At 45.2% G+C, this 57558-nt stretch overlaps 1 protein-coding gene and 1 long non-coding RNA gene across 3 annotated transcripts; one reads left to right on the forward strand and one right to left on the reverse strand.

The window, feature by feature from the left end:
- Nucleotides 1-1256: 1256 nt before the first annotated feature.
- LOC143986501 (uncharacterized) lies at nucleotides 1257-21687 on the reverse strand. Its single transcript, XR_013276534.1, has 4 exons — nucleotides 21538-21687; nucleotides 6965-6993; nucleotides 4779-4839; nucleotides 1257-1578 (listed from the first exon to the last, which is right to left on the reverse strand). It is a non-coding gene; the product is annotated as an uncharacterized LOC143986501 (long non-coding RNA).
- An 11399-nt stretch (nucleotides 21688-33086) lies between these two features.
- Nucleotides 33087-55748, forward strand: LOC143986502 (organic solute transporter subunit alpha-like). 2 transcript variants are annotated; one of them, XM_077484848.1, is made up of 7 exons: nucleotides 33088-33309; nucleotides 36112-36263; nucleotides 39950-40023; nucleotides 43202-43357; nucleotides 47521-47632; nucleotides 47881-48133; nucleotides 52806-55748. In XM_077484848.1, exons 1-7 carry the CDS (start codon nucleotides 33243-33245, stop codon nucleotides 53246-53248), a joined length of 1257 nt encoding a protein of 418 aa, XP_077340974.1. In that variant the 5' UTR covers nucleotides 33088-33242; the 3' UTR covers nucleotides 53249-55748. The 2 variants fall into 2 exon arrangements, with proteins under 2 accessions (XP_077340975.1, XP_077340974.1); XM_077484849.1 differs by lacking the exon at nucleotides 43202-43357 and having other exon boundaries at nucleotides 33087-33309.
- The last annotated feature ends 1810 nt before the right edge of the window (nucleotides 55749-57558 follow it).

A 57558-nucleotide genomic window follows, 5' to 3' on the forward strand; every position in this document is an offset into this window, starting at 1 on the left:
AGTTTTAATTTGCCTGGCTATGCCTTGTGGCAATAGCTTTTGAGTCACAGACCTGGAACAAGCATGGTATAAATAAGTGTCAGAATTCATTATCTCATTTCTTGTTACAGGTCAGTGGGATTTAGGACAAATGGAAGCCTAGGCATCTAGTACTTTCAGAAGGACTGATCAGCAGTGACAGCCCCGCGATTCTCTCGTACACCAGCAGCATTGTGGTGTTTGGAGAAAAGCCAACGTGGTACCAATATTTCAAAAAGGGCATAAATATATCCCTGGAAACGACAGGACAGTCAGCCTAACATCAACAGTCTGCAATCTATTGGAGGGGATAAGGGACCATAGCCAATGTTTTGCTAATGAAAACCGTATCATTAGTAGTAATCTGCATGGATTCATGAAGGGTCGTTCTTGTCAGACCAAGTACTCGGAATGGTCCGGTGGGGTCCCCCAGGGATCAGTCCTTGGGCCAATTCTGTTTAATTTATTCATTAATGATGTAGACCAGGGATATGCAATTAGCGGACCTCCAGCTGTTGCAGAACTACAAGTCCCATGAGGCATAGCAAGACTCTGACAGCCGCAAGCATGACACCCAGAGGCAGAGGCATGATGGGACTTGTAGTTTTGCAACAGCTGGAGGTCTGCTAATTGCATATCCCTGATGTAGAGAATGGGATAAATAGCTCAATCTCAATATTTGCAGATGATACAAATCTAAGCAGAGCAATAACTTCTGCACAAGATGTGGAAACCCTACAAGAAGATCTAATGTTTGGGGGTTCTGAGTAATTTTCTATCAAAAAAATGATGATTTTTACATGAAGGAGAGAAGTGTCAGAATAGGCCTGGTATTGAAGTGGTTAAACCTTACCGACTATGTAACTATGGGGTTAAATTACTGAAGGCAAATCCACTTTGCACTACAAGTACACTTGAAAGTGCAGTTGCTTTACATCTGAGGGGAAGATCTGAAATGAGGGGAAGCTCTGCTGATTTTACCATCCAATCGTGTACAAGCAAAAATGCTGTTTTTTTTTTTTTTTTTTCCCTTGCATGTCCCCCTCGGATCTACAGTAACTGCAGTTCCGAGTCTACCTGCAGTGCACTTGTAGTGCAGAGTGGATTTGCCTTTAGTAATTAAACCCCCTATGTCACATTGCGAAACACCATTCTCTATGCTCTCCAGATTGATCATTAATAATGGAGGCATTCATGAACAGCTCTACAGTGTGTAGGAATAAAAAGATCAACACAAAAACATTGCAAAATAATGTTTATTCCAAGAGCCCAGCAATTTCACAAACAAACAGGAGACTTGTGCGCGTGGCTTGTGATCGGTCATTCACTCACTCTTGTCGATCTTCGCTCACATTCTCAGAGCCCCCTTGAAGATCGTACCAACAAGAAGGGCCTGACTGGAAGCGTTTGTCTGTGCCAAGACATTAAAGTTTTAGCTGGCTGAATGTGGTCTGCGGACGTATGACGGGTCCCGCGCTTCCTGCGGCATGAACCCAGCAGAGTCTCCAGCGCCATCCGGATAAAGGCCTGGAAATTACTGCTTCGCTCGCGTCGGCTGTCCTGGAGGGAGGGAGGGAGGTTCAGGAAAGGGAATTGGGATGTGAAAAGAAAAAAAAAATTCAATAACTCTCTTTTGGGTGGATTGGGCCATTAACTACATAAGATAGATGACATCATCCAACTGAGGATAATTATAAATTGGGGCGGTTCCCATATTTTTGTATAGTTTTAGTCACTGATTTGGTGTGGGGACATACTGGATGCCTTCAGTTGCCATTGTGCTCTTGCTGGGGGTTCAGTGTGTCTCTGTGCCTTTAGGGGGGAGTGTGCTGCCTCCAGTCCATCCACTGCTATATATGCTACATGGAGACTCTCAAAAATGTAAAGTTATGCCGCGTACACACGACCGGACTTTTCAAGGGACTAGGTCCGACGGACTTTCGGCGGAGTTCCGACGGACTTTTGGCGGAGTTCCGACGGACTTTCGGCGGAGTTCCGACAGATTTTCGGCGGAGTTCCGACGGACTTTCCGAATGAACGGACTTGGCCACACACAATCACACCAAAGTCCGACGGATTGGAACATGATGGCGTACGACAGGACTGGAATAAGGAAGTTCATAGCCTGTAGCCAATAGCTGCCCTCGCGTCTGTTTTTGTCCGTCGGACTAGCATACACACGAACTGATTTTTCAGTCCGGTGGAAAAATTTAAAACATGTTCTATTTCTAAAGTCCGCTGGATTTTTGGCAAGCAAAGGTCCGATGGAGCCCACACACGATCAAATTGTCCGATGGACTCGTTTCGTCGGACCTTTGCTGTCAAAAAGTCCGGTCGTGTGTACGCGGCATAAGGACCACATTATACAGAGTAGCCGTGACAAGGGCACTGCAGCTTCACATATATTTGCAAATGTGTCCAATGAAACCCTTTTGTTTTTAACATGAATTGTTAGACATGGACAGTTTGGTTTGTTTGCAGGCTAGCTGGTAAGTGTGCTGGAAAATGTTTGTTTGTGATGTGCGTTGTCCTTCCATGTGTACCTTACTGCAAAGGCTAGTTATAAATTGGGATAGTTGCCACCTTTTTGTATAGCTTGTTCGCTGATTTGGTGTGTTGACACATTGCCTTCAGCTGCCATTGTGCTTTTGCTGGGCAGCCAGTGTGTGCCTGTGCCTTTTTAAAGTGGTTGTAAACCCTCCCCCACAACTTTGTCCCATGTAAATCAGCATAAAAAACCCCTAATGAACACGGCTTGTAGATATCTCCTTACTTGCTTAGTATTGCTGTAATCCTTTTTGTTCTTTAGAATGACGTCACTGAGCATGCCCAGATCTCCCCTGATTTACGGCACATTTGGTGTACTTGTCTATTATCAGGACTTCCTACGGCACACAACACTGAAATCCCAGGAGACTGAGAGCTTCCTCCTAGACCCCCCATGTGACCATGTGACATCACATGCAGTGTAAAGCAGGGCATCGGACAGCATTACTGCAGTCTTATCAGCTAAAGCTGATAAGACTGAAACAGGCAAACACAAGATAATCGGCACAAGTAAATACTATGAAATAAAACAAGTAAGCTATGAACAGGGAAGCAGGGTTGCCATAGAAACGTTGGATTGAGAAGGAGGCTTGGTTAACAATACAGGAAGTGCTCAATGTAAGGGCGGAAATACACTCCACTGTGGACTCAGAAAACAAATCTTAAGATGGCGCTGCCTAACCCCTGGAAACAAATTTTTTAAAGTTTCTTTAAACAGTAATATGCAATTTGGGGTGGATTACAGTGGCTATAGTCTGATAATGACTTATTATAATGGACTAAATGAAAAGAAGCATCAGAGTGGGAGAGTTTACTTCCTCTTTAAGGAGGAGTGGGCTCCTTCCAAACAAACCTGCCCTTAATTTATCCCCTGCTCTATATGCTCCAACATGAAGACTCACAAATAAAGAGTCAAGACCGTAATATACAGAAGAGCCTTGATTTGCATCTTCCATATTCTTTTTTAACATGAATTGTTAGACGTGAACAATTTGGTTTGTTTGCAGGCTAGCTGGTAAGTGTGCTGGGAATTTTATCCAGCTGAGGAGGAATATCACCTACCCAGCTAAGATGCAATTAAATTCTGTCGCAAAGTGACAAGACTGCAGATAAGATGCAAAGTTCCCCGTGCAATATCCAAACATTCAGCATTGTGCATCTATTATTAAAGGAAACCTCTTTTAGGGAAAACAGGCGTTTTGCCATTGCTGTCCATTCCATCTGAAATGGCTAGTGCCTTGCTGTCATTCTCACCATCTCAGTATGAAACTGCAAGTCACTGATCTGAAATAATCCTGCAAATAAGAACTTCCGAGTTTCCTGACCTATATATTTGTTTCAGTCATGCAAAATGTACTGAAAAAGGGTAGCTGCCAAATTACACTTTACCAGTACAGTACGGATTTCAGTGAATTCAAACTTGACGCTCTTGCAGATTTACACCTTCCACTGAAATCTTCAGCATTGGACACTTCTGATGCCGCGTACACGCGATCGAATTGTCCGCCGGACCACAGTATGCCGGAAAATTCGATCGTGTGTGGGCTCCAGCGGACTTTTTCATCGTAAAAGTCCGGCGGACTTAGAAAGTAGTTTTGACTCAAAATTTGTCCGCCGGACTTGGCTTTCAGCGGACAATGCGTTCGTCGGTGTGCTAGTCCGGCGGACTAAGAATGACGCATGCTCAGAAGCAAGTACGAGAAGGAAGCTATTGGCTACTGGCTATTGAACTTCCTTTTTCTAGTCCCATCGTAGGTGCTGCACGTCATCGCGCTAGCAAACGCTGGACTTTCGGAGTGTTCGTGCGTGGCCAAGTCCGTTCGTTATAAAGCCCGGCGGATTGTTTGCCGGACCAAGTCCGCCGGACAATTCGATTATGTGTACGTGGCATTAGTTGCGTTGAATGTTTGCATCCACCCCGTTGGATGCTGTTGTGATGGGGGTGATGTATCATTCTAGCGATGTGGGGGGAGGAGCCACAGCGACGAGATGCAAGCATCCCACACAACCTCGAAGTGTCGGATGGGGAAAATCTTTTTTTCATTTTTTTTCTATTTTTTTTTTTTTTATGTTGAATCCAATAGCCACTCTTGCCCAGAAGCTGTGCTTTGTGTCTCTGGAGGCGCACCACTAATAAAGCATAACTGGGAGGAAAGAACATTTGGGACATTTTCCAGATTGTACGTGTTTCTTTACATATTGTGCTTGATTACCTCTTTGCTCCTTAACATGTGTTTTTTTCTTTTGCACTCGATGCTTGTGTTGTAGGGAATTCTAAGGAGAAAAGAAAGAGAGAGAATAATGGAGGAGATTCTGGTAGAGATGATGGGTGGAGAGTTATAGAGCAGAATCTGGCAGAAGCGACAGGTTAGGCCCCTTTCACACGGACGGCTGTTCTGCCGCAGTTTAGCATGTTTATTTTTTTCTGTGAAATTTAAGACTCCAGGCACAGCGATCAGCTGCATTTGTACAGTGCAATTACCTGCGTTTATGTGCGTTTCTGTGCAGTTGCGTTCTGCTGCAGTTATCTAATATAGTTGTTCCCATAGCAACCCCTTTTTTTATTTTTTTTATTTACTTTTTTGGTCCCTTGAATCCCTTCTCACGCTGCTATCCGCAGTTGACACAAAAGACTGCGGTTATGTGCATATAGCTGCGCTACATCGCACCTGGACGCATTCAATTCTATTTTTTTCTATTCGCACCGAACCACATGTAAAGAAATAGCAGCTAAACGCTGTGTGTGAATGGGGCCATAGGGAAGCATTGTGTGCTTTTAGCTGCGTTAGAAAACTAGAAAATCCGCAGCTAAAAGCACCATTCTATCCGTCCGTGTGAAAGGGGCCCAATGGAGGAGACTTTGGCAGAGATGACTGGTGGAGAGTTATAGATAGGGATGAGCCGAACACCCCTTCCGGTTCAGTTCGCACCAGAACTTGCGAACAGGAAAAAAATTTGTGCGAACGCCGTTAAAGTCTATGAGACACAAACATGAAAAATCAAAAGTGCTAATTTTAAAGGCTTATATGTAAGTTATTGCTATAAAAAGTGTTTGGTTTAGGAGATATTTGCCCGAAAACAGGCACCACTGTCTACGGCGCATGCGCCGTAGACAGCAGCGCGCAGGCGCACTGAGCGCGGCATTCTCAACGACGGAGCTGCCGCACGTGTCGGCTCCCATGCGCATGCGCGGGAGTGACATCATCGCGGCTTCGCCGAATGACAGCGGCAGAGCTGCGAGACCCCGCCAAGAAGATGGATGCGGCGGACTACAGGGGACAGTGGTGACATCGCTGGCTCCTGTGTCAGGTAAGTGACACATAATGGGCTACTATGCGATGCGATGCATAGTAGTCCATTATGCTTTGCCTTTGCAGGGAATGAAAGAGAAAGTAAACTCATCAGGGTTTACTTCCTCTTTAAAGTTCATGTGTGTGTAAAGGCCGGTGTCCTAATACTTTTGACAATTTAGTGTATATTCCATAAGATAAAAATTGAGAATTAGGGAGGAGATCCCAGGAAAATAATTGAAATGCAGAGCTTACTAAATTAGGGGAAGCTCTACTGACTTCCATCATCCAATCACGTGCAAGAAAAAAATGCTGTTTTCTTGTGATTTGGTATTCTTTGAAAAGTGAATTTTTAACTCATTTACTAAGCTCTGGAGCAACTGTTCTTGCAGAGTGCAACTGCATTTTGCAAAGTGCACAGTGTATTTGCCTTTAGTAAATCAACCCCAAAGTGTGAAGTAGGATACAATGAAGAGGGTTCAAAGATGGAGTGATGGGAGATGGAGAGATTATGAGAAGAGAGGGATAGAGGAGTCAGCAAGCAACTGTTAAGAGCGTAAGATTCCAGAGAAATATAAAAACAAACCACAAAAGAAGACTGGAGTGAAAGCAATGCTGGAATAGAGAGGAGAGTGGAGTAGAGGAGAGTAGAGTGGAGTAGAGAGGAGAGTGGAGTAGAGAGGAGAGTGGAGTAGAGAGGGGAGTGGAGTAGAGAGGGGAGTGGAGTAGAGAGGGGAGTGGAGTAGAGAGGGGAGTGGAGTAGAGAGGGGAGTGGAGTAGAGAGGGGAGTGGAGTAGAGAGGGGAGTGGAGTAGAGAGGGGAGTGGAGTAGAGAGGGGAGTGGAGTAGAGAGGGGAGTGGAGTAGAGAGGGGAGTGGAGTAGAGAGGAGAGTGGAGTGGAGTGGAGAGGAGAGTGGATTGGAGTGGGGAGGAAAGTGGAATAGAGTGGAGTGGAGAGGAGAGTGGAATGGTGAGGAGAGTGGAGGAATAAGGAAAGATGAGATTACAGAGGAGGGAGGACGTTGTATTAAAATGATATTAAAGGCAGGTTAAAAAATAAATAAAGGTGAGTTAAGTTGAAGAAAGAAAAACGAAGCGTCTCGGACTCACCCTGTACAGAGGTTTGTCTGACTTGTCACCTGTAAGAGTAAGAAAAAAAATCAAGAGAAATTGTAGGCTAGGCCTGGGAACTCGCAGATTAGATATCTTGACTGATTATTAAAACGCCACTAAGCAAATAACCTTATTCTTTAAAATAAATATCTATATACAGGACATCCACTAATCTCATGTAATCTATTTTCCATTAAGTTGTTTCTTTCTGTGTTTTTCTGCCTTCTTGTAACATCCTCTATGAGCTACTAAACCTCTCATTTTTCCCCTTCACTTTGCGTGGAACAAGCAGTTGCAGTCATCTGCCCGCTACAAATCCCAAATCTCAGCGAGAGAGTGGCGACTTTCCCACATACGGCGGGACTATGGAGAAGGAACATAACCATTCTCTAAAAGAAAGTTTAATCATGGCAGCAACAAAAAAAATAAGAGAACTTTGGAGGAGGCTGAGAGCACCCGGAGTTTATTGTCACCAGGGGCGGACTGACCATTTGGCTACTCGGGCACTGCCTGAGGGCCCCGGCCACTAGGGGGCCCCATCAGGGTTGCCAGCCTCAGTAAAACCAAAGACAGTATGTAAAAATCTGTGTTTTTTTTTTTTTTTTTTTACATCTGTCTCTGAAATGTCTCTTACCGACATCCTTTTGGTCTAAAAATCCGGAGATTATAGCTGCCCCACCTCTCCAGTACCTTCTCAGCCAATAGAAACATGTCTGTGTATACTGTGTGTACATGTATGTGTATACTGTGTGATTGTATACTGTGTGTACATGTATGTGTATACTGTGTGATTGTATACTGTGTGGCCCATAATCTCTTATTGCCTGGGGGGGCCCATAATCTTCTATTGCCCGGGGCCCCATGAGTTGTCAGTCCGCCCCTGATTGTCACCCTTAAGATTGTGTGGGACCAAATCTGCCCAAATTCTTCCAATAACCATAACAATGTATGGAATGAAAAGAACATCTTTGGATATTAAAGAGATAGGAGAGAAATTTGGAACGATAATAAAGCTTTGTCTGTGAATGCATGGGTTGTATGACTTCTGTACAGTATTTTACGCTCAGTATAATGGACTTTCATGAAGAACCATTTATGGCTGTGCTTCTCAACCTTCCTAGTGCCATGGCCCCTTGATAAAATTTCCCAAGTTGTGGGGGCCCCTAACAGTAAAATTATTTTCTTGGCATGGGTTGTCAAGCACCCAAGGCAAGACAAGTAATTTGCGCCCCTAACCCACAACCCGCGGACATTTAGCGTCCTTTCCACTCATACAGTATTAAAATCCCTTCTGGTACATTTTAGGACTCTTTCTCTTTGTTCTCTTTCAATCCTAATTTCTTGTTTTTTTTCCCCCATCCCCCTCTCTAGCCTCTTTCTTGTTCTTTCTCTTATTTTTTCTCTCCCTTTTTCTTTGTTCCTCCCTCTCTTTTCCTCTCCCTTCCATGTATTCTCTATTTTTATTCTTTCTCTTACTCCTTGGTGGGGGGTGGGATGAAATGATGGGCAGTACTGGGGGGGGGGGTTCCAATCAGCCAATTTAGGTGCTCTTGATGAAGGTCATCTGCTGATCTGACAACTGTAGTGAGGAATTTTAATGGCAACCATAATCTTAGGTAGTGTTACTCGCTGTGTTTCTGATTTTGTGGTGTCTCTTGGCAGTGACACCTATACCGAAATCAGGAGATAGGGTCTCCTCCAGCCCCTCCCATTTTGCATTCATCACCAGTCAGCTGACCTCTAATTTCTCCCCCCCCCCCCAGCCAGGCTGTGAACTGAATGGGTGGCTGCAAAGAGGCTGAGTGGGCGGCCGTGGGGCTCCAGGAAGAGTCCAGGATTCGGGGACCCCTGGGAAATCATCATTTGACAAAAACCATTTCTCCTGCGCTCTGGTGTCTAGTTTCTCAATGCGTGATGTGACCAGCTTCATATAGTAATGCCTGAAGTCTTGCAGCCCTCCTCTGAATAATGGGTATTCATGCACTAAAGGAAAAAAAATCATCATTTGACCCCCGAGGGGGGTTCCGACCCCCAGATTGAGAACCACTGATTTATGGTCTAAAAGATCCAGTAATTCAGTTGAGCCAAAACTACTTCACCCACCTCACCTGAATTCATAAAAAAGACAGTAAAACAACTCAAATGGACCATTTTAATTTATATCATCCTATTTAATAATAATTTACCAAAACCTAATGCAGTCTCCCTCCAGTCTGCTGAAGAGTGGGAAAATGACCCGTCAAGAGCGGCAGGTAATGAGGTGTCTGCTTGTTCTTGTTAGGCCCCTTTCACACAAGGCTGTCCGCATTGAGCCCATAAATAGCTCAGCAGGGATCGCTCCGTTGATCACCGCTGAGCCGGCGGATGACAAGCCCCCCTCTACACTCTGTGCAGGGACGGACCTGTCCGAGCCCCGCTCTCCCCTATGGGGGATTGGATGATTACGGACCGCCTGTCCGTTTTCATCCGATCCACCAGACGGATGAAAAAATAGGGTTTTCATCAGTCTGGTTTTAGCGGATCGAATCGGGGCCGATCGGATGTCAGCGGACATGCAGGGGTGGACTGACAACTCATGGGGCCCCCGGGCAATAGGAGATTATGGGGCTCCCAGGCAATCGGAGATTATGGGGCCACACAGTATACACACACACAGTATACAATCACACAGATACAGTTTGTAAGGGTGCTCTGAACTTCAGGACCAGGCAAAAAACAGATGTCTTTATGAACCAGAAAGTCTATAATAGGGTATCTTCCACACTTAGGGCTGCACTTATGGAGAGAAGCAATCTCTGATTAGGAAACAGAAAAACAAAGAAAAGGCGCCTCTAAGGCCGCGTACACACGGGCGGACTGTTCGTCCAACTTTGTCCGCTGAACAGTGTTTGGGCGGACAGTCCGCTCGTGTGTGGGCTTTCAGCGGACAGTTTCAGCGGACAGTTGGACGAACAAGGTTTTTCGGAAATTCCGTAAAACTGTCCGCTGAAACCTTGTTTCAGCGAACAGTCCGCTCGTGTGTAGGCTTGTTCGTCAAACAAAGTTGCGCGCATGCTCAGAAAGGATTTTCACGCCGAAAGCTATAATGCAGTGTATAGGACGTCGTATTTTTCGTCCCGTCGTATGTGCCGTTCACGTCATCGCGCACGGTTTCAGCAAACTGTTCGTCCGTCGTGTGTGGCCATGTCCGTCCATGCTAAGTTTGAGCGGACTGTTTGCCGAAACTGTTGGACGGACAAAGTTGGGCGAACAGTCCGCGCGTGTGTACGCGGCCTAAGTGTAGAATTAAAAGCTGTTTAATTTCCCCAAAAAGGGTTAAAAACACTTACAAGATATGTAGACTGGCAGAGCATATCATTAATATCCATGTAGGTGGTCCGGCATGAATGCAGTGGTCACTGGCATATACCAGTTCTTTAGGCTGTGTGTGTCCAGTAGCAGGGAGGTCCAGGGGATGCCAACAGGAAAAACAGCAGGGAGCTCCAAGAGAACTGACAGGCCAGTCCGCAATCACAGTCTCAAAACACGAGGATCCTGGAAGTGACGTCAGCGGCAGGAGACAATAACCAGCAACCAGCGTGGACCACAAACAGGAAGCAAAACAGGAAGCAGTCATCAAAGAGGGACGCGTTTCGGAACATCTCATTGGTTCCTTTATCAACCAAGGTTGATAAAGGAACCAATGAGATGTTCCGAAACGCGTCCCTCTTTGATGACTGCTTCCTGTTTGTGGTCCACGCTGGTTGCTGGTTATTGTCTCCTGCCGCTGACGTCACTTCCAGGATCCTCGTGTTTTGAGACTGTGATTGCGGACTGGCCTGTCAGTTCTCTTGGAGCTCCCTGCTGTTTTTCCTGTTGGCATCCCCTGGACCTCCCTGCTACTGGACACACACAGCCTAAAGAACTGGTATATGCCAGTGACCACTGCATTCATGCCGGACCACCTACATGGATATTAATGATATGCTCTGCCAGTCTACATATCTTGTAAGTGTTTTTAACCCTTTTTGGGGAAATTAAACAGCTTTTAATTCTACACTTAGAGGCGCCTTTTCTTTGTTTTTCTGTTTCCTATACAATCACACAGTATACACACACATGTACACACAGTATACAATCACACAGTATACACATACATGTGCACACAGTATACACATACATGTACACACAGTATACAATCACACAGTATACACATACATGTACACACAGTATACAATCACACAGTATACACATACATGTACACACAGTATACACATACATGTACACACAGTATACACAGACATGTTTCTATTGGCTGAGAAGGTGCTGGAGAGGTGCGGCAGCTATAATCTCAGGATTTTTAGACCAAAAGAATGTCGGTAAGGGACATTTCAGAGACAGATGTAAAAAATCCGACGCTCCATAGAGGTACATGGAGCTCCCATTCAGATCCGCCTGAAAAACTGACAGGCGGATCTGAACGGTCTGTAGATGTGAAAGGGGCCTTACACCCCTTTCACACCGGGGAGTTTTGCAGGTGCTATAGCGTTAGAAATAGTGCCTGCAATCCGCCCTAAAGAAGCTGCACCATTGTTTGTAGTGTGAAAGCCCAGAGGGCGTTAGCGTTAGAGGGCGTTAGCGTTAGAAATAGTGCCTGCAATCCGCCCTAAAGAAGCTGCACCATTGTTTGTAGTGTGAAAGCCCGGTGCGCTGGCAGGATGTCAGAAAAAAGTCCTGCCAGCAGCTTCTTTGGAGCGGTGTGTTTACCGCTCCTCCACCGCTGCTCCCCATTGAAATCAACGGGGCAGCGCTGTAATGCCGCCGGCAAAATGCCGCTATTGCGGCATATTGCCGGTGGTTTTAACCCTTTCGCGGCCGCTAGCGGGGGGTAAAAGCGCCCCGCTAGCGGCCGAAATGCGCCGTGAATCCGCCGCAAATCCGGCGGTAAAACGCCGCTAAAAATAGCGGCGTTTTACAGCCGAAGCAAAGGGCGGTGTGGTGTGAAAGGGGTCTTATAGTCACCAGACGCGCTACAACATTTTAAACCAACAACACTGCGCTTTGGCTCAGAATTAGGATAAAGTATTTCTTAATTTTTCCTGTATAAAAATTAAATGACTAAAATCCCTCTCAGAGATCATCATAAGTGATGGTAAATCTCTGTCACAGCAATGACATCTAATGGACCTCATTGTTTCTTTCTAGGGCTGTGGAAATTAAAGATTAATTCCTCCATTAATGGTTAATTTTTTTGATCGATCAAAATGCTCACCTCTCCGCCGGCTTCCGGGTCTTCAAGGAGTTCCGTCGGAGATCCAGTGACGTCACGGACAGCGACGTCACCGGACTCCTCCCCCCTTCCCCAAGTGCCTCCGTCTGCTAGCGAAGGGAAGGGGGGGGGGGGGAGTCCGGTGACTTGAAGTTCTGATTGAACGTAACGCGTACGGGGGAGGAGCTACGCATGACGTCACCCGCTGCTACCCTACGTAACTAACAATTGTCGGCTTTACATGCTGTGTTTTTATCATCTTTATGTGAGTAGTTTGTGTTTGAACACAAAAATGAAATCTTATACTTGCACTATAGATCTTTTCTTTCTACCCATGACCCGGCGTCCTTGCTGAGATCTAAGGAGACGTGAGAGAAGTTTATGGTCCGTGTTAACCCCTTTTGATACCCGCTTGCATGACCACCTGTTTGCACAGGGGTCCATGCCATAAGGTGAGAGCGATTAGTTAGATCGGAGGGGGAGGGATTGTCACGCTACTGTGAAAAAAAAAAAAAAAAAACTTACGTCAGTGCTACAGTTTGAATTTAAAACGTATTTGTGTGAACTGTGAAGTTAAGTCATGGATTGTGGAAACTAACTAGTGTCGGGTGATTGTATATAGTGTATACCACATTTACCACCGACTAATGCAGAGCTGCAATGCAAGGAGATCAGCTAAAAAAAAGTAGTTGGATCTGTATGTGCGTTTATAATCAATCGAAATTAGTCGATTAATCGATTAAAAAAAAAAAGCGATTAATCAAACACGAAAATTTGAATCAGTAACAGCCCTATTTCTTTCCACTCATGTTATGTCATTACTGCGCTAATTAGCAAACACTATACTGAAATCGTTTATTTTGCTTGTGAAAATAATCATGAAGGAAATTGTGCTCAGCAAATACAAACCCAGTCAAGTACTTGTTCTTCCGGGGCAGTTGCCTTATAATGTCTAAGGCTGGGTTCACACTATAGCGATGCGGGAACGCCGCGAATCTGCAGCGTTTTCCCGCATTGCATGACTCCCGCCGGCAGTTCACACTGCCCTATGCGGACTGCTGGGAGTGTCAGTGAAATGTTAATGACACCCCCAGATCAGTTCGCATATCGCAGTGCGATCTGCACACTCGCACAGGAATCGGATCGCATGGTGTGAACACCCATGCGATCCGATTCTGCTGCGGACCCAAAAAAAGGGTCCCGTGCGAGTTTGCTGCGGGAGCGATGCGAATTCAGCCATACTATCTGTATACTATCTGTATGGCTGAACTCGCATCGCTACGGAGATCGCATGTGATTTGCACTGCAGTGCGGTGCGAATCACATCCGGATCTCCCCCCGCAGCAGTGTGAACCCAGCCTAAAGGCCCATAATGGTCATTGTCTGTTTCAGACAATAATTGATCTTGATTCCTTATAACTTGTGCTAAGATACAAAACTTCGTCATATTTGATCAATTGCAGCACATTTGTTAAAAAACAAAATAACAGTAAAAACTTCTGACCTGTTCACCTAGGAGGTAGCAATGAGTTCACTCGGCCTTTCTGAAGGATCGTGAGAAATTTCCACTTTTTGTTTAGGTAGAGATTTAAGATGAAGCATGGGAAGCTATAAATAGGGGTTAGATGATTTTTATGGCAAGGTGTGCTTTAAAGTATATGTCCAGCCAAAACATTTTAGAACTACTGTCATGATTTTACAAATTTTTTATTTTTTATTTTTTTTTAAAAAAGCCTGTGGCGTGCAAAACACACCCCAAAAACTTCCACCCGGTGCCATGATTTTACTAATAATGTATCTGCTAGAGCCCCCTATGAGATGATATGTATATGAAGTGATGGTTTCTCTTAACCCCCCCTGGCGGTATTTCCGAGTCTGGCTCGGGGTGGAGATTTTGTACCAAAAGCGGTAACCCAGAACCAGACTCGGGATCGCATCGCTGAATGCAGGGAGAGGTTTACTTACCTTGTCCCCTGGATCCAGCGATGTCCCCCCCGCTGTATGAGCAAGCCGCGCGCCGCTCGATCTATCAGGGAGCCGATCTCCGTTCCCTGCAAGCGTTGCGACGCACAGGGACGGAGATCGGCGCCAAATTCAAAAAGTAAAACACACAGTATACATAGAGTATAATGTAATCTTACAGATTTCATTGCTGTATGTAATTATTTCACATCCCCTTTGTCCCTAGTGGTCTCTCCAGTGTACTGCATGCAGTTTTATATTATAAAAACTGTTCTTTATGCCTGGAAACTGGAGATTGTCCATAGCAACCAAAACTGTCCCTTTACATCAAAAATGGTTTTAGACCAGCTAGAAAATAGCGATAATAAATTAGAATCACTCGCAGAATTGAGGGATAGCGATTTGTGGGGAGATCCGTCATCAACTACTGAAAAGTAATGACAGCGAGAATTCTGCAACTCAGCCAATTTCAGTGTTTTTGATTTGATTACTTTATTGAATAATTTTTATTATTGTTATATTATTATTTGGTATAATTATTTATAGTTATTTATTATATTATAATTTATGATTTCATTTTTCAAACTTTATCATACCCGGGATGTCTGCTAGACTCTGGTTTGGACAGATTTAAGTGAAGTTATTCCTAAGAATTACAGGACTACAATATAAAACACCAAATTTCCATGCAAAATAATTGTACCGCATTTCAGCACCTAAAATCTGAAATAATCATCCCGCCAGGCAGGCATATGCCTACAGTGGGGATTGAAAGTTTGGGCACCCCAGGTAAAAATGTGTATAAATGTGCATAACGAAGCCAAGGAAAGATGGAAAAATCTCCAAATGGCATCAAATTAATTCAATAAAATTTCAGAAAATTTTGGATGGTAACTTGATGCCATCTGTGAAAAAGCTGAAGTTAAAGAGAGGATGGCTTCTACAAATGGATAATGATCCTAAACACACCTCAAAATCCACGGGGGATTACATCAAGAGGCGTAAACTGAAGGTTTTGCCATGGCCTTCACAATCTCCTGACCTCAACCTTATTGAAAATCTATGGATAGACCTTAAAAGAGCAGTGCGTGACAGACAGCCCAGAAATCTCAAAGAACTGGAAGACTTTTGTAAGGAAGAATGGGCAAAGATACCTCAAACAAGAATGGAAAGACTCTTGGCTGGCTACAAAAAGCGTTTACAAGCTGTGATACTTGCCAAAGGGGGCAGTACAAGATATTAACTCTGCAGGGTGCCCAAACTTTTGCAGATGCCATTTTTTTGTTTTCTGTAATTTTGAAAGTGTAAATGATGGAAATAAAATCTAACTTTTTTGGACATATTATAAGAATCTCTAATCTGTAATTTGATGCCATTTGGAGATTTTTCCATATTTCCTTGGCTTCGTTATGCACATTAATACACATTTTTACCTGGGGTGCCCAAACTTTCGATCCCCACTGTACATCTTGATGCTTGCTTTGCCACCATTCAGTGCAGATCAGAGACAGTAAATCCCGGGATCGCTGCAGGGATTAGGTCGGCTCAAAGCTGGAAATACCCAGAGCTGGGCACTTCTGGAATGATTTGGCCTACAGGAGATTCTGCTCCATTTTGATGCCTCTTATTTTGGACCTTGGCTAACAGAAGGGCCCGATGAGCCCAGAAACCAAATGATCATCGGGACAGTCCACGATTGGTGGGCTTTACTGCCATCGAGATTGCTTCTACCATCGCACAGACCCCCCCAATGATCAGACTACAATATTGTAACTTTTTAACAAGTTCTAAGGTAAGAGACAGCATTAGGGAACTAACTTTTTGTTTTTTTTCATTAAACAATATATGAGTTAAATGGATACAAAGTGCTATTCAATCATTCTGCAATGTTACCTGTAGGATGCATATTAATGCATTTCTCGATTGAGCCTGATGATGTTCTCTATTCTTTTCACACAAGAATGTCTCGGGGGGAATTTTTAATGTTTCCAGGTTTGGTCATCCTGTGCCTGACATTGGCCTGCCCAGGGATTTTACAGCAATGCTTCAGCAATGGCAAACCATTGTAGTGTGCAACATGGAGCACAATAATGCCGAGTACACACGATCGGAATTCCCGGTTATGCCGCGTACACACGATCGGAATTCCCGGTTATGCCGCGTACACACGATCGGAATTCCTGGTTATGCCGCGTACACACGTTCGTAATTCCCGGTTATGCCGCGTACACACGATCGGAATTCCGGCCAGAAAATGACCGATGAGAGCTTTTCATCGGAAAATGCGACCGTGTGTACGCTCCATCGGAATTTAGCTGTCCGATTTTTCCGACCAGCCAAAAATTGATAGCATGTTCTCAATTTTCCCGATGGAAAAACTTTCTATCGGTAATTCCGATCGTGTGTATGCAATTCCGACACGCCAAAAATCACGCATTGCTCAGATTCAACTACGAGACGGAAGCTATTGGCTACTGGCTATTGAACTTCCTTTTTCTAGTCCCGTCGTACGTGTTGTACATCACCGTGTTATAAACAATCGGAATTTGGTGTGACCGTGTGTAGGCAAGACAGCTGGAGCCGAATTCCGTGGGGAAAACCATCAGAACTTTTTCTCGAATAGAATTCCGATCGTGTGTACGCGGCATTATAGTCAGGAATAGCTGGCATTTTATAAGTGCAGAGAGTAGCATGGCTGATGTACTCTCTACACCTCTATATACTCATTTGCTGCTGTGTACGGCATTCTTGTTTCCATCACAGTTCTTTAGTCCTTCAATTTGATAACGATCTTTCATCATCAGACGGTGTGCTAACTTTTATCTTCTTAAAAAAATAAAAATCTTTTAATATTTAATTTAGCTCTGTTTCACATTGATGTGATTTGGCATGCGATTTGACATGTCAAATCGCATGCCAAATCGCCGGCAATAGCTGGCAATGGCAGCGTCTGAATCGGTGCACCGCCGCACCAGTTCCCAAAAGTACTTTCTGTACTACTTTTGGCAATTTAGGGCTGCGATTTCCATTGACATCTGAGCAGAAACCCGCAAAAATGTCTCTGAACTCACCCCCCCCCCCCCCCCCCCGACGTCGTACTGACATGAATGAAATTGTGCGAGTTCAGCTGATCTCGTGTGATTTCATTCCCGCGGTCAGGGTGAACCTAGACTTAGGGACCTGAAATCTGAACTCAGTACAAACAGTAAAACACACAGAGGAAATACATATGAGAGTTGCCTGCCAAAAGATTTAAATTTGTGTTTATCCTGTCCTCAGATTTACACAGCTCTGGCTCATAGCACACGCCTGCCGAGGGAGGACAACTGGCTTTTCTTTGCAGCAGTTTCACTTTTACTTACAAGTCCCACCCCCACCTTGTGACTGAACCGTGAAAAATGAAAAAGCAGACCAATTATCTCATCTCTTTACTCTCTCCTGCTATGACCATGCCCTTTATTGTCCAGCACACCCCTGATTGGCTCCTTCTGCTGCTTCCCTTACCCCCTTGTTGAGCTCTGCTATAAAGGCTGTACAGTGGACTGCAAGTGTCTGATACTACGTCCATATCTAGTACTTATACTGCTTGTATAACAAATGTACATATAAGACGTGTATTAATGATTACAGAGCTGCATTAAATGTGGATGGAGGTCAACTGCAGGCAGATATAATAATACAATTCATGCAGATATTTAATGATTACACAGGCAAATGTAAACCACGTCCGCCGTCACTTCCTGCGCTGCATTATTTTTCCTTTTCCTGATCATTTTTTCCAGGAACAAAAGGTGAAAACCCTTTTCATAAATACTATTACAGCAGTGATTTTTGGTTGCAGCCTCTTGTTAATCCCCTCCCCCCCATATTAGTTACAGCTCTGCCAATAAGTGTATGAAATGAAAAGTAGACAAGATGTTAATTGCATATATAACCGTTCCAAGGATTGCAGGAATAAAGCTCGCTGTAAAAAACAACTAATAACTCAGAGCACCTCCGGTATGCAGTGTCCATCTATAACTGAACAAATATGCGGAGTCCCTCCGTTATGAGGCCTCAATATACATACAGAGTCCCTCCGTTATGGGGTCAGTCAGATGTGTAGACAGTCAGAAGTGCGGAGTCCCTCTGTTATGGGGGTCAGTCAGATGTGCGGAGTCCCTCTGTTATGGGGGTCAGTCAGATGTGCGGAGTCCCTCTGTTATGGGGGTCAGTCAGATGTGAGGAGTCCCTCTGTTATGGGGGTCAGTCAGATGTGCGGAGTCCCTCCGTTATGGGGTCAGTCAGATGTGCGGAGTCCCTCTGTTATGGGGGTCAGTCAGATGTGAGGAGTCCCTCTGTTATGGGGGTCAGTCAGATGTGAGGAGTCCCTCTGTTATGGGGGTCAGTCAGATGTGAGGAGTCCCTCTGTTATGGGGGTCAGTCAGATGTGAGGAGTCCCTCTGTTATGGGGGTCAGTCAGATGTGAGGAGTCCCTCTGTTATGGGGGTCAGTCAGATGTGCGGAGTCCCTCTGTTATGGGGGTCAGTCAGATGTGAGGAGTCCCTCTGTTATGGGGGTCAGTCAGATGTGAGGAGTCCCTCTGTTATGGGGGTCAGTCAGATGTGAGGAGTCCCTCTGTTATGGGGGTCAGTCAGATGTGAGGAGTCCCTCTGTTATGGGGGTCAGTCAGATGTACGGAGTCCCTCTGTTATGGGGGTCAGTCAGATGTGCGGAGTCCCTCTGTTATGGGGGTCAGTCAGATGTGCGGAGTCCCTCTGTTATGGGGGTCAGTCAGATGTACGGAGTCCCTCTGTTATGGGGGTCAGTCAGATGTGAGGAGTCCCTCTGTTATGGGGGTCAGTCAGATGTGCGGAGTCCCTCTGGTATGGGGGTCAGTCAGATGTGAGGAGTCCCTCTGTTATGGGGGTCAGTCAGATGTGCGGAGTCCCTCTGTTATGGGGGTCAGTCAGATGTGAGGAGTCCCTCTGTTATGGGGGTCAGTCAGATGTGCGGAGTCCCTCTGTTATGGGGGTCAGTCAGATGTGCGGAGTCCCTCTGTTATGGGGGTCAGTCAGATGTACGGAGTCCCTCTGTTATGGGGGTCAGTCAGATGTGAGGAGTCCCTCTGTTATGGGGGTCAGTCAGATGTGCGGAGTCCCTCTGGTATGGGGGTCAGTCAGATGTGAGGAGTCCCTCTGTTATGGGGGTCAGTCAGATGTGCGGAGTCCCTCTGGTATGGGGGTCAGTCAGATGTGCGGAGTCCCTCTGTTATGGGGGTCAGTCAGATGTGAGGAGTCCCTCCGTTATGGGGGTCAGTCAGATGTACGGAGTCCCTCTGTTATGGGGGTCAGTCAGATGTGCGGAGTCCCTCTGTTATGGGGGTCAGTCAGATGTGCGGAGTCCCTCTGTTATGGGGGTCAGTCAGATGTACGGAGTCCTTCTGTTATGAGGGTCGGTCAGATGTGCGGAGTCCCTCTGTTATGGGGGTCAGTCAGATGTGAGGAGTCCCTCTGTTATGGGGGTCAGTCAGATGTGAGGAGTCCCTCTGTTATGGGGGTCAGTCAGATGTGCAGAGTCCCTCTGTTATGGGGGTCAGTCAGATGTGCGGAGTCCCTCTGTTATGGGGGTCAGTCAGATGTGAGGAGTCCCTCTGTTATGGGGGTCAGTCAGATGTGAGGAGTCCCTCTGTTATGGGGGTCGGTCAGATGTGAGGAGTCCCTCTGTTATGGGGGTCAGTCAGATGTGAGGAGTCCCTCTGTTATGGGGGTCGGTCAGATGTGCGGAGTCCCTCTGTTATGGGGGTCAGTCAGATGTGAGGAGTCCCTCTGTTATGGGGGTCAGTCAGATGTGCGGAGTCCCTCTGTTATGGGGGTCAGTCAGATGTGCGGAGTCCCTCTGGTATGGGGGTCAGTCAGATGTGCGGAGTCCCTCTGTTATGGGGGTCAGTCAGATGTGCGGAGTCCCTCTGTTATGGGGGTCAGTCAGATGTGCGGAGTCCCTCTGTTATGGGGGTCAGTCAGATGTGAGGAGTCTCTCTGTTATGGGGGTCAGTCAGATGTGCGGAGTCCCTCTGTTATGGGGGTCAGTCAGATGTGCGGAGTCCCTCTGTTATGGGGGTCAGTCAGATGTGAGGAGTCCCTCTGTTATGGGGGTCAGTCAGATGTGCGGAGTCCCTCTGTTATGGGGGTCAGTCAGATGTGAGGAGTCCCTCTGTTATGGGGGTCAGTCAGATGTGAGGAGTCTCTCTGTTATGGGGGTCAGTCAGATGTGCGGAGTCCCTCTGTTATGGGGGTCAGTCAGATGTGCGGAGTCCCTCTGTTATGGGGGTCAGTCAGATGTGAGGAGTCCCTCTGTTATGGGGGTCAGTCAGATGTGCGGAGTCCCTCTGTTATGGGGGTCAGTCAGATGTGCGGAGTCCCTCTGTTATGGGGGTCAGTCAGATGTGCGGAGTCCCTCTGTTATGGGGGTCAGTCAGATGTGAGGAGTCCCTCTGTTATGGGGGTCAGTCAGATGTGCGGAGTCCCTCTGTTATGGGGGTCAGTCAGATGTGCGGAGTCCCTCTGTTATGGGGGTCAGTCAGATGTGCGGAGTCCCTCTGTTATGGGGGTCAGTCAGATGTGCGGAGTCCCTCTGTTATGGGGGTCAGTCAGATGTGCGGAGTCCCTCTGTTATGGGGGTCAGTCAGATGTGAGGAGTCCCTCTGTTATGGGGGTCAGTCAGATGTGCGGAGTCCCTCTGTTATGGGGGTCAGTCAGATGTGCGGAGTCCCTCTGTTATGGGGGTCAGTCAGATGTGCGGAGTCCCTCTGTTATGGGGGTCAGTCAGATGTGAGGAGTCCCTCTGTTATGGGGGTCAGTCAGATGTGAGGAGTCCCTCTGTTATGGGGGTCAGTCAGATGTGCGGAGTCCCTCTGTTATGGGGGTCAGTCAGATGTGAGGAGTCCCTCTGTTATGGGGGTCAGTCAGATGTGCGGAGTCCCTCTGTTATGGGGGTCAGTCAGATGTGCGGAGTCCCTCTGTTATGGGGGTCAGTCAGATGTGAGGAGTCCCTCTGTTATGGGGGTCAGTCAGATGTGCGGAGTCCCTCTGTTATGGGGGTCAGTCAGATGTGCGGAGTCCCTCTGTTATGGGGGTCAGTCAGATGTGCGGAGTCCCTCTGTTATGGGGGTCAGTCAGATGTGCGGAGTCCCTCTGTTATGGGGGTCAGTCAGATGTGAGGAGTCCCTCTGTTATGGGGGTCAGTCAGATGTGAGGAGTCCCTCTGTTATGGGGGTCAGTCAGATGTGAGGAGTCCCTCTGTTATGGGGGTCTTTCAGTTGTGAGGTATCTGCATGTTGTGAGAGTCTATCAGCCAGCACACATGCACCCCGGGTACATACCTTTTGCCTCTGGCATCTTGCCCCAGTGGCTGGCTTTCAATGACTGAGGGATAGAATCTGCAGGTGTTCGGTCATCAGCAGGCACCTCCCATATTTAATGCCCCTCCCTGAAAGCCCCCAGTGCAGGAGAGAAGGGGCAGGTTCCAGAAATGTGTAGAGAATCTGCACAATCAGGGTCAGAATTGCTGACCCAGCCGTAGAGAGCGTGTTGCTGACCCCTGACCCAAGCGCTGACCCTCCAGCCTGTCACAGTTAACTCTTGCATCGCCAGCTGACTTTGCTGTCACATGCAGCGATCTGTTATGTCACCTCTTACATTGTTACTTGTTTTTACATGGCTGATGTTTACAAGAGCAGCAACTCAGCAATCGCCGCTGCAAACCGGCAACAAAACATTTGCTAAACAACTGCAATACTAACAGATGGCTTTCAAATGTTATTCATGGAAAGCGATGTGAACATTTCCCTTCACTTACCGTTATTGTTGATTTGTATGGTGACAACATCTTCTGCAACACGGTGTGGGCATGCTGGGCGCAGAGCAATACAATGAACCTGTTCACACATATACATTCAACCGGAGAATCCGACTACCAACAGATTTCCGTGTAAAAATAAATATCTGGATGACCTGGAAACAGATTTTATGTTTATAATAAATGTACACTCACCGGCCTCTTTATTAGGTACACCTATTCAATTACTTGGTAACACAAATTACTAATCAGCCAACATCACACGGCAGAAACTCAATGCATTTCGGCATCTAGATGTGGTGAAGATGACTTCCTGAAGTTCAAACTGAGCATCAGAATGGGCAAGAAAGGGCATTTAGGTGACTTTGGCCTTGGCATGGTTGTTGGTGCCAGTCGGAGTATTTCAAAAACTGCTAATCTACTGTTATTATTTAAATGAGGGTGTGTATCTATCACAGGGTGGTGTCTGTGGATACACTAAAAGGTCAAAACAACCGGTTGCCACGTCCTAATCATAACTTTAAATTTTTTTTTATAGGGAAATGGGGAAAGGGGAAAACAGAGGAACCTTCACACAAAAGACCTCAAAGAAAAGTGTAGGTTCAATTGGACTTTTTAGGCAAAAGAAAAAGTTGTAAGAACAACCAATATATTCAAAAATATTATTTAAAAAAAAAAAAAATTCTAATTACTGTAATTTAAAATCAAAACTAAAAAAGAAAGGAATTATAAATACACATCAAGTCCCGTTTGATATCCTGTCAAGATTGGTACAATCCACACATAATTCATATTCATTTCTATATATATCCAAAGATTAGCAGTTTGTACAATGATACAGAATGTAGAGGATATCAAATATATAACTGAAACCTAAATATGTTCTGGTGCTCTACATGTTTCGCGTTTTTTTGAATAACGCTTCTTCAGGAGCTTTAACAATTTTATTTCTTCGTGGATATGCCCCAAAGAAAGATGGACCACAAGGGAGAGGAAGAGTGAAAAAGGGGAATATTTTCCCAAAAGAGATAGAACAGCAAAGGTTCACTTAATGAAACCACTTCAATCTATGTTGGAGCCTTTAAATGAAGTGATCGCTTCTAGCGATTTCCTAATACAGCTAAGTATAGAGACAAGCTTCCCACAGTCGTCCAAAGTAAGGAAGGGGGGGAGAAAACCCTATTATCCCCTATAGTAGTTTGTCTAATGCAGACATGGGACCGCTGTGTGAATCGCTAATCTACTGTGATTTTCACCCACAGCCATCTCTGGAGTTTACAGAGAATGGTCCAAATATCCGGCGAGCAACAGCTGTGTGGAAAAAAAGAAATGCCTTGTTGATGTCAGAGGTCAAAGGAGAATGGGGAGACTGGTTTAGGACGATAGAAAGGCAACTGTAACTCAACCACTTGTTACAACCAAAGGTATGCAGAATGCCATCTCTAAGCATACAACTCGGCTAAGAACAGGAAACCGAGGCTACAATTCGCACAAGCTCACCAAAATTGGACAACAGAAGATTGGAAAAAACGTTGCCGGGTCTGATGAGTCTGAATTTCAAATTGGTAAAAAGAGTAAACTGCGCTATTCAAAAACCCTCCCTGTAAGCAGCAACTCTAATCGTAATACTCCGATAATATAAACTATAAAACATGGTGAGCTGCGCTAAAAAAACAAAAAAGTCTTCTAAATAAATAAATTCATGCAGTTAGAAACGTAAGTGATCAATAACATAAAATTAAATTAAGTGAATGTGAGTATTGAATAATACATAGTTTGAATCGTATAAATATTATAAATGAATCATATAGTTAATGTATGCATAGAGAAAACACAAATAGTAATCACCTGTGTCAAATCACGTGAAAACCCTACCTGGTAAGACCTATCAAGAATCTTCAAATGCAAAAGGATGAATAACACAGAATATATATATATATATCCCTCGTATAATCAAACATATAACACCATAATAAAAACAAAATTGAATTTCATTTAGGCTCGGTTCACACAGTAGGCGGCACGACTTACAGCGCCGCGACCTGCCGCGACCTCAGCGGCGACTTGCAAAACGACTTCTGTATAGAAGTCAATGCAAGTTGCCCGAAGTCGCCGCAAAAGTAGTACAGGAACCTTTTTTCTAAGTCGGAGCGACTTGAGTCGCTCCTATTAGAACGGTTCCGTAGTACAGAACGGGGCGCGACTTGTCAGGCGGCTAAGTCGCCTGGACAAGTCGCCCCTGTGTGAACCGAGCCTTAGGGTAAAAATAAACAGGAAAAAGAAAAGAAATGAGTCCATTAAAGTCCCAAAAAGTGATGTTAATCAGCAAATAGTGTTAATTCATTCAAAGTGGGAATGGAGAACTGACACCCATGTCACTACGTGTGAACAGCGATCCAAGGGGCCGCTTACCAGAACTTGAGATCTCAGGCCGCGTACACACGCGGGGACTGTTCGCCCAACTTTGTCCGTCAAACAGTTTCGGCAAACAGTCCGCTCAAAATTAGCATGGACGGACATGGCCACACACGACGAACGAACAGTTTGCTGAAACCGTGCGCGATGACGTGAACGCCACGTACGACGGGACGAAAAATACGACGTCCTATACACTGCATTATAACTTTCGGCGTGTAAATCCTTTCTGAGCATGCGCGGAACTTAGTTTGACGAACAAGCCTACACACGAGGGGACTGTTCGCTGAAACAAAGTTTCAGCGGACAGTTTTTCGGAATTTCCGAAAAACCTTGTTCAGCGGACTGTTCGCTGAAACTGTCCGCTGAAAGCCCACACACGAGCGGACTGTTTGCCGAAACACTGTTCAGCGGACAAAGTTGGGCGAACAGTCCCCGCGTGTGTACGCGGCCTCAGTGTTACGTGAGATCAAAGAGGGCATATAAGTAAAGGATCTGGCTGAACCATCACAGGAACCACACCGGACTCGCCCTGGGGTGACTCGTGTACCCTGTGTATTAGTATTCCGGGCTCTACATATTCACTGGACTAGTAGTAGGAAGATAATACAGCCTCCAGACGGACACCACCATCAGTATCTTCTTCTATGGTCGCCCCTGAGGGAAGGAGTCAGTGAGAGGAGCCCATAGCACGGCCACACACAGAGCGCCAACTTTCAGGAGGACACAACTAAGGAGGACTCGCTTCTCACACGGAGGACGGCTCAGGAGCTTCTAGCCGAGCTTGTCCCTCACACTTTCTGGATTTCAGCTGCTACATTCAGACGGTAGGGTCGGAATTTGGCATAAACAACATGAAAGCATGGATCCATCCTGCCTTGTATCAACAGTTCAGGCTGGTGGTGGTGGTGTAATGGTGTGAGGGACGTTTTTTTTTTATTGCCACACTTTGGGGCCTTTAGTACCAATTGAGCACTGTTTAAATGCCATGGCCTACCTGAGTATTGTTGCTGACCATGTCCATCCCTTTATGACTACAATGTACACATCTGATGGCTCCTTCCAGCAGGATAATGCACCATGTCACAAAGCTCAGATAATCTCACCACTGGTTTCTTGAACATGACAATGAGGTCACTGGACTCCGATGGCCTCCACACTCACCACCAGATCTCAGTCCAATAGAGCACCTTTCTGATGTGGTAGAACAGGAGATTCGCATCATAGATGTGCAGCCGACAAATCAGCAGCAACTGCGTGAAGCTATTATGTCAATATGGACTAAAATCTCTAAAGTGTTGTTGAATCTATGCCATGAAGAATTAAGGCAGTTCTGAAGGCAAAAGGGGGTCCAACCCGGTACTGGCTAGGTGTACCTAATAATAAAGTGGCCGGTGAGTGTATATTGCTAACAGTATAGCACAGTGATTCTCAACCAGGGTTGCTCCAGAGGTTGTACGGGTTCCTTCAGCATTGGGCAATCTCTGCCTCTCCGATAAGTTCCCACCATTGATCTTTTTAGCTATCTATAAGGAGGTAATTCTTCTCAATGACCACAAGTGTAAGGACCATTCCTCCCACTGACCATCACACTAATGTATCATGAGATGTAGAGTTCTAATTTTTAGGAGGGGTTCCCCGAGACCGAAGAACTATTTCAAGGGTTCCTCTGTGTTGAAAAGGTTGAGAAAGGCTGGTGTAGCATAATGAGAGGGGGTACACTATTATAGGAAGATCAGTTCTGAGGGTGTGTTTGAAGCAGAGATGGTCAACTTACTTCATTTAGTAGGCCTCAGGTGTGGCCCTGACATCACCAAATTGCCACACAAATATTGCCATGTATGTGATGCTATAGAGAATATAGTCAGAGACTGGATACACTGGAGTATATGGTCATGCTACAGAAAATTATCAAACAAAATACTGTAGGGACATGCTGTAGCAAACAATCAGAGAATGGGGATATGTTACAAGAGACTGTTGGGGATCGCTGTCATTATAGTCCCTTTACAAGACGGGGCTCCCTTCCGCCCCTCTTAAAAAAAAATTACTGGCACCACATTTGATATGGGCCTCATCAATATAACATGGTTCCAGATCACGGCTCCAACAAGCTGCATGCTTGGGGCCCATGTCACATGGAAGCCCAAGTCATCTGGCGCATTTTCCAGAGCTGTACACCGACCTACCTTTTATATGCTTCCACTCAGGTCTCAGGCATCCTCCTGAATAACATCACTCTTGCCATGAGCAAAGTTCATATTCTTTACTTAAAGAAAGAGTAAAATTTCCAAACATTTGGCAATATTAATAAGGCACTTCAGGTTTCAATCCAAATAATCCATATGATTTAGTAAAGTTTTAAATTCCTCTTTTCCCTCCAAGCCACTGCTGGTATTTCAAGGCCCATATGTAAGGGCCCTGTTTGCACTATGCTGCCCCGCTTCCTCTCAAGATGGGATAGTCACATACCCATAGCTCCCAACTGTCCCTAATTTGGAACAAAGTCCCTCTGTCCCTCATTTTGGTCCGCTCTTATATAGTTGTATACAACTACATTTCAGAAAGTGCTTTTACAGTGCTAAACCACTTCATTTCGTTTTTTATAGATCAAAAGCCAATAAAAAGGAATAGTAATGGTAAAAAAAAAAAAAAAAAACACTTTTAACTGTGACAGACACAACTGGGACAGGGGCTTTTGGAGAGGACTAGGGGCAAGTCTCCTACCCACTAATTATGGCCCTTGGAGAGAGCAGATGATTCTTAAATGATGGACTACGTAATGGATGCTGATAGCTAGGCTTAGATGAATTCTCTAAATAAGGACAATAAAACTTCCCTTATGGAGTGGATGGGAAGAGGTCATATTACTCTTGTACAGGTTAATGGTCAGAGGGAATATGGCGGCCCTCTTGCAGACTGGGTTGGAGAGGCTTCTTCACTTGGGACAGAAATATTTATCAAAAATATTCCTTAAGAAATGTTAATTATATTCCTGTATACAGTTTCCTTTGCATACGATAATGTGATTAGGCTCACCTGATCTGGGGTGTTATATATATATATATATATATATATATATATATATATATATATATATATATTCTGTGTGATTTTAAGATAAAGTGAGTTCCAATTTGTACCTGAGCAGGTGCGGCCAAGTATCTTGGGTGCAATTTGCCGTTATAATACCCGATTCCTGGTTCCAGACCGGGGGAAGCTATATCTTGATGGAAGAACCCAAGCTGAGTGCTGGATGGTTTCGTCACAGGCAAACACTAGATAATCAGCACAAGTAAATACTATGAAATAAAACAAGTAAGCTTTGAACAGGGAAGCAGGGTTGCCATAGAAACTTTGGATTGAGAAGGAGGCTTGGTTAACAGGAAGTTCTCAATGTAAGGGCGGAAATACACTCCACTGTGGACTCAGAAAACAATACTTAAAGAGGAAGTAAACCCTGATGGGTGTTACTTCCTCTTTGATTCCCTGCAAAGGTAAAGCATAATGGACTACTATGCATCGCATCGCATCACATCGCATAGTAGTCCATTACGTGTCACTTACCTGACACAGGAGCCAGCGAAGTCACCGCTGTCCCCTGTAGTCCGGCGCATCCATCTTCTTGGTGGGTCTCCTGCTCCGCCACTGTCATTAGGCGAAGCTGCGATGACGTCACTCCCGCGCATGCGCACAGGAGCTGCCACTCGCGGCATATCGCCGTTGACCGCGGCGTGCTCAGTGCGCCTGCATGCTGCTGTCTACCTACGGCGCATGCGCCATAGACAGCGGTGTCTGTCTTTCGGCAAATATCTCCTAAACCGTGTAGGAAATATTTCTTGGACCTACAGGTAAGCCTTAATCTAGGCTTACCTGTAGACCAAAGTTAGTTGTAAGGGTTTACAACCACTTTAAGATGGCGCTGCCTAACCCCCTGGAAACAAGTTTTTTAAAGTTTCTTTAAACAGTAAGTAATATGAGATTTGGGCTGATTACAGTGGCTATAGTCTGATAATGACTTATTATAATGGACTAAATGAAAAGAAGCATCAGAGTGGGAGAATTTACTTCCTCTTTAAGCAGGTCAGAATAGCCAGTTAGGCACTGTCCCGGCTGGGAGGGTAGAGGTTAATGCCTTTTCCAGTTCTTAGTTTTTTTTGGTGGGTTTTTCTCTGAGTCCAGCCCCCACTAATCCTGTGTTATATAAATGGGACAGTTGTCCAGTACAAGAGTTGATTTGAGCCCCTGAGAGAGAGAAGGGACCCAGTTCCCACCCTGGTCCTCTCTACATGCCAGAGGATCCCAAGGACTGGGGCAGGGGCCACTCTGAGTGAGGATCTCCAAAGGCTTTTGGAGAGTGCCAAGAGCCTCCCTGCGAAAAGAATGCTGCTATGTAAAGCCATCTGAACCTGGGTTTCGCCCCGAAGATACCAGCACTGGAGAATACCTCTGAAGGACTTAGAATTGCTTTGACTTCACATTTGCAGTTATGCCTGGGGCAGCACAAGCTTGTAGTTAGAAGGGACATAGGAAAAATCTTGTTCTTGTATTTTGGACTTTGAGATGTTAATTTTTGCATATTGAAATGTTGTCCCTGTCTGGTCTGAAGTTACTGAATGGGGTGTATTGTAAATAACTGGCACACATAGTTCACCAAGTTGGTGAACACATTGATTGGGGTATGAAGATATCGGTGTGGAGTGGTTACCTAGGTTAACGGACCTTTTACGGCAGGCGGTCCATAACCTGTACCCTTTATAGATGGAATGGCCTCTAGCAGCACTCCTTCCACCAGCGATCTGTCTTCCAGAGCAACAGGGACAGATTCGTGCTCCAGAGGTTCCCATCCTGTACAGAGGTATGGAGGTTCAAGAGTTAAGTGCATGCATGGGCCCATTCCACTACTGGGGACAGTAGGGCAAAATGCTGGACAGGTGGATTTGAACAGGACTGGTGTGTCCCTCCTAAATTGTCACAGGGACCTCAGATTTAACTGGAGAACAGTTGCAGTGCAAGTGTACATGGCGTACACTCATGTCTATGAGTAGAGGCCCGCCCTAAGGTCAAGTATTCCCCCATGATGGCCTTGTCCTTGAGCATTGATGAGGACGGCACAAATCAAAGACCCCCCCATGTGTAGGACCATAGGTTAGGCAAGGAAAAAACTGACTGCTGCTTGGTGGGCCTGAGGGCCACATAATAGATACCAAAGGGCTGCAGGTTGGGCACCAGTAGCTTGAAGACTTGGAGTATGTTTGTGATTATATGTCAGTGTTACATTGTATATTCCTGTATGTTGCAGTTGTTCAGGTGCTTATCTAATCGTTTTTTGAAACTATTGATGCTCCCCGCTGAGACCACCGCCTGTGGAAGGGAATTCCACATCCTTGCTGCTCTTACAATAAAGAACTGTCTATGAACCCTCTATGTAGTTTAAGGTTAAACCTCTTTTCTTCTAATTTTAATGAGTGGCCACGTGTTTTGTTAAACTCCCTTCCCCGAAAAAGTTGTATCCCTGTTGTGGGGTCACCAGTCTGGTATTTATATATTGTGGGGTCACCAGTCTGGTATTTATATATTGTGGGGTCACCAGTCCGGTATTTATATATTGTGGGGTCACCAGTCCGGTATTTATATATTGTGGGGTCACCAGTCCGGTATTTGTATATTGTGGGGTCACCAGTCCGGTATTTATATATTGTGGGGTCACCAGTCTGGTATTTATATATTGTGGGGTCACCAGTCCGGTATTTATATATTGTGGGGTCACCAGTCCGGTATTTATATATTGTGTGGTCACCAGTCCAGTATTTGTATATTGAGGGGTCACCAGTCCGGTATTTATATATTGAGGGGTCACCAGTCCGGTATTTGTATATTGTGGGGTCACCAGTCCGGTATTTATATATTGAGGGGTCACCAGTCCGGTATTTGTATATTGTGGGGTCACCAGTCCGGTATTTATATATTGTGGGGTCACCAGTCTGGTATTTATATATTGTGGGGTCTCCAGTCCGGTATTTATATATTGTGGGGTCACCAGTCCGGTATTTATATATTGTGGGGTCACCAGTCCGGTATTTATATAATGAAATCATATCCCCTCTCAGGCGTCTCTTCTCCAGAGAGAATAAGTTCAGAGCTCACAACCTTTCCTCATAACTAATATCCTCCAGACCCTTTATTAGCTTTGTTGCCCTTCTTTGTAGTCGCTCCATTTCCAGTACATCCTTCCTGAGGACTGGTGCCCAGAACTGGACAGTATACTCCAGGTGTGGCCGGACCAGAGTCTTGTAGAGCGGGAGACCCTGGTTGTATAAGCAAAAAAAAGTTCCAGAAAAGTAGAATAATAGAAGAGAAGTCCTAGAGGAGAGGAGAAAAGTCAAAACAGAAATATAGCTGCTGCTATTATCAGCTTGATTTTAGAGGTGCTGTTCATGTTTTGTACGGTTATTTCACATACATGAAGCAATTTTTCTAGCTTTTTACCTATATGAATGAAGCCTCGTGGCTCAAGTTTTGGAATGCTCTGTGTAGGTTTATTGTGCTCACTGTTGATTTTATTGCAGCAGTGTTATTTCTAGCTGTGTGTTTTATTTTTTATTGGTGTCTGGAATTTTGCCACTGCCCACGCCTCCATATATATTGCTGCAACATACTGAAAAGATCCCATATAATTCCACGATAAGACTGCACATAGAGAGCTGTCGTTTTATTAATCTCATCACATGGTTATATTATGTGGATATTTTAATGAAAGTATTTATTGAAACTCCATGCAAACACATAAAACACAAACCTTTGTTCCCGTATCTGTTTCCTTACATCAATAAATCATTATTGTCAGTTCAGCCAATAGACCTGAAATGTGTTTTTTTTTTTTTTTTTTATAACTGGAGCTGCCAGAAACATTTGCTGGAAGCTGCATTAAGTTGATGCAATGTATTCTGATGGGTGGAAAAAGCAGGCATGTCAATTACAGGAGAGAACTGATGGCGAGTGTCACCGGTGTGGGGATAATCATTGGTCCAATGTGCGGACAAGGGTGGATCAACGCCCAGCAAATTCAAAATACTACCATCCACAATTTAGCCCCCCCACAGCTACATCACTAGCCTAGTCTCTAAATACCAACCTACTCATTCTCTTCATTCCTCCCAAGACCTTCTGCTCTCTAGCTCCCTCCTCACCTCCTCCCATGCTCACCTCCAGGACTTTTCCAAAGCCTCTCCAATCCTATGGAACCCCTCACCCCAATCTGTCCGCTTATCTCCTACTCTATTAGCTTTTAGATGATCCCTGAAAACCCTTCTCTTCAGAGAAGCCTACCCTACCCACACCTAACAACTGGATTTTCATTTTCTCCATCAGCCCATTCCCCACAGTTATTACCTTTTTGTTACAATTGAACCTCCCTTCTAGATTGTAAGCTCTAACGAGCAAGGCCCTCTGATCCCTCCTGTATTGATTTGTATTGTAACTGTACTGTCTGCCCTCATGTTGTAAATCGCTGCGCAAACTGTTGGCGCTATATAAATCCTGTATAATAATAATCAACACCATGTAGTATATACTTTAGAACTAGCACCAGGGCCGGACTTACCATTGGGCTTGACTGGCCTATTAAGCGGGGCCCATGGGCCCCGCCGAGATACATAGCCGAGTGTACTCAGCTCGGCTCCACTCACAGTCACGGCCATTCCCGCCCTATGATGGACATGACACAGGGACTGGGCGTGACTGTGAGCCGAGCACACTCAGCAACTCTCGGCTCCGCTCGGGACTGCGAAGGGACCCGAGAGCCGCCGAGATACACAGGACTTTGTATCTCGGCGGCACCATTCTTAAACTTCAAGGCTGCAAATGACAAGACTACACTGACAAGGCTGAAAATGACACTGGACAAGGCTGCAGATGGACACTGACAAGGCTGCAATGAGGCTTCCCTCCTAAAAGTTTTTTTCCTTAAACTTCCCTCCTAAAAGTTTTTTTACTTAAAATTCCCTCCTAAACTTGGGGTGCGTGTTATACGTCGGCACGTGTTACACGCCGATAAATACGGTAATGTATAGAAGGTAGGTGACTCAAGCCCAGGGGTCCCCACCACCCTAAGTCCTGCCCTGACTAGCACCCACCATAGGCTCTGCACGGGGTGGATGTAGAGTACATAACCTGTGTGTATGACGACTGTACTTCAGTTTTTTTAGAAAGTAAATTTCCCATATACACAGGGCCAAAATTCTTCTTTGGAGCCGGGGGAACACAACCTTTGATGGTTGAAGCAACGCCCTTCTTTTTAACTGAATTTTTTTTTTGTCTAACTCAAATTACAATATTGAGATGAATAACTGTATATGAATTGACTTTGTTTTTTAGCGATGATGAAAAGATTCATGGTCAATAACTGCATAAAACGCTTGGCCCCCCATCACCTATAGGCACAGGCCTACTGTGCCTAATGGCAAATTTGGCCCTTGTATATTTAGCTGTTTTGCAGGAGTTGTCCTTTAATCTCCACAATTCACAAACCAAGATTCTGGCATCTGCAATGAAGTGATATGATGATGATCGGAGGGAAGGGGGTGCGGCATTCTTCCCATTTCCAGGTAGATGTTACCTGTGGACTTCAGTCAGTTACCTGGACGCTAGCACCTGGCTCTATTAATGATTAATGCTCCCAAGCTGGGAGCATCCTCTTCAGGAGCGCTGATGATCCAAGAATAAGGTGGATGTCTCAGAAGCCAGAGAGGGCCGGCCCAGTAAAAATGGAAGACAGAGGAACATAACACGGGAATACAGAAGCAAAAAACGGCCATGATGAAGCCATCCAACTGCTCCCTTGAAGGGGGGAGTTTCCCCCTTTCATCGGAATTCCTTCAAGGTAACATATTATTGCATATACAGTATATATGTGCGCTATATACACTTTGGGGGGGATTTACTAAAACGGGTGCATACAGAATCTGACGCAGCTGTACACAGTAACCAATCAGCGTCTAATGTCAACTTGTTCAATTAAACTTTGACAATAAAACTTTGAAGCTGATTGGTTACTATGGACAGGTGAACTACATTCTGTGTGCACCAGTTGTAGTAAATCTCCCCCATTGCAACAATGTTTCAGTAACTGACCATTATAGGAAAAACACAAAGGTAACAGTAAAAGGTAACAGTAAAAGGTAACCGGCTCGTCCTCCTTTTATGATTATTACGGCCATCTCTGTTGTCCTTCTTGAGTAAATATTATAACAGTTTTGAATCAGTTCTTCAGTTTCCTGCCTGTGCCTCTATCTCTGCTTTCTGCATCCTGTATACCCAACCACACAATGGGGGGTATTTACGAACGGCAAATCCACTTTGCACTGCAAGTGCACTTGGAAGTGCAGTCGCTGTAGATCTGAAATGCCGGGAAGCTCTGCTGATTTTATCATCCAATCATGTGCAAGCTAAAATGCTGTTTTTTATTTTCCTTGCATGTCCCCCTCGGATCTACAGAGACTTCACTTCCAAGTGCACTTTTAGTGCAAAGTGGATTTTCCTTTAGTAAATAAACCCCACAGACTTCTAAGACAGGTGAAGATCTGTGAGGTTCTCTCTGAATCCTGGCTGCAGTGGATTACAAAGAAGTTGACATAAAGTTGTTTTAAACCCAGAAACAAACATTTCATATATTACAGTTTACTAATCTTTAAATGTAGCGGCTGCATTATTTTTCTTATGCTTTTCCCCCCTTTATTTTCACCTGGTGATCTGGGCAGTAACACACTTTCTTTCTTAGGGCCGGTTCCCACTGCAGCGATGTCCCACATCAGATGCGATTCGTACTGCACTGCGGTGAAAATCACAGGCGATGTCTGTGTCATGCGAACTCATACAGATTGGACGTCTGAATTTGCATTGCATTCGGACCAAACTCGCACAGGACCCTTTATTCAAACTGATTTGGAGGTGTCATTTAGGCTGCTTTCACACTGGGGCGGGCAGGCGTTGACGGTAAAATGCTGCTAGTTTTAGCGGCGATTTATCATAATTTTAGCAGCGCTATTTGGCCGCTAGCAGGGCGCATTTAAACCCCGCTTTAACCACTTTCAGCCCCGGACCATTTTGCTGGCTTAAGACCAGACCACTTTTTGCGATTCGGCACTGCGTCACTTTAACTGACAACTGCACGGTCATGCGACGTGGCTCCCAAACAAAATTGACGTCCTTTTTTTCCCACAAATAGAGCTTTCTTTTGGTGGTATTTGATCACCCCTGCGTTTTTTATTTTTTGCGCTAAAAACAAAAATAGAGCGACAATTTTTGAAAAAAACGCATTATGTTTTACTTTTTGTTATAATAAATATCCCCCAAAAATATATAAAAAAATATTTTTTCCCTCAGTTTAGGCCGATACGTATTCTTCTACATATTTTTGGTTAAAAAAAATCACAATAAGCGATTATTGATTGGTTTGTGCAAAAGATATAGCGTTTACAAAATAGGGGATAGTTTTATGGCGTTTTTATTAATATTTTTTTTTTTACTAGTAATGGCGGCGATCAGCGATTTTTATTGTGACTACTGGCAGTGAAGGGGTTAACCAGTGGGTGGCAGTGTAGGGGTTAAGTGTTCCTAGGGGCGTGTTACTAACTGTTGGGGGCTGGGCTTTCTTTTAGTGAACACTGATCTCTGCTCCAATCACATGGAGCAGAGATCAGCGTCACTTGTTGCTAGGCAGAATGGGGAGATACTGTTTACAACGGCATCTCCTAGTTGAGCCGCCCCGTGAGACGGTCGTGGGTATGCCCGCAGTGATCGAGTCTGCGGGACCTGCGACCGGACTCACGGGGGTCCCGACTGGCACACAACCGCGCCGCCGGCGCCGTGCTCGTGATGGCAGGGCGGCAAATTTAAAGGGACATACAGGTACGCCCATTTGCCTGCCCATGTCATTCTGCCAACGTACATCGGCGTGCGCCGGTCGGGAAGTGGTTAAACCTCTGCCGAATTCTTTGCGGGCGCTTCGGCAGCGGCGCTCATTCATTTCAATGAGCAGGAGTGGTGTATACACTGCTCCTTCACCGCCCCTTCACCGCCCCTTCACCGCCCCCAAAGATGCTACTAGCAGGACTTTTTTTTAATGTCCTGCCAGTGCAACGCCCCAATGTGAAAGCACTCGGGCTTTCACACTGGGACTGCAGAGGAGCCATTTTACAGGTGCTATTTTTTTGCCCAAAAGCACCTGAAAAACGCCCCAGTGTGAAAGGGGTCTAACTTTTAATTGACGCTCACAGCAGTTCGCATACGGCAGTGTGAACTGCCGCCGGGAGACATGCAATGTGGGAACTCGGTGGATGTGGATTTGCAGGGTTCCCACATCGCTGCACTGTGAACCGAGCCTTATGGTGGCTCCATTCTGGATGGAGGAGCAACAGGGACACCTTTGGACAAAAACATTGTCAGTCCTAAGGAGAGGGTAGTTTTAGACTATTAGATTTAGATAGACTTGACTAATAAACTATAGACAAACTTCAGCTAACGCTTTTTAGGCATTGACAGCGACGATTTCTTTGGGGGGGATAAAGTTTTTACGTAAATGAAAAAAGTTGACCATTGTAAGCACCTCGTTTGTGTAAATGGTGTGCCTCTAACTGTCAGCATAATGTGTTCTTGGCAATGTGATTTATTCATGTCTTTCCAGTAATAAAGAAGGATCTCTGGATATTCCTTGTTCCCGTGGTGGTTGGAGTGGTCCAGTTGGCCTTATTTCTAGAGGAAATGGGATTTTTCCTGAGGAACATCCAAAGCTCACGTAGGACTTGCCTTTACCTCTGGATCCTGGGAGTATACCCAGTAAGAATAACACATAGAAGCTCTATCAGCAATAAAGCGTAAAGTGATTGTAAACCTCAGACATGAAATAAGAACAAAGCATATCCTTCTATAGTATGTACTTGACTCAATCCAGAGTACTAAGTGTCATTTCTCTCTGCTGCTTTGTTTCTCTGCTATAAGCATGAGTCGCTTCTGACAAGTTTTCCTGACACCAAGAGAAAAATGGTGAAAGGGGAGGGCACAGCCTGTGATTGACAGCCTCAGCTCTGTTCCTGTGTGCTGTGTGGGTATGTCCCTTCCATCCAATCAGCTTTCAGAGCTCTCCTCACTGAGTGTAACTTTAGCTCTCCTCCCCCTGCCTTTTAGAACTGAGAATTCCTGTGTAAACTTTGCACTGTGCACTTTGAATGGATGTAAGGGAAAGATGGATGTGGATAAACAGGCACAACTTATGTTATGTTAATGTAAGGGTTTACAACCACTTTAAGAAGAGACCAGATTAATTTAATTTACATTGACCACATCACTCTTTCTTCAGAAAAAGTAAACTTTACCTGGGCTTTCTATGGCTCTAAAATTCAAGGCTGTATTTAACATAGCAATTATTGTCATGCCAAGGCACCAAGATATGAGGGGGGACCCTCTGAGCATTTGTGGCTCTAATCAGCAATTGACCTACAGGGGATGTTCAGAGAGCAGCATGGTGTTTAAATATTTTCCTGCCTGCGGTAATACATGTTAGGGATTTCAGATTGTACGCATGTGAAGAAAGTCATCAACATAGGACCTGCTTGTGTGGTCATTCCTTCTTGGCATGACATAATGTTAGGCGATACGTATGGACACAGATGCAGTATGCCTCCCACCTGGGGCATTGCTGGGTTTTCAAATGATCTGGGGCTAGAGCCCATAGCAGCATAGTAAAGAAAGTCATATGCTTGGGCAGGCATACACATGTATATACAGTAATATACATGTGTGTGTGTGTGTATATATCCCCAGAGAGCCCACCACTTAAATCAGGGTCCCCATAAAGCCCCCTTACATCAGGGTCCTCAGAGAGTCCCCCCTTACATCAGGGTCCCCAGAGAGCCCCCCCTTACATCAGGGTACCCAGAGAGCCCTCCACTAGCATCAGGGTTCCCAGAGAGCCCCCCTTAGATTAAGGTCCCCAGAGAGCCCTCCACTAGCATCAGGGTTCCCAGAGAGCCCCCTTACATCAGGGTCCCCAGAGAGCCCTCTACTAGCATCAGGGTCCCCAGAGGGCCGCCCTTACATCAGGGTCCCCAGAGAGCCCTCTACTAGCATCAGGGTTCCCAGAGAGCCCCCTTACATCAGGGTCCCCAGAGAGCCCTCTATTAGTATCAAGGTCCCCAGAGAGCCCCCCTTACATCAGGGTCCCCAGAGAGCCCTCCACTAGCATCAGGGTTCCCAGAGAGCCCCCCTTACATCAGGGTCCCCAGAGAGCCCTCTACTAGCATCAGGGTCCCCAGAGAGCCCCCCCTTACATCAGGGTCCCCAGAGAGCCTCCCTCTTAAAGAGGAAGTAAACTCTCCCACTCTGATGCTTCTTTTCATTTAGTCCATTATAATAAGTCATTATCAGACTATAGCCACTGTAATCAGCCCAAATCGCATATTACTTACTGTTTAAAGAAACTTTAAAAAACTTGTTTCCAGGGGTTAGGCAGCGCCATCTTAAGTATTGTTTTCTGAGTCCACAGTGGAGTGTATTTCCGCCCTTACATTGAGCACTTCCTGTACTGTTAACCAAGCCTCCTTCTCAATCCAACATTTCTATGGCAACCCTGCTTCCCTGTTCATAGCTTACTTGTTTTATTTCATAGTATTTACTTGTGCCGATGTCTAATGTTTCCCTTTGTCAGACTGATCAGCTTCAGCTGATAAGACTGCAGTAATGGCCAAGTTTAGACTGTATGTGAGGTCACATGGTGTGTAGGAGGAAGCTCTGAGTGATTAGCAGAGTTCAGTGTTGTGCTGTAGGAAGTCCTGATAACAGAGAGATAAGACATAGAGAGTGTGCCGTAAATCAGGGGAGATCTGGGCATGCTCAGTGACTTCATTCTACAGAACAACAAGGATTACAACAATACTAAGCAAGTAAGAAAATATATACAAGCCGTGTTCATTAGGGTTTTTTTTATGCTGATTTACATGGGACAAAGTTGTGGGGGAGGGTTTAAAACCACTTTAAAATCAGGGTCCCCAAAGAGCCTCCCCTCCCCTTGGGGACCCCTGCAGAGACTTGGGCCTATGAGTTGAAGAGTTGAAGCTATTATAGCTGCAAAGGGCGGGCCAACTCAATACTGAACGCTAGGGACAAAGTCTGGGATGCCATTAAAGTTCATGGGCGTGTGAAGGCAGGTGCCACAATACTTTTGAAAATATAGTGTATGTCAGAAATCCGTCTCAATGGTGTTCACATTAAAGTGGTTGTATACCCTCTGAATTTTTTATTTTATTTTACTCACCTGCAAAGGAAAAGGCATATGGAGCTAGTATGCAGCAAATACTTACCTTAGAACGAGGCCCCGACATCTGGCCCGGTCCGCGCCGAGGGAGCTGACATGTTCCCTCTGCGTTTCTTCCAGGTATCGCGGCTCTGGCGCTGTGAGTGGCTGGAGCCTGTGATATTGTCACTCCCGCGCATGCGCACGGGAGATTTCTTCCCGGCAGTGTCCGGCGTCTGCCGGACTTTCAGCTGAGAATCCCCATGTGCACATGCGCCGCTGCAGTCAGCGGCGCATTGCGAGGGGAATATCGCCTAAACCGTACAGGTTTATGAGATATTTTTTTTACCTACAGTTAAGCCTTAGTGCTCATGCACACGGACGTTTTAAAAAACTGGCTGCAAAGCTAGCTCCGACGCCTGGAAAAATCGGCGTTAAAAACTCGATTTTTACCGCGCTTTGCATTGGCGTTTTTGCGCGTTTTTTAGCGTTAGCGTTAAGTAGCGTTTTTGAAGAAACACATCTCTTGGCTATAGCACTCAGAAAACAAAGAAAATATGTTGCGCGTTTGTGCGCGTTTTTGCACGTTTTCCCGCAATTCGCGTTTTTACAGCTCTAGCTCCGCGGCAGGGAACGCACTGGTCCTGGGTTTTTTTTACAGCTTAAAAACGCCTATGCCATTTGCAGCTCAAAAACGCCTAGGTGGGCATGAAGCCATAGACTAACATGGACAGGCGTTTTTAAGCTGCAAAAAACGCTCAAAAAAGCGGCTGTAAAAACGTCCGTGTGCATGAGGCCTTATTATAGGCTTTCCTGTAGGTAAAAGTCCCAAAATTGACTTTACAACCACTTTAAGCCCTAATCACCAACAATAAAAAGATACTGACCATAGTGTAATATTTATTGGTGACTCTAAAAGACATTAATAGGATAAAAACAGTAAAAAGTATCCTCAGAATTTACAAATATATAAATGCCTCTTATGTAAACATCCACAGCCAGCACAATAAAGCGGAGTGGAGAGATGTGACCTCACTTGTGAGAGGCTGACAGCTGCTGCGGCTGGATAGTGTACCGACCGGTACTTCTGTTTCGTGTATTCTGGGCCCAGGGAAGAATGTTCTTGTGTGCATGAGGCCCAAGTAATACAAATCTCTGTAAGGTCAAAATGTATATAATAGCGGCCTCCTACATATTCCATTAACCTATATTTCTTGCTGTACTCCCCTGCCAGGTATTCTGCATCTCCTCCATCATTGGAATGTTCATCCCTCGCTCCTCTGGCATCTGCAACTTTGTTGCTTCCATGTGAGTCCCGATGTGCGATACATGAAATATATTATTGTCTGAGGCTTCCTGTACACTGCTGATGGTAAACGGACGTTTAGAAGCAGTTGGGCGTTTTTTTCAGCTGCCCCTGAACTCACCTCTATGTTATCATATCAGTACATGTACACATGGGCTGTGTATAGTCCTGGTTTCTAGGCAGTTGAGTTTAAAAGCATTTTTTTGAAAGCAAAAAAAAAATGCATTCAGTGTTCAGAGACATTTGAAACGCCAAACGCCTGTAACGCCTGGTAACTCACGTTTATCTGCATTTCGTTTAACCACTTCAGCCCCAACCTATCGTCATATGACACCCACAGATGGGATCTCTCATCATGGGTGGGCGTCATATGACGTCCTCAGATTCCCGGCCGCCTAGGGGGCGCGTGCGCACACCCGCGGCATTGCTCTGGACCCGGTGCGTGTGTCCGGCGGCCGCGATGTCCGCTGGGCACCCGCAATTTCCCGGGAACACAGCTGTGTATATAAACACACAGATCCACGTCCTGTCAGTGGAGAGGAGACCGATGGTGTGTTCCCAGTACAGAGGAACACCGATCAGTCCCCTCCCCCCACAGTTAGAATCACTCCCATAGGGAACATATTAACCCCTGCAGCACCCCCCTGGTGTTAATCCCTTCCCTGCCAGTCACATTTACACAGTAATCAGTGCAATTTTATAGCACGATCGCTGTGTAAATGTGAATGGTGAATGGTCCCAAAAATGTGTCAAAAGTGTCTGATGTGTCCGCCATAATGTCGCAGTCACGAAAAAAAAAGCAGATTGCCGCCATTACTAATAAAAAAAAAAAGCCATCAATCTATCCCCTATTTTGTAGATGCTATAACCAATCATTAATCTCTAATTGCGATTTTTTTTTTTTACCAAAAATATGTAGAAGAATACGTATCGCGCCTAAACTGAGGAAAAAATTTGTTTTTTTTTGTTTTTTTTTTAATTGGATATTTATTATAGCAAAATGTAAAAAATATTGTTTTTCAAAATTGTCGCTCTTTTTTTGTTTATAGCACAAAAAATAAAAACCGCAGGGGTGATCAAATACCACCAAAATAAAGCTCTATTTGTGGGAAAAAAAGGACGTCAATTTTGTTTGGGTGCCACGTCGCACGACCGCGCAATTGTCAGTTAAAGCGACGCAGTGCCGAATCGCAAAAAGTGGTCTGGTAAGGAAGAGGGTAAAATCCTCTGGGGCTGAAGTGGTTAAAGGTGTTTTTCATTTTTGACTAGTTGGGGAAAAAAAAAAAACGCTTCTAAACAGAAACGCGGCACGTGAACTTGGCAAAACGAATGTTATTAAATGTTGGGTCCTATCTGTCAAGTTAAATCGTTCAGGAGAGGTTGTAAAATGTGCCGTGTACATTAAGCCTAATATGTGCCAATGCAAATGTGCAACACAATGCCCAGGCACCAGCACTACAAGTCTCAGGATATCCTGCCAGCAACTTGTAGCTCCAAACCAGACAGTGATATAAATCTCTACAGCAAACATTATGGCTGCTCTATAGAAAATGTCAGTTAAGCCGCGTACACACGGGCGGACTGTATGGCGTACTTAGTTCGTCATACAATCCGACGGACAGTCCGTCATACTTTCCACTGAACGGACTTGACCACACACGGATGCACAAACAGTCCGTCGAAAGCTTGCGCGATGACGTGTACGGCACGTACGACGGGACTAGAAATAGGAAGTCCAATACACTGCAATGCAACCTTCCGCCGTGTAAATCCTTTCTGGGCATGCGCCATTCTTAGTCCGTCGAACTAGCCTACTGACGACCGTATTGTCCGCTGAAACCAAAGTATGACGGACAGAATTTCGAAAAATCCGAAATACTTAGTACGCCAGACTGCACGCTGAAAAAGTCCTCTGAAGCCCACACACGAGCGGACTGTCCGCTGAAATGTGTTTCGACGGACTAAGTATGCCATACAATCCGCCCGTGTGTACGCAGCATTAGGAAGACAATTGCATTTTAAGTAACAATCATATTTTTAGCTCAGGAAAAGTATGACAGCTGCAATCAGAATGGCGGTGCCCCTAGCAATCAGCGGGGGCGCCATGGGACAGTACAAAGGGCGCTCTGCCCTCTCTGTCCAGGTTTCTGTTGGCAACAGCAGAGGAGAACCTGCACAGCAATAGCACTCCTATTGGCGAATTCAGGTGGGCTGTGGCAGCGAGAGCTTATAAATAGCACTGCTCTCCCGCTGCCACGGCCGCCTCAGAACGCCCAGCTTTGAGGAGCGTCAGTTTGCAGCTCCCACCCTCCCTTCCCCAATTTTGTATACATTGTTAAAGAGGAAGTAAACCCTGATGGGTGTTATTTCCTCTTTGATTCCCTGCAAAGGTAAAGCATAATGGACTACTATGCATCGCATCGCATCGCATCGTATAGTAGTCCATTATGTGTCACTTACCTGACACAGGAGCCAGCGAAGTCACCGCTGTCCCCTGTAGTCCGGCGCATCCATCTTCTCGGTGGGTCTCGCTGCTCCGTCATTCGACGGAGCCGCAATGACGTCACTCCCGCGCATGGGCACGGGAGCCGCCACTCACGGCATGTCGCCGTTAACAGCGGCATGCTCAGTGCGCCTGCGCGCCGCTGTCTACGGCGCATGCGCCGTAGACAGCGGTGCCTGTCTTTTGCCAAAAATCTCCTAAACCGCGTAGGTTTAGGAAATATTTCTTGGACCTACAGGTAAGCCTTAATCTAGGCTTACCTGTAGGTCAAAGTGGTTTGTAAGGGTTTACATCCACTTTACCTACTGTCATGTGGCACCGTCATTTTGTACTCTTTAACCCCCCCCCCGCCCCGTTCACACCGGTGCGGCTTTGAAATCGCGCTACATCAGTGCTGTTTGTATTGCGGATTTCATTGCGACTTCATTTAACAGAAGTCTATGCAAGTCGCAATGATATCGGTAAAAAGTAGCGCAGGAACCTTTATCATGATATCATCACAGGTCACGGCGATGTGAACAGTTTCATTGCCGGCAATGGGGTGTGACTTGTCATGTGATTTGGAACTGTCAAATCGCATGACAAGTCGCAGCGGTGTGAATGGGGGATTACTCGCAGATCGTTTTTCCGTAATATCTCTTTCTCATCTTTTGTCATTCTGTTCTGTTCATCCTCAGATATCACTCCATAACGCTGTGGAAGTTCCTGGAATTGATCACAGATTATTTTGGCGGTAAAGGCCAGATGCTGGAAGTGCTGGGACATCAGACGGTGTCACCCAACCCTCCGCCATGCTGCTGCTGCTGTTGTTTTCCCAACATCCAAGTGAACAGGTGCCCCTCTATGCTCTAAACCCGCGGTCCCCAGACTGCTGCCATTTTGCTTACCTTTATCCAGCCCTTTGGTCCACTGATATTAGGTAGTATTCTTCCCCCTAACATCAATGGTGAGCCACTATTCTTCCCCCGACACCAAAGATGGGAAACTATTCCTTCTACTGGCCACAGTCTGACTCCCCTAAAGTCTAAAGGACAGTAAGCTAGTCCTTTTGTTTACAAAGTTTGGAGACCCCCTGCTCTAAACCAACACCCCAGGGATAGGATAACGGGGCTTTCTCTAGAATGCAAAATAAATATTAGGCAAGCAAATTGGATGCTGTTTTTACCCACAAAAATACATGGACTTTAAAGGGGTTGTAAAGGTTTGTTTTTTATTTTCTAAATAGGTTCCTTTAAGTTAGTGCATTGTTGGTTCACTCACCTTTTCCTTCTATTTCCCTTCTAAATGTTTTTTTTCTTTGTTTTCTTTGTCTAAATTTCTAACTTCCTGTTCCTCCTCAGTAAGCTGTTCTGGCTGACTAAACACGGCTCGGATGATGGTGTGAAGTTTACTGAGGAGAAACAGGAAGTGAGAAAAAATGGGAAATCGAAGGAAAAGGTAAGTGAGCCAACAATGCACTATCTTAAAGGAACCTATTTAGAAAATAAAAAACAAACCTTTACAACCCCTTTAAACTCTCTCAATCAACATTAACTATTTTAATCCTTATGCTGCTAAATAAATAGGAATGTATGTTTTATATGTACTTGTTTTAACATTACATTCCTTCAGTTGCTTCCTGGTTTCAGTGATGTCATACGTCCCTAGAGTCTTCATGGGCATTTTTTTTAATTTCATCTGGATGGGCCTTCTGCCAACATGCCTGAGCTAAGGGCAGCTTGATTCCAGGAAGTAACTGGTACATGATTCATCTGCCCTTACTCAAGATGGCCATAACTAGAAATGCTAGGGGTTGTTCTCCAAATTGATTTCTCTCTCAGGTTATTACCTGCATTACATTAAAAAACCTTCCATGCTCAGCACTAGGGGGTGATCAAGGGGTTAACTGTGTTCCCTGGGTGTGTTCTAACTGTGTTGGGGATGGGCTCACTGGGACAAGACAGAGATCGCTGTTCCTGATTACTTGGAACAGCAGATCCCCATATTGTCCCCGTTCTGCCTCTCTGTGGAGCGATCGCGGTTTGCCCACGGACATCAAGTCCGCCGGACCCGCGGGCGCGCGCACACCCACTGTATCTATTACATGAAACAACGTATAGGTACGCCGTTTTGGGAAATAGAGCTGACTTGCCACAGTATATGTGCTGTGGCTGGCCAGCAAGTGGTTAAGCAAAAAACAAAACGGTTTAACAAAATGGCTTCAGCCAAACACTAACCGTGAGTGAAAGAAATGTTTTTGTGTTATCATTCATGTTCTCTTACAAATGGCCAAGAAATCATAAATTCTGTAAACTTATGAGCACAACTGTAAATGTCAGCTTTGCTTTAGCAGGTTCTGTACACAGTACAGATGCGCCACTTTACAAGCAGACTAAGGGGACCCCCCGGTAGGGTTGCCACCTTTTCTACAAGTCAAACCCGAACACTTTTGTGGTGCACAGCAATTTTTTGTATAAACTATACATATATTTTGCTACTTAATAACATTTCTAATCATATGAAGTTAATAACAAGAGTCCCCCTTTACATCAGAGTCCACAGAGTTCCCCCTTTACATCAGAGTCCACAGAGTTCCCCTTTTTACATCTGAGCTCGCAAAGTTCCCTTTCACTGTAAGGGGGGACTCTGCAGACTCTGATGTAAGGGAGACCTCTGGGGCTTCTAACATAAGGGATGCACTGGGAACCCTGATTTAAGGGTGAACACTGAGAACTCTGATGTATGAAGAGGACTCTGATGTAAGGGGAAACACTACGGCCGCTGGTGTAAAAGGGAACTCTGATGTAAGGGGTTCTCTGAGAACCCTGATTTGCCTTACTGTACTTACTCAGAGGCAAGAGAGAGAAGGGGGGTGACTTCAGTCACAGACAGGGATGGATGGATGGTGAGCCCACTCACCCCTTAGCAGTAAGCACCAGATGGATCTGAGGCTGCAGGACATCAAATTTCCGGCTCCCACTTTCCCTTTCTGAGGCACAGCGCTGGGGATTGGAGTGTGGGCAGACACAGAGGGGTAGGGGTGGGGTGGAAGAAGTGCAGATCGAGCCCTCTCTCCTCTCCCATCTGTATGTGTTTGGGGGGGGGTGGTTTGTTACTGCTGGCTTTAGGGGCTGTGAAAGAGTGTAACAGACACTCTCAGCTGAGACAACCACTGCCAGCAATCCTGCTAAAAAGCCATAGTCCAGTCTAAATAATGTGTCCGGGTTTCAGACAGTCTGAAACCTGGACACATGAACCCAAACCCGAACTGTCCGGGTGAATCCTGGACAGGTGGCAACCCTACCCCCCGGCACTATATTTAAAGTGGAAGTCCATGCAAAATCTATAATCCCTGCATCTTTATTCACCAACATTCTAACACTAAGCTAACTAGCCCTGTAAAGAAGAAAATCAGTATTCATACTTTTTCTGCAGGCGTCCAACCTGATTTCCAGCGGTGGAAGCTCAGATCCCACGCTGAGCTGTCATCTGCAGCTTCGCTGTGTGGGAGGGTGCAGAGGATACATCCATCAATGGAAGCCCCATAGTAATTCTATGGTTGACGTGACTTCCCATTCATTCCCTATTCATTTCACAGCCGTTGTCGGACATGTACTGAACAGAGCTTCCACCGCTGGAGATCGGGTGGGATCATCTGCAGAAAAGGTATGTATAGTGTTTTTTTTTCTTTACAGGGCTAGATAGGTTAGTGTTAGAATGTTGGTGGCTATAGATGCAGGGGTTTTAGTTTTTGCATGGACTTCCACTTTAAATATAGTGCCGGGGGGTCCCCTTAGTCTGCTTGTAAAGTGGCACATCTGTACTGTGTACAGAACCTGCTAAAGCAAAGCTGACATTTACAGTTGTGCTCATAAGTTTACAGAATTTATGATTTCTTGGCCATTTTTAAGAGAACAAAAATGAGAACACAAAAACATTTCTTTCACTCACGGTTAGTGTTTGGCTGAAGCCATTTTGTTATCAATCAACTGCGTTTACTCTTTTTAAATCATAATGGCAACAGAAACTACCCAAATGACCCTGATCAAAAGTTTACATACCCCGGTGATTTTGGCCTGATAACATGCACACAAGTTGACAGTAAGACCCCTTTCACACCAGGGCATTTTGCAGGCACTATAGCGTTAGAAATAGCGTCTGCAATCCACCCTAAAAAAGCTGCACCATTGTCTGTAGTGTGATCCCCGAGGGCTTTCACACTGGAGCGGTGCGCTGGCAGGACGTCAGGGAAAAGTCCTGCCAGCAGCTTCTTTGGAGCGGTGAAGGAGCGGTGTGTTTACCGCTCCTCCACCGCTGCTCCCTATTGAAATCAATGGGGCAGCACTGTAATACCGCCGGCAAAACGCGGCTATTGCGGCGTATTGCCGGCAGTTTTAACCCTTTCTCGGCCGCTAGCAGGGGGAAAAAGCTCCCCGCTAGCGGCTGAAATGCGCCGCAAATCCGGCGGTAAAACACCGCTAAAAATAGCGGCGTTTTACCGCCCACGCTATGGGCGGTGTGGTGTGAAAGGGGTCTAAGGGGTCTGAATGCCCATTAAAGGTAACCATCCTCACCTGTGATCTGTTGGCTTGTAATTAGTGTGTGTGTGTTTATAAAAGGTCAATGAGTTTCTGGACTCCTGACAGACCCTTGCATCTTCCATCCAGTGCTGCACTGAGGTTTCTGGATTCATTTGTCCCACCATCATGTTGGTGGTTTGATACTGGCCTCCAAAGAAGCTCTCGAGCAGTTAAGTATTGGCAGTCTAAAGGGCAGCAACCTAGGTTAGGGTAACTTTAAGCAATTGATAACACTTTGCAATCACCAATGATATTTTTAAATTAAATTAAATGAACGCTTTTATAATATAAACATTTCTTGGATTCGTACACATCCCACTACTTTTATTAAATGCCTCCAGGCCTAACAAATTTAACTTTGCATGTTCTAAGTAGGAAACTTTCTATCGGTTTTCTATACTGGCTTTACACGATCTCTTTGCCTTTCTGTGTCTCAGGAGCAATTTGAGGTGGATGAATATTGCGGTGTACCAGCTGTCTGTTGTCCGTACGCTTTTGTTCTTTGTGGGCCTCATTTTATGGACAGACGACAAATATGACTACGGAGATGTAAGTACTGACACCGGCCTCACCCCTTTGAAACAGAGCCCTCCAGTGGCCATACAGTATAAAGCACTTAAACTGAAACACCAGCCTCACTTTATTAGTTTGGGGACGTAATCCTACATACGTTGTTATATAAGAATGTAAGCTAAATATGTGACAACAAAAGTAAATATGGTCAAATTTACATCAAAGGGTTATTTTTATTTTATTTTATAAAGCCATTTATTGATTTGTTTTTGTTTTTTCATCAGCTTGATTACACCAACCCAAACTCTTATATCAACGTCATCATTGGCCTGTCCACATTCCTGTCGTTTTACGGCTACCTTCTCTTCTACAAGGCTACCAAGAAGGGCCTGGAAGGCTACAGTCCTCGCTCCAAATTTATCTGCATCACGCTGGTTCTGGTTCTGTGTGGTCTGCAAAATGGCATCCTGGAAACTATGAGTGCCTTAGGGGCCATCCCTTGTGTGCCACCCTGGACTGTAGAGACCCGATCACAGAGTGAGTAGCCAAAGGAAATTGCTGGCAATGCTGGCTTTGTACCCTACGATCTTTTCTTGCAATGCAATTATGTAAAGTTTTCCATTGTGCCATGCAACCAAAAAAAGCAAGTTACATAGTTAGTAAGGTTGAATAAAGACACCAGTCCACTGGGTGTCTACAATTCTCCCTATCCCTGTACATTGCACACACACATCAGTCCCTACCCTAAGGAGCCCACAATCCAAGGTCCCCATTCATATACTAGGGGCCAATTTTGGACAGAAGCCAATTAGCCTACCAGCATGTCTTTGGAGTGTGGGAGGAAACTGGAGTACCTGGGGGAAACCCACGCAGGCACAGGGAGAACATGCAAACTCCAGGTAGGTAGTGTCGTGGTTGGGATTCAAACCAGCGACCCTTTTTACTGATAGGTGAGAGTGCTAACCACTACACCACTGTGCCGCCCAAGTGTCTGTATGTAAAAGAGAGTCAAGGGTCAGAGGTACCTGAAATTTGATAGTTGATGTCCTGCCAACTGTCTGACTTCAAATTCTGCTACCCAGCCACCCTTTTTTTCTAACCCCCCCCCCAAAAAAACTTGCTCTGTGCAATGGTTTTGGTGGCCCCGATCTTTCTTTCTGGGGCCCTCCTGCTCCCCTCTTCTGCGAGTGCCCTTATAGCAAGCTAGATGCTATGGGGACACTCATGAAAATATGTTCCTGGGCTGGGATGTGTGTGTCCATTGACACACAGCATGGTTTGGCCCTGCCCCCTGCTCACTGGTTTTATCTGAGTGCAGCATCAGCCAATAGCTCCCACTGCCATCAGATCCTCTAGTAAGACTAGGAAGAGGAGAGAAGAGCTGCAGCAGATGGCTTTGGCACGGGGTCGAGAATAAGTGTTTGGGGGGGCTGGGGGGAGCTAGGGCAGCACAGTGGTGTAGTGGTTAGCACTCTCGCCTAGCAGTAAGAAGGGTCGCTGGTTTGAATCCCAACCACGACACTACCTGCCTGGAGTTTGCATGTTCTCCCTGTGCTGCGTGGGTTTCCTCCAGGTACTCCGGTTTCCTCCCACATTCCAAAGACATGCTGGTAGGCTATTTGGCTTCTGTCCAAAATTGGCCCTAGTATATGAATGGGGACCTTGGATTGTGGGCTCCTTGAGGGTAGGGACCGATGTGAGTGTGCAATGTACAGGGATAGGGACAATTGTAGACACTCACTCAGGTTGGACTGGTGTCTTTATTCAACCTTACTAACTATGAAGCTGCCATTTAAATGTTTTTTACCTTAATGTAGAGAATGTACATTTCACACTGTCAGACCATTCAGGTCCGTCTGTCAGTTTTGTCGGCGGACCTGAACGGACCTTCCATGTTAGTCTATGGAGCGACGGATGTCAGCGGTGACATGTCCGCTGACATCTGACCCGGTCCGATCCGCTAAAATCAGATGGATGGCCCTACGTTCGCATCCATCCCTGACAGGTCGGGTGAGATCTGATGATGTTGTCCATTTTCGTCCGATCTCTCCATAGCAACCAGTGAGCAGAGAGGGACCTGCCATCCGCCGGCTCAGCGGAGATCACCGGAGAGACCTCCCGCTGAGCTAGCGGACAGAGGCGGATTCCGCGGCAGCCGATCCTCCTCATGGGAATGAAGCCAAAGGGCAAAAGAAAACGTTTACCTTTAGAACCACTATGAATAATAGAGCCTCATAATTGTCTACATTCCCTTAAAGGCTAAGTTCACCATTTACAGAAAATAGTCCATGCAGTCAAGGGGCCCCATTTGGTATTAAAAACTATGCAGCTTCGTAAAATGTTTATTATTTTTATTATCGTACTTGTAGGCTATTTGGGCACCCCCAAAAGCTTGACCAAAAAACTTTCAGTTAACTACGTTCCATGTTCTGCCTTGTTGCTATGAGGGAAAAAAACATTGTTTTTTTGCTTCTGTAATGCTGGGAGTGTCCAAGCTAGGATGTGGAGGTTACTATCTGGAAGTTTCCAGGCCATGCTTCTGGGGGGGGGTGGGGGGGGTAGCCTTTAGATTGAAGGAGGAGAGTGATAGCCGGAGGTCATATGAAAATAAAAGATTGAGATAAGGTATTCAGAGGCATCGTTTTACACTAACATTTACACAGTGTAGGATGGCTTCATAAAAGAGAGGGACTGGCAGTAATCTTTATTTGACTTTACTGCCAGCTATTAATAGCAGCAGGAGGGGAGGGGAGGCTCACACACACAGGAGCTGACAGGCAGGGAGGGAGGGGGAGAGGAGAGCAGCGGGATGACAGAGGCACGTACACAGATCATGGCAATCATGGATCAGCAGCCATGATTACTGTGGTCAGCACATTAAAGGGGACACAGGAACAGGCAGGATCAACCAGTTTTTTTTTTTACAGCTTAAAGAGGAACAAGCACTGTCTAACTCGCTGTAAGGAACCAGATCTCCAGATCTCTCTTCTTCTTTATTTTTTTGGGGGTTATAACCACTTTAATATCTACTGTGGCCTACTTGGCTATATGGGTTATTTTCTGGAAAAGTTTAACTTTTAACTTGGTGAATCAGGTCAAGCTGTTGCCAGAATTTCGGGTGACTTTTGACTCTGAATCTCAAGTTTTAGGAGTCAGACTTAGGCAAAGTAAGCAAAGCCCATGAATGCAGTTGTGCTTCACAGTAAAACTCATTATGCTAAATAAAATGCCGTGTAACCAAGAAAAAAAGGGCTCCAAACTAGTGGGAGGGAGGTGACCAAGCTGGATTACTTACCTGTAGTAACAGTCACTAACCTAGCTGTGTAAATCTCAGGAAAAAAAGTGTCTGGCCATACATGTTCAACTTTCTTATACAATTTTCCTTTAGATTTGCCAAATAATATGAGGTCAAAACTAAACAACCCTTTTAATTGTATTCAATTAAGAAGACCCTAGTACTACTGAAGTAACCGATAAATAATAACTAATATTATTATATCATCTATGTATTAATTTGTCTAGTCCCTATAGATTAGTTAGTCTATTAACACTCTGAACGCTTGCTACTGTTAATATCACAATACTACAAAGTTAGCTATGAAACCAAACACACGGTCTAAGATCAATCAAATCTCATTTATTTCCCAAGGAAATAATAAAGCTTATATAAGGTATTATTAGAAATTATAAGAGTACATAGCATACAATCAGAATACAATACAAGTAGGGGCGGACTGACCATTGGGGCACTCGGGCACTGCCCGAGGGCCCCATGCCACTAGGGGGCCCCATCAGGGTTGCCAGCCTCAATAAAACCAGGCACAGTAAAAATCAGTTATTTTTTTTAAATCCCAAAATTATAGCTGCCCCGCCTCTCCAGGACCTTTTCAGTGTGTGTATGTGTATTCTGTGTGTATACTGTATGTGTATACTGTGTGGCCCCATAATCTCCTATTACCCGGGGGCTCCATAATCTTCTATTGCCCGAGGGCCCCATAATCTCCTATTGCCCGGGGGCCCCATAATCTTCTATTGCCAGGGGGCCCCATAATCTTCTATTGCCCGGGGGCCCCATAATCTTCTATTGCCAGGGGGCCCCATAATCTCTTATTGCCCGGGGGCCCCATGAGTTGTCAGTCCGCCCCTGAATACAAGCAGTATACTTAGCACATCCTCTGGCTGTCCTCATGATGAAGAAAAGAGGAAGCTCTCTTTCAAACATCCCCTTTTGACAAACACACCTCACCCATACTGCATCCCGTTGTCCACCCCCCTTTGCATGTGGACGAATCAGTGTTTCTGGGGCGTCTCCTCCCCCAGGCTAAATATCTCTGACCGTCCTGCCATAATTGGCCTCTGGGGGGCAGCGTTTGTCCATGAATTGCAACTGCTCCGACTGGGGTCACATCTTGGGATTCGATCTCCGGTGCTCCTCCCGCCCGTTAGGCTCGTCTTTGATCCTCACAGACAGATCGGAGTCAGCATTGTTATGCAGAGTAGCTCTCATAGATAGATGGGCGCCTATAATCACAATAGAGGTTTAACTGGTTGCATTCCAACCAGGGGATGGTGTCCTGTTCTCCAGGATATTGCACCATTGGGACTGGTAATCCATGAGTTTATACTGAATCCAACAACTACATAGTTGAAGGTAAAGCTAAAGAAAATTGTATAATGCATGGCCAACCAAGTAAGCCCTTGTACACACGGTCGGAGATTCCGACAACCAAATCCGTCGGCTTTTGACCGTCGGATTTTGTCCGAAACTGTTGCATACACACAGTTGGACAAAGTTGTCGGAAAATCCGATCTTTCAGAACGTGATGACATAATTTCGTTACGACGGGACTACGTTCAGGCTAGTAGCCAATAGCTTTGGTGTAGGAATTTGATCTGAGCATGCGTGGCACTTTGTCCGATCAAAATTCTCTACACATGATCAGAGTATGTCCGATCGGAGCATTTTGTGGGAAAATATTTCCGGCAAGTTTAAAAATTTGGTCCGACGGAAACAGTCCGATGCAGACCACACACAGTCAGAATATCCGACAAAACGCTCCGATCGGACACATTCCGACGGAATCTCCGACCGTGTGTACAAGGGCTTACAGTTCTCAAATATGTCACTCAGCTGTATATTTAGCAGTTAGTAGCTATGATAACGAGACATGCTTACTAGCTATGACCTGTATTTGTGCTATCTCCACAGCCATCTACAATTACTCAATCACATTGGAGATGTTTTTCATCAGCTTGTTTGCCCGCTATTGTTTCTGTCGAGTGGAGCCGTGTCCAGAGTCACTGGCCCAGGAAGTGGTGCAAAACAAATCTTCCCAGACGACCTCGGCTGATCTGTACAGCCTGCCCGAGGACGAAGGTGTTTGCATCAACGCTGCTTACATGAGCGATGGAGATGAGACTTTTTGCCACATCGAGCATGCTCCACTTGACAAGTATGACTTCCTCCAGGAGAATGTGGTCATTCCCATGCGCAACAGCAGAGTCACGTCACCGACACGGAGCAGTGGACGGGAGCTGGGAAACACGAACCTGTCACAGGCACGTGATGTGCCCGACGGGGCAAAGGCACCCAAAAATAGGCTTCAAGTACAGGCACAGATTAATTACATTGATGATGCCACGGTGGTGTAGGAGCTCAATGCTTTCTGGTTGAAAATGTTCCAGATTTAAAGTAATTGGAATTAAAAAGGCACAACTTTGGATAAAGTAGAGAGGGATTAGAACCCCTGTCCATTTTTATTGCTATCTATACCCCGTTAAGGAGATTTACCCTCTCTATTAGTCCTGTTTACCAGAATCATTGAAAGTGAAAGTAAAGAAAATCCCAAATTAGTTTATTTTTTTCCCCAAAAAATTAATAGAAGCAAAAATCTACATAGGGGGACACTAGTTCTCTTAGTTTGTGAGGATTTCTTCTCAGTTCCTTTTTGGCTATGGAACAGGAAATTAAGTGAAATCTCTGAAATGGGACACAGATGACAAATGATAAATCTGACTGGGGTTATAACCCACTCTTACTTTGTCCAAAAAAAAAAAAAAGTTTGCTTATAGTTCGACTTTAAAGTGTATTAAAAAAAAGCATGTGATAAAAAAATATATATAAGTAGAAAGTACATTCAGTGGAACTAGATATGTAAATCTTGACTCCCCCCCCAAAAAAAAAATCAAGCTGACCTAAAGGGAAGACCTGTGTTGAGATTAGTCTCATTATTTACAGGAAAATGGGAGGCTACATGCCGTATAACTTTAGCAGCCTAAATGTCTGGATCTGCTGATCATTGTGATTTTTACTGATGGTGACCACTGCTTACGGATTTTCTTTTGAATGAATGAAATACTTGTATAGCGCACAATGCGAACTGAATCGCCTCTAGGCGCTGTGGCGAGCTTTGATCATCTGCTAAAAGAGGAAGGTCTTGAGTTTTTTCCTAAAAGCCAGGTGATTTTCTTCCAGGCGGATGTTGATTGGTAGAGCATTCCATAGCCGAGGCCCTTGGACAGCGAATCTCCGATCACCCTTGGATTTATACCGGGCTTTGGGCACGAGGAGGAGGTTTTTGTTGGCTGATCGAAGACTGCGGTTTGGTGTGTAATGATTTATTTTCTCCATTAGGTATTGCGGAGCTTCTCTATGCACGCATTTGTGGGTGAGGCAAAGGGTCTTGAACGTGATCCGATTTTTTACGGTTAGCCAATGTAAGCTCCTCAGTGAAGGAGAGATGGATTCCCAGGGTTTTTTCCCTGTTATCAGCCTTGCCGCCGTGTTTTGGATCAGTTGTAATCGCACAAGTTGATATTGTGGTAATCCTATGTAAAGCGAGTTTGCGTAGTCCAGTCGTGAATTAATGATTGTTCCAACTACCACTGCTTTGTCATTCTTTGGGATAAAAGGGATGAGTCTGCGAAGCATGCGCAGCAGATGGTGAGATCCACTGACTACAGATCCTATTTGTGCATCCATTGACATTTGTGCGTCTAAAATAACCCCGAGACTCTTCGCTTTGGTCTTTGGGGAGATAGTCTGCCCAAAGACGGTTGGTGGAGACCAGGAGGTTTTGGTTGCGGGCTTATGATTTGGGTGTAAGATAAGAAGCTCTGTCTTTGCCCTTGTACACACGGTCAGAGATTCCGACAACCAAATCCGTCGGATTTTGTCCGAAACTGTTGCATACACACGGGTCGGACGAAGTTGTCGGAAAATCCGATCTTTCAGAACGTGATGACATTATTTCGTTACGACGGGACTACGTTCAGGATAGTAGCCAATAGCTTTGGTGTAGGAATTTGATCTGGGCATGCGTGGCACTTGGTCCGATCGGAATTCTCTACACATGATCGGAGTATGTCCGATCGGAGCATTTTGTTGGAAAATATTTCCGGTAAGTTGGAAAATTTGGTCAGAAGGAAACAGTCCGATGGACACACACAGTCGGAATATCCGACAAAACGCTCCGATCGGACACATTCTGTCGGAATCTCCAACCGTGTGTACAAGGGCTTCAATTGGTTGAGTTGGTTTTATCACATGCTTAGCTTGTTACACTTTGTCCTATAATAGCAAATCTGTAAAAAAGCAAAGTGCAGTAACCCTAAAAGATTCTGCTTCAATTGGTCCATCCTGGTACTACCTATGTCAGTGATGTGACATATTTTATAACAGTTGAAATTTGGTAGTGCGGGAGTTAAAGGGTCAGTCAACTTGTAGTTACATTTTTATATACAGTGGGGTGTAGAAAAGAATCACCCCCTTTTAAAATAATCACATTTTGTCGCTTTGCAGCCTGAAATGAATATAGAGACAGTTTTAGTTTTATCCAACTTATAACCCATTGTAAATATCCTTTCATTGACATAACAGCTTCTTCTATTTCTCGGGGTCTCCAGTTGTGGGACCAGCATGCCGAGTTCTCAGGTCGGCACACCTGCTGATTTTTATTTAAGCTTAAAAGGCTAAGGGCCAGTTCACATGTGTGTGATGCGTTTTTGGCGTGTTATGTTTTTTTTTTAAATAAATTTTTATTGGATTTTTAACATTATACAATATATTACAGAATTCCTTGAAAGACATGAATATTTAACAAAATAAAGGAAAACCATGTAGAGGGGGGTGTATTCCCCTTCTATGTCTTTACATTCTCCATTTGACATAGAGTTGAACAAAAATCCATGTTAGTACTTGCATGTGGGAAAAAGGAGGGGAGAGATGGGGGGGAAAGGAAGCTTGAACTAGTTTGCCTGGTCTCTGGATGACATTCCAAGTGTCCTGTTTAGACGGTAAAGCAATAAAACGAAAAACACACAAAAACAAACATTCTCATAAAAGACATGGGAAGTAAAAAGCCAAGGGGGGAAAGGCTTCAATAATTCACATATATATCCCAAATACCTGCTGTAGGAGTGGAGGCTTGCTAAATTGACTGTAGTGGAATCTAATTTAAGTGCTTTTATGTGCTTGGGGCCAGTTCTATAGTAATAATACTCATAGAAAGTTGCCCGTATTAATGGGTAATGCATGATTGGTTGGTCCAGTTGGTTGTGGTTGCCTTCATGTTACTAGCTAACGGGGGGGGGGGGGGTCGGTATGTTCCTGTAGTTTAAGTTTTCCCAAGGAGTTGGTGACATTGCGTCTCAGATACCAGTCCGTATAGCGAAATGGGTAAATTATTGATGAGATCTCCTTGGTGTCAAAGGTGTATTCAATGTATTTTCTCCATCTGGCAAAGAAACGTACATTGGAGTGGAAATTCGATTGGACACAATACTATCTTTCGAGTTGAAACGATTGCAGTGTGTGCTTTACTGATCGTAGAGAAGGTGGGTTTTTGGCGTGTCATGTTTTTAAGCACATGAACTCTATTAAAACTTGGCTTTTTGATGAGAATGCAGCACTTGGGACTTCGCTGTGCCTTCATCAAATCGGAACATATAAAAGAGCTCAACGGTAGCAGGACTAAAAACATGTGCAAAGCGCAACTAAAAATGTCATGGGCCAAAAAAGCAAAATGCACATGTGAATTGGCCCTAAGGTTTAGGCAAAGGGACAGTACTTACAATTAACGTGGAGTGTCCCCTGTGCTGGCTGCCCTAGTTGTAATCTGAAAAAGCCTCTGTTGCAGCTGTAATCTTCTAATGCTGCAGTGTTAAAACAAGTGCTGGACCAGTCACAGAGCCAAGAGTGCCAAATACATCCACACTTTCTGCCCCCATCCTCCATTTTACAGAAGCTGTACTATAGCTTCCATGAATGAAAGTGCTGGAGGACATGGACCTTTCATTCATCCACCCGTCTTCTATTCATAGATTCCTTTTCATTCATAGAAGTGATAAAACTACTTCTATAAATGAAGGACAAGTAAGGAGGGCATAGTCCGCACTCTAAGCCCTTGTACACACGGGTCGGACATTCCGACAACAAAATCCGTCGGATTTTGTCCGAAAACTGGTGTTGCATACAAACGGTCGGACAAAGTTGTCGGAAAATCCGATCGTTCGTAACATGATGACGTTATTTAGTTATGACGGGACTACGTTCAGGCTAGTAGCCAATAGCTTTGGTCTAGGAATTTGATCTGAGCATGCGTGGCACTTTGATCGTAATTCTCTACACACAATCGGACAAAGTCCAATGGGATCACGTTGTCGGAAAGTTTTTCAGCCCAGCTCTTAAACTTTGTCGGTCAGATATTCCGACGGAAACAGTCCGATGGAGCCCACACACAGTCGGATTATCCGACAACACGGTCCGATCGGACATTCTCCATCGGAATGTCTGACCGTGTGTACAAGGGCTTAGACAAGTGCTGTGACTGGTACAGCGCTGTTATTAACCCACACACGGCATTGGAAGATTATGATTTTGGGGGTAAGGAGGGGGCACAGGAGTTCAGATTTCAATTAGAACAACCTGACACCAGCACAGGGGACACTTCTCTTTAAATGTA

Source organism: Lithobates pipiens, unplaced genomic scaffold (assembly GCF_037356315.1).
Source record: "Lithobates pipiens isolate NorthernLeopardFrog02 unplaced genomic scaffold, aLitPip1_a1.2 Scaffold_166, whole genome shotgun sequence".
Lineage (NCBI taxonomy): Eukaryota > Metazoa > Chordata > Amphibia > Anura > Ranidae > Lithobates > Lithobates pipiens.

What these genes read in the sequence shown, in the direction of transcription:
- LOC143986502 (XM_077484848.1), top strand. Translation starts at nt 33,243, where the DNA reads ATGATGAAGCCATCCAACTGCTCCCTTGAAGGGGGGAGTTTCCCCCTT. An exon ending in GGATCCTGGGAGTATACCCA is followed by an intron (nt 36,264 to 39,949) that starts GTAAGAATAACA and finishes CTCCCCTGCCAG; the next exon opens with GTATTCTGCATCTCCTCCAT. An exon ending in TGTAGAGACCCGATCACAGA is followed by an intron (nt 48,134 to 52,805) that starts GTGAGTAGCCAA and finishes CTATCTCCACAG; the next exon opens with CCATCTACAATTACTCAATC.